Source organism: Dipteris shenzhenensis, chromosome 21 (assembly GCF_047967505.1).
Source record: "Dipteris shenzhenensis isolate YYH24624 ecotype China chromosome 21, Dip_SZ_1.0, whole genome shotgun sequence".
NCBI classification, from domain to species: Eukaryota; Viridiplantae; Streptophyta; class Polypodiopsida; order Gleicheniales; family Dipteridaceae; genus Dipteris; species Dipteris shenzhenensis.
Genome location: NC_141616.1, coordinates 3,211,781 through 3,283,869, shown reverse-complemented (window position 1 = coordinate 3,283,869; position 72,089 = coordinate 3,211,781). Strand labels below are relative to the sequence as shown.

At 43.0% G+C, this 72,089-nt stretch overlaps 1 protein-coding gene across 1 annotated transcript; it reads right to left on the bottom strand.

The window, feature by feature from the left end:
* Positions 1 to 38,897: 38,897 nt before the first annotated feature.
* On the bottom strand, positions 38,898 to 59,046 carry LOC147888375 (dolichyl-diphosphooligosaccharide--protein glycosyltransferase subunit DAD1). Its single transcript, XM_087392646.1, has 5 exons — positions 58,916 to 59,046; positions 58,724 to 58,771; positions 58,524 to 58,611; positions 58,357 to 58,400; positions 38,898 to 39,328 (listed from the first exon to the last, which is right to left on the bottom strand). Exons 1-5 carry the CDS (start codon positions 58,994 to 58,996, stop codon positions 39,245 to 39,247), a joined length of 345 nt encoding a protein of 114 aa, XP_087248772.1. The 5' UTR covers positions 58,997 to 59,046; the 3' UTR covers positions 38,898 to 39,244.
* Positions 59,047 to 72,089: the final 13,043 nt, after the last annotated feature.

The following is a 72,089-nucleotide window of genomic DNA, read 5'->3' as shown; positions in this document are numbered from 1 at the left end:
GCCCTTTTCAAACAACTAGTGAGAGTAGTCAGTTAATAACCAACCTCTCAATACCACATAAGTGAGAATAATCGATATCATATCATTCCTTTTAACAAGGTGTCAAAGTGGGAGTCAATTATTATACTCACATATATGTCAGTACATTGCAAAAAGTACAATGATACTAATGAATAGTCTCCAATAGAGAGTTCAATTTTATTTAGCAATACTTAGAGAAAATCCATTGTGGAGTGCTCCTTGAAGTTGCCAACACCATGTCTTCATGCTGTAGATTTTCTAATGCAAACCTGATGGAGAGGTATGCCAACTCACCTGCATCCATCCACAAACATAGCACGTTAGAACATGTACACTATGAATTGTAGGACTACAGTCTTTAATGCCGGCACACAGTTGTTATCCATGTCACCTATAAGATTAGCATAATCAAATCCTCGCATTTTACTATTCAATAGTAATCAAAGGTGGGCAATTAAAGATATGAGTAAATGCACATAAAATGTTAGTGAAATCCAAGTAATAAGTGGGAATCTCAAATAAACCATAAATATGGGAGTTCCCACCAAGTCCAAGGGAATTCCCAAGGTCAAAAAATCTAGAAATAACCTTCGTATACTTATAACTTTTCTTGATTTCCTGTTGTTATTTTCTAATTACCGGTATCGAAGAACATACTCCATGCTATAAGGCCATGGTCCCCTTCCAAGTCCAATTTTCCTAATTATAACAAGTTATGGACTCATGGTAAGTAAATGAGAAATGATGGCCTTTTCTATTTATCAAAGTATAAAGTGTAAAGTGTAAAATATCAGAGCATAAAGTGTAAAGTGTATTTGTTACCATACAAGTTCTCATGAGATAAAATCACAATGGCCACATTGTGAGCATAGTCAAAGTCAAGATTTCTACATCTAGCCCAACCATTTTCAATTTTAGCAAACAAATAATATCTGGCCAAGGGTGTAAAGACTTCCTTTCCATATAAAATTCACTAGTAATATGCAAGAGAATTATCCTTTAAAATATAAATTAAGGCATTTTCCCAAGAAAATCCACCCAGAGCACTCCTTTAATTTGACTTCTTAAAGCATTAATCCTTCTGCCCTCTCCATTATTCTTGAAAGACCAATATAGCACATGATATATAAAACTTCCAAGTATCCCATCGTCAAAAAGAAATCCACATCAACATTAGTTTAACAAGAGGGAAAGAAATATTTCCTTTTGATGCCACTTTTCTCCAAATATCAAGATAATGCCTTCTCTGCATCACTTTTGTGGGTTTTGTAGAAGGTATCCTCCTCCTCCTTTTTTAGTTGTATCTCTTTATCTTAGAAAAATCAAAAGAAAGGGAGGAGGGTCCCAATTCTCCATGTCATAAGAAATGAGAACGGCCCAAGAATTGTAGTAAATATTAGAATGGGACTGCCCAAGGCCATGTTATAGACTATCAAATAGCAAATAACCAAAGATGGTCCTAGTAGTAAAACCACATCATAAGAATCCAATGGCACTTTTTCTTTTCCTCTCGAGTCAGCAAATGTCTATTGGAATATCTATGGCCATGAAACAAATCTTATATGTAATGTTCTACTTTATGAGTCTCTTATACTCATCTAGGAGTGCAATAAAGTAACACATATCCTACATAATATATCACAAATTGAAAAACTTATGATGGTCCTTCTCTTGGTTAATGAAATTCCTACTTCTTAGAAGGACTACGGGCCTAAAAAGTCTAGTCAACAGTAAAATTGACATGTCAATAGAGCCCTTGGAACTTGGTCAATGAATAAAGGTGGCAAGTACTGCCACGTGTTGAGATATGACTAAAGCACAAAGGTGAGTGAGGAAAAAGCTTTTGGATCTGCATTAAGAGTTGAAGGAGCATTAAGAATATACAATCTATACTCTTTCAGACAAGATTTGAAAAATCAAGATATGGATAGAAGTAAAAAAATTCCTTTTATTTCTCTACATAAAACATATAATGAGACTCCCATGTCTAATTCCATATCATCATTATATAGCCATAAAAGGGTCCTGATATAAAGGAGTCCAAATCCATCTTATGATAATTCTAGTTATGTCTCCTTACAATCATCATGCTTAAGTAATGTGTTCCAAGGTCCTAGTGTTTTTTCAGGCTTTATTGGTAGCCTCCATTTAAATACTGAGTGCGGCACATAATCCTAGCATATTATCCATGCTACAATCCCTTTCCAATAATTAAAATCCATTGAAGAATAATTTGTGAACTAAAGTCTTCCTATCATTTAGTCACATAATCCTAGCATATTACCCATGCTACAATCACGTGATCATCAGAGATCTCTGGACTTGAGAGCTCTCTGAGAAGTACATAGTGGACTCGGTACATGATATACAGTATCTCAATAAGTGTTAGCAACATCTTGGTACATGTTAGTAGGGATCTCTTGTGCAGATTCGAATGCACTCGATCAACAGAGCACTATCAAGGCTTCGAATCTCACCCAGTGCTCCAAATCAAGCTAGAAAGCTAGTGTGTGTTTTTTATGAAGTATTTATCGCCTCTCTATGTGAGCTTTCTTCTTCTTAGTTTAGGCTACCCACGAAAAGTGAAGGGGGAAATTTGTAACCTTGCTCGGGCGAGTTCCCATGTAAATTCATATCATATCCTCCACTTTGATGACCACGATATAACTAGTTCCACAGGCATAGCCTGCTCCTCCCCGAAATGAGCATCAATTAATGGCGAGCTCGTACTCGGACATGGGCATGGAGTTTTTTCACTCGCCGAAGTCGCAAGTGGGCAGCAAGTATCAGGCAGGTTCCAAGCCATGATCACGAAGTAAGCAAAAACACAGTGTAGATTGAAAGAGTGAAAGAGTGCAATGCTGATGATTGAAAGTTTTCATGGCTCCTATAGCAAAACATGCGCATACGCACAGCACGGTTGTTTGCACAGAGAAGGAGACGAAGCATAGTAGAACATAGTTTCCCTCTCACGTTCAGAGTAAACTGGCTGGAATAGGAGGCAAAGTCCAAAATGCCAGAAAGGAGAGTCCACCATTTCTCTAGGAAATACTCATAGTATATGTGACCCAAACCTCTCCATTCAGACAAGATAAGGGTGGTGGAAGTAGAAGCTCACTAAGAACCAGTATGAAGCGAAGGGAGAATGATGCCTCTGAGTTTTAAGGCACAAAGAGACTAAGCAAAAGGAACTAAGCTCCATCCCACAATGTGAGATCCAGTAAGGGGAGTTCTATAGTTTATCTCGCTTCTCTGGATTTTCAAGAAAGAGTACTAACTTGATGGGGTGTGCTTGCACATTCAAGTCTTTTCTTCCCTTGTTCCCTCCACTAGTGTCGTGAGACCTCCCATGGTAGGTTTCATCCACATAAGTGGCCTCAATTCTCGTAAGTCACCAAGGAAAGGATGAGAACCTCCAGTTCTTGAGCATGTGTCGATCTTGAAAACTCCATCTTGGTAAAAGGGAGAGGGAGCGAGGAGGAAGATGTACTTCCCCATGCATTTACTCCTTTTCTATAAAGCAGCCAAGTGCTCAACAACTTGCTTTTTTACAACTTCCATTCGTCACGTTCCCTTGGATTTCACTATCTACTAGTCCATGGGCATTCAACTCACAGAAAGTGGGGGCAGTTGGGGTCCTCACATTCAAGTGCAATGCACTCTGTACTTCTACATTACCATTAAATTTCCCTGCCAATGAGAATGCAATCTGTACACTAGTCACTAGTCTCGAGGACAATATGTCCTTAATAATATTCAATAAGTATCAACATGTGATCTTTGCATATACATGGCTCCCTTCAAAATGATTTATTACGTCATAAAAAACCTATAACTTTTCTCTATTAGTGGGTAAAGCTCATAATATTAAATCAATAATGGTTTGGTCATGTTCCTCCATTAAATCCACTATGCTAGTTCCATGATCAATAATAAAAAGCATTATGGAGAAAACAATAACAAACAAGTATTATTAAGTCCTATAAGATGTGATAACCCCCATGGGACTAAACCTGAGCAAAAGTGGGACCTCATATTCTTTATGAAAGGTTTCAATATGATTCCCGACCTTTATGGGCCATCAACATGTTGACAATCTTGAAGCACACAAGGATCCCCAAAGGGATGTGTGTGTGTGTGTGTGTGTGTGTGTGTGTGTGTGTGTGTGTGTGTGTGTGTGTGTGTGTGTGTGTGTGTGTGTGTGTGTGTGTGTGTGTGTGTGTGTGTGTGTGTGTGTGTGTGTGTGTGTGTGTGTGTGTGTGTTTTGTTCCTATCTACTATTTGCAACATCAATACATTCTTTATTTCCTACCTCCCCTCTAATTCCAATCATGAGAATCCAAAGATAAGCCAAGTTTGTTCAATATTGTTCAACTCTATCTACTATCTTGAGCTTCCATCAAATTTTAGTAATGGCACTTTTTCATAGAACATCCCAACATGATCCCCTATTCCACTCTTCCATTTCCCATTGGTTTCATGATTACACTACTCCCAGATCCCTATTAGTTATGTTCAATCCTGTTTTTTTAGGAACAGACATACCAAATGTTCCTTTTTCCAAGGATCTCTTGTTATAATCAAAAAAAATCTTCCCAAACAATAGGATCATTTAAAGCGGCTTTAATTTAAAGCTATTGCTGAAGTGCAGTAGTCATTTTTTACTAATAACAGAAGATGTTTATGTTCAATAAACTATCAACCAAGCTACAGATATCAAACTGAGCCAATGTGCTTCATTCCCAGTTCCTAAGGTGTATCTTGGCATCAACATACAATTGTTGATGGACATTCCCAGAAAAACTATCTATCCTTATTCACAATTCAAGGCTCCAATTCTGGTTTAAACTCCATTCCATCATAAGTTCAAAGAAAAATCCATATCTATTTGTGTAATAAAAGCATAGAACATAAGTTTTAATTGTTTCCAGGACAACATGTGGCATTCTAGCCACCTTGCCCATGGGACTGCTTGCGTAAAGAGTACTTCAAAAATAAAAAAGAAGAGACAGGAAGGATTATTCTATCAAAAAATCCAGCCACTTGTTTTTTAATCTTTGACCACAATATAGTTCTCCGGCTCCATCAAACATGTTCAACAAACTGCGTAGAGAAATATAGGGACTCACTTGCCACCATCCAAAAAGCCGTCATAAGTTAGACCTCTGAGGGAAGACAGGCTTCGTAACCCCTATATAGTTGTTATCCATGTCCGTCTACACGATTTTTAAGAACACCTTTAAAAGCTCTCACATTTTTGAAGTTACAGTCAATCAGTATCACATCCATTATATTGTAGTTCACAAGCTGTCTCCTGTCTAGATCCAGCATTATTTTGATATAGCTAGTGATATGTACTTAGTCGTAAGAAGGAGACTATGAAACTTGAAGGACCGCTTCATAGTCGTCAAAGTTGAAAATAACTCATATCTCTCTATATTGCTAAACAGTTAGCTAAGTATGCCAAGAAGGTACTAGATAGTTGCCTGAGAAGCTCTCATGTTAGTGTGAACCAGATGAGTGATCATAACACATAAGGAAAGTTACTGGTTTTCTACACCTACCAATATTACACAACAAAGTGTAAGGAAAAAAAGAGTAGAAGACCGACCAGCAACCAGTCAACCTTTGCAAAGAAACCATCGAAAACTAAAACGAGGATCCATTTGTTTTAAATATCCATGTTATTTCTCTTGACCATAATGCGAGTGTCCCTTCAAGCATTGGAGACATAACTAGCCACAACATGTAGACACATAGGTAATCTAGCTAAGCACCACATGGCAAGCTCGTTAGGTAGACCTAGTATTGTAACATCAGATATTAACATGGCATTCTTCCGTGTCATTGATAGAGCAAGGGAGCCTTTGTATAGTAAAGGCCATCTAGGGAAGGTCACTTTGCATTGTTGATGGCCATGTGTTGGCGTTGTGTCATCATAGGAAGCTATGGAGGTTGACCTCGCCTTGTTGTTGTAGGCCGTGAACCTATGGAGCATTGTAACTCCGTATTGGGTAATTTTTATTTTTTGTGGGACTATCGTAATCAACCCGATAGCACATACTTGGGGCCACTAAAGAGATATCCTATTCAATAGCATGCAAGTCTTCTCGCACTCCTCTTGAGCCTTTGGAACCAACCAAGTATGCCCAAATAGTAGCCCCCCCATTCTTGAAGATATGCATGGGATCCAAGAGATGATTGATTTGTAACTGACCCCAATAAGGAAGCTCATGAAAGATCGATAGCCTCTTCATACCACGAGGAGGTTCCTCTCCATTCGCCCTCCAAGCCTGAATCTAGTCACTTGCCTTCAAATATGGTGGTGGTGGATCAAGCTGACCTCCATGGTCTAGCAGAAGGTATCGATCATGGCCTTCATAAACATTTTTCCTCATATGTTTGGAGTATCATGCAAGAGATTTCAAACCCGGTCCACAAACAGGACAAGCATGGTACCCACTTGTAACAAGTCCTGCAGGCGTGCATGAATGTGTTAGTATAAGACATGCATGTGAAAGAGAGTCATAAAAGCATAATCCTATATTATACATGTAAAGACACAACCATGTACATGCACACTCTCCATATCTTGGGTAGTCATGCATGGTCCACATCAAGATACCCCTGACCAAAATATCATCGGTATGTCTAGGAGCTCTTGAAATATCAAAGAGGCGCACTCCTCTCCATAAGATCTGTAACTCCTCTATCAAAGGTGCCATGTACACGTCCATATTTTTGGCCTTGTACTTCCCTGGCACAAGTAGTGCAAGCATGAGATGTCCCTTCTTTATTGTTAGCCATGGTGGAATATTGTAATTCACCAAGACTATGGGTCATGTCGACCAAGATGTCGAGTGTAACCCGAAAGGATTCACGCCGTCCATGGCGAGCCCAAGATGTAAGTTGCATGGCTCCCTTGCAAAGTCTGGCCACTGATTATCTATGTGCTTCCAAGCTACACAATCTATGGGAATCCTCAATGTGTCACTAGTGGACCAATGAGATGCATGCCAAGTCATCAACTCCGCTATGGATTTGCATCGGAACATGTGCTATATTGTTAGATATCAATGCTCCACTCTCGTGTAACTATGCAGGAACCAGCTAACTCTACTTGTGAGCCCCCCATATGAGGAGAAGGCATTTGAGTAGCTCGGTTATCTGGTAGTCCTGGTTTGGACACCAGATGGGGGCCATGTGTGGCTTGATGGCTGGACGGCTTCAGATAGAGTTGGCGCACCACCAACTAGGCTACATGCAAGTGCGGGGAGGCATCCCTTGACTGACCGCACTGAGGGTAGATGGAGCATTTCACGGGGCAGCCCACTGTCGGGTTGCGGGGCCCGTTTGGAGCCTCAGATGATCCCGGATGGCTCTGGGCCAAACAGTTACTGTAGGTTAGTTGCTCTGTTTTACGCACTGGTTCTATCGTATGGTCGGTGGCCTATTTTGGGACCGACCCCCAGTCGACCATTTTGGCCGGACTGGGTCGGTCACCCAATTGAGCCTAACCGACTACGACTGGTGGCTATATAAGAGCAAGCCTGTGAAGCCCATTTTATCACTGGCTTCAGCAACCCTGATTCCTCAGCATCGAGCCTCCGTCTTCTACTGTTTCCAGCACGCCATCGAAGCTTCTTTCACAAGAGCGCACGGTTGGGAGGCAGCGCCATCTATTGTATCAGTTCTACAGTAATGAAATTTTTGATTCTCCATACTATCTTGTTTTCTCTCTTGCGTATGAGATCCTGTTATCTATTGTGTATAGACGTTGTATTATTTTCTTACATGGTATCAAATCCTGGACTCTAGCAAGAAGATTTGGTAGTGTCTTTCTGTTTGCGAGCAGATTGTGAGAGATGGCCCAGCCCGCAAGACTGCGAATCCCACCGGTCGGCGAAAGCGAAAAGTTGGACGGCTCTAACAACCCACTCTGGAATTTCAAGATGAAGACCATCCTAAGTGCATATGAGCTTTGGGACACTGCTACTGGGGTGGACGTGAGGCCGGTTGCAAGATCAGATCCAGCCAATGCAGGACAACAGATAGTACCAACTGTGGATGAGACTCTCGCGTGGACAAGAAGAAATGCAGATGCACTGTGTTCTATTGTCTGCAGTGTTAGTGATTCTGTCATGGCATTAATTCAACATGTCACCACAGCGGAGGAGGCATGGATAGTCTTGAAAAATCAGTACAAGACCACGAATCATACGTGGATTCAGAATCTGGAGACTCAACTCGCGAATGAGAAGTTGTCTAAGTCTGAAACAGTAGAGAAGTTCATCACCATGGTAAAGAATCTGCGCGATCAGATGACTGCGATTGGCATCACCATCACCAGCGAGAATCTAGCACGAAGGTACATATGGATTCTCCCACCAAAGTACGACGGTCTTGTTACGGCATTGAATACGCAGAACAGAAATCCGCCCCTCAATTTTGAGGATTTGAGTGCGATGCTTCTAGAGGAGGAGATGCATCAAAAGACGAGGACTGGAGAAGATTCAACTTTCTAGACCGGATCAAAGAAAGGTAAGGGTAAGGACTCTGGTAACCCATCTTCTTCTGATGATAAAAAGAGAAAGAAGAAGATCAAGTGCTTCTATTGCAACAAGGCAGGGCACAAGCAGAATGAGTGTCGAAAGAAGATTGCAAATGAGAAGAACGGAGTAAAGAAAGAGTCCAGCAACACCACGCAGGCAGTATCAATAGAGCTGTTCATCGCAATTGAGGAGATTTGCACGGAGGCAGTTCATGTATCTGTAGATGAACCTTGGATCATTGACAATGGTGCATCCCGCCACATGACCAGTCGGAAGGATTGGTATACCTCTCTATAGCCGGTAGGGAATGACATCATGGTAGCAGTCAGCAATGATGCAAAATATCCGGCAAAAGAAAAAGGTATGATTGCTCTCAAGTCAGATGGAGTTGTAAAATAGTTGTCCGATGTTTTTTATGTGCCAGATATCAAGAGGAACTTGTTGTCAGTTTCTGCAATCACGGATCGGGACCTCAAAGCTTAATTTGATAAGAATGGTGCACAGATCCTGGATCTTCAAGGAAAGGTCATTGGTAAAGGTACACGGCGCAACAACATTTACAAAATCTCAGCGTTCACTGCTCGAGCAGATGTGAAGAACACTAAGTTGTGGCATGAGAGGTTCTAAACCTTAGTTCTTTGAAGGAGATGCATAAAAGTGGAATGATTGCAGACCTACCAAAAATTTTAGATCTGCCCGATGTATGTGAAGCTTGCATGATGGGCAACTAGCATCGGTAGCCCTTTCCTAAAGAGGCCAGCAAGGCAAAGGCTCCTCTAGAGCTCGTTCACATGAACCTCTGTGGAAAGATGGAGACGGAAGCTTTGGGTGGTTCCTACTACTTCATGATGCTGATCGTCGACGACTACAGTAGAAGGATATGGATATACTTCCTGAAGACGAAAGACGAGGTTTTCAGTAGGTTCAAGGAATGGCATGTAATGGTCGAGAAATAATCGGGGAGGAAGGTGAAGAAGCTAAGATCAGACAGAGGTGGAGAGTTCACATTGACTGAATTCAAAAGTTACTGCAAAAGTCACAGGATCAAGAGGCAGAAACCCCTGCCACATACATCACAGCAAAATGGAGTAGCAGAATGCAAGATGCGCGTCATCTGGGAAATGGGTCGGAGTATGATGAAAGGGAAAGATTTGCCAAAGACTTTTTGGGCTGGAGCATGTAACACTGCAATTTACATCCTCAATCGTAGCTACACGAAGGCTGTGAATGGGATGACTCCACTGCAAGCCTTTTCTGGTAAGAAACCTTCAACTGCACATTTCAGAGTTTTTGGATGTGACTGTTTTGTGCATGTCCCTGATGCTACTAGGACCAAATGGGAACCGAAGAGCCGGAAGTGTATTTTCTTGGGCTACAGTGAAGAGGCGAAGGGTTACCGTCTCTATAACCCTGTTACCAAGAAGGTAATTGTAAGTCGCGATGTGGTCTTCTCAGAACATCTGCATCAATTGGAGGAGGATGCTTCCTTCCTAGACAACCAGGACCAGGATATCCATCCAGTACCGCCACCAACAGCAGACCGAACTCCCCCAACGGTGCTTGGGAGGATTCAAGACAAAGAAGATGAAGAAGAGCCTATAGAACCACAATCGCAACGGCCATTCCCAAAGTGGGTAAAGCAGCCTTTGGACAGCAGAGAACCTCCAGCCATTGAGGAGGAACCATCCGAACACTGCTGGTCCAAGAGATTAGAGGAGCAAAGAAGGGCGCAAGAACACTTGGTCAACTATGCTTTGATGAAAGAAGTGATCTGTGCTGATGAACCCAAGTGTCTTGAAGAGGCACAGGGCAATGATAGGTGGATGGAGGCTATGCAGTTGGAGTATGGCTCCATAATGAAGAACAACACTTATACAAGACCAAGTATAAGTCCAACAGCATGTTGGATACGTACAAGGCTCGGCTCATGGCAAAAGGATTTGCACAGGTACATGGTTTTGATTATCAAGATGCTTTTGCTCCCACAGCTCGACTAACCACAATTCACAGTGTTTTGGCTTTAATTGCCCAGGGAAGTTGGCCCGTGTTTCAGATGGATGTGAAATCTACCTTTCTGAATGGAGATCTCAAGGAGGAGGTATACTTGGAACAACCACCAGATTTTGAGATCCCCGGTTGGAAGGTAAAGTCTGCAAACTGAAGAAGGCACTTTACGGGCTGAAACAGGCCCCACCAACATGGTACTAGTGAATTGATGCCTACTTTCTACAAAACGAGTTTAGGAGGAGCCCATCTGATGCAAATTTGTATATCTTCAGAGGAGGCAGGTGTATGATCGTGGTCCTTTACGTGGACGACCTTGTCATAATAGGGAACCATGAAGAGAAGATCTCACAAACGAAGCATCTACTAGGAAGAGAGTTTGAAATGACAGACCTCAGACTGATGCATTTTTGTTTGGGGATTGAAGTTTGGCAGGAGCCAAAATAGATCTTCATTTCACAGCTGAAGTATGCTGGAGAGATACTGAAGGCATTTGGCATGGCTGAGTGCAAGACAGTTGGTACCCCTATGGAGGTTGACGCGAAGCTCTCAAACGAGGATTCATCACCACTGGTGGATGAAGCGAAGTATAGAAGGCTTGTAGGCAGCTTGATTTACCTGTGCAACACATGGCCGGAGATCAGTTTTGCGACTGGTGTACTAAGCAGGTTTTCCAATAAGCCCCGGGAGAACCATTGGAGGGTAGGGATACGGGTGCTGAAATACATCAAAGGCAGACTTGATTATGGCATCACCTATATCAAGGGCAACTTCTTGACCAGATTTTGTGACTCGGATTGGACAGGAGATGTGGACAGCAGGAGATCAGTGATAGGGTACTGTTTCTCACTTGGATCTGGAGCTGTGTCATGGGTCAACAAGAAGCAACCCACAATTGCTCTTTCTTCTACCGAGGCCGAGTACAAATCTGCATGCTTTGCTTCTTGCAAGGTAGTGTGGTTGAGGAGGATTTTGGGGGACATGGGTGCACTACTGCAGAACAAGCCTACGCAGTTATCATGTGACAATCAGAGTTGCATGGCGATTGCAAAGAACCCGGTGTTCCACGCTCGCACAAAACACATTGAGATTCAATATCACTTTGTACGCGAGCTCATCATGGATGGAGAGGTCGACCTGGTGTACTGTCCGACTACAGAGAATGCTGCAGACATCTTCACAAAGGCTCTTGGAAGAGACTTGCTCGAGAGGCGTCTTCATCGACTTGGCATAAAAAGTAAGTTCACTTGCGGGTGGACATTGAGGGGGGGTGATAGATATCAATGCTCCACTCTCATGTAACTACGCAGGAACCAGCTAGCTCTACTTGTAAGGCCCCCATATGAGGAGAAGGCATTTGAGTAGCTCGGTTATCTGGTAGGTCCTGGTTTGGACACCAGATGGGGGCCATGTGTGGCCTGATGGCTGGACGGCTTCAGATAGAGTTGGCACACCACCAACTAGGCTACATGCAAGTGCAGGAAGGCATCCCTTGTCTGACCGCACTGAGGGTAGATGGAGCATTTCCCAAGGCAGCCCACTGTCGAGTTGCGGGGCCCGTTTGGAGCCTCAGATGATCCCGGATGGCTCTGGGCCGAACGGAGACCGTAGGTTAGTTGCTCTGTCAAGGTCAAAAATTCCAGATACAACCTCAGTATACTTACCATACATTGGCTAAAAATTAAATACTTACACTTATACCTCAAAATATAGAGGAAATAACCAAGACAAAGGTTAGAAAATGTAATTTACATTGGCCAGAGTACTAGCCCAAGAAGCAACTTCAAACCATAAAGAAGATTGCCCAATGAAGCAACCTTAAACCATATAGGAGATTGCCCCAAGAGTATGCCAAGTGTTGCTAGCACAGTGTAGAAATTTCCTAAGTATGAAATTTCTCAATGGGGATCTTCCTCCATTTTCTTGCTTGAGTAATGATCTTGAAAATGTATAGTTGCCTTCACCACTAGACAAGTCTGACTAGTCAATGATAAGCATAAAAAGTAACTGTACTAGTTGTCTCCATTCAATGTAGTAAAAAATTATGAGGACAGTATGAAGCAATTCCACCAAGGATAGAGTAGACTCAAGCCCAATATTATATATACGTATAATCAAGCTTATAGCCCATCTATACTTAATCTATAGTAATACAAGTACTCTATCTTTTTTCTACCTGGAGATGGACCAATCATTATATTGATCTATTCTACCCCACACTGTCCTAAAGGATCTCTTCAAAAATATATAGCTGCCATCTATGCCAGTAAAAGACAACCTAACAAAACCGTGGTGAAATATTATTCCATATGTAGAGTGTCCCCTTAGGTCCTTAGGCAAATGAGCTACACTCATGACCCCTCTTCAAAATTATTCCTCCAAAATTTCGAGAGATCATCCCTCTACAAAGAATAGACAATAGTTTGGGTAGAAGAACTTTCGGCAACAAATAGACAGCAAGTGACCTCTAATGTCTATAACAATGGATGTAAAAAAAATACCAACAAAGGTAGATAACTATCTAGAAATCTTAGTAAGATGAATGTTTATACAAATGCAAATAGAAGAGCTAGAGAGTGCATTTTTAATAGAGTTCCTAGACTTTGAATCCATGGAAACATTTTATGGTATCAACATGCAAACATAAAGGTCTTCTTTTCATGGATAAGAGTGGTGAAGTGCTACGATTCCCTAGGTCCCTATGAGTGATTCCTCATGATCAAGAGCCCCTTGACCTCTATCTATTACACAAGAGTTGGAGTATCTTCTTATCTTTAGAACCGCATATAGATTGACACACCTAAATAAGTCACGAACAAATAAATCACTACCCAAGTCCACTTATGTATGAAGGACATGCACTGTGGGTACTAAACTATCATAGTAACGATCTAGATTGTCTCTTATATCAAAAGCTATTAGTCTTCCTTACCATGTACAGATAATATATATAGTATGTCTTCCACTAAGAAAGCTCCCATTATAAGTTCACGTAAATGTCTACGTTCAAGTAACAAAGGATGCGAAATAAACCTGAATATTGGATGCAGAAAAGCAGGGTGGCGACTACACAGGTTACGACTGCCCATATCTAAAATAAAGGAAGTGCACCATCAAAGGAAGCTTGAGTTTTGCTACGCAGTAGATCTCCAAGGTCCATACATGATTTTTGAAGTTAAAGCCAGCGTAGGCGACAAGCATTACCGATGAGTCGATAGCATTTTAAACAAGCCTCAAACCTATAGGTTGGAGCATTACGAACCTAATAGAGAAGAGGACACTCAAAACGATCATGTTCCATAGGTGCAGCTAGAGTGTCGAATGTTTCAACTCACCATTCCTACAATCTAATAGTCGAGTGACTATTACCTGGACCTACATCGAGAGACTTTTCTGGCAATAATGGAAGGAAGGTGACTATTCTGGCCCCAGATTAAGTGCAAGTGGACACAAACAATTAGATAATGTACCTGGTTACTCTCCTTGAGCTTTTTTGCCTTGTCGTTGCTCTAAACCGTGGACTTGTCATGATTTATCTTCCATGGATTCACATTGTGGCTTCCATGGACTGGTGGTTGTTCTACAGTCGTAGCTGTTACTACTGGGCCACATGGAGGAGGGTAGCGACCTTTGAGGTCGGAGAAAAATAAAACATGCATTAAGCATGTAAGGAGGAAGTCTCCAATGTAACTTCTAGACTATTCATTGTGTGGAAGCATGGGGAAATATGGCTGTTGAATAGCCAAGATTTGTAGGAGAATGGTAAGAGAATGTACTACTCGAGGGTGGCCCTACCTTAATTGCACGTTGGATTCCCATTTTTCCCTCTTCCTCTTGAATCTAGCCATGCCTTAACTATACCTTTCTCAAGTTTGATATTATGATGCATGTCCCTTTATATGTATATGCTCTATCTCCAATAGTCAAAAGAGATATAGAAGGTCTATATCCACTATATCACACAATATCTCATTCATTTATGAAGAAAGTATATGGTACTAGAGTAATAGCTTAATGGTAACACTAATGTAATCAATTCAGATCAACTATATACGTGCTTTTGGGCCATTGCGAATTTATCTACCATGGATATCATGGCGGTCTAGTGTATGTATGCTCATATATGGTATATGATATATAGGAGGAGTGCTCCAACAACTCATATATTTCCATAAGGACTTTAATATGCCCACATGTTTCCATGGACTATCAATACTTTGAAAAGCAAAATATATATCATTATTTCCCATTAACTCTACTAGGAAAAACAACCAAAGGTATACCTTCGGTCCAATTCAGTGGTCCGATGGATACTATGGTATCCAAGGTCCAATATATAACCCATGCTCATTGTCCTCTTAGTACTAAAATACATTCCAACGATAATGTCTATAAACTCAATTATATCATTAACAATCATAAGGGTCCTCTCATGACCATGGGTGTGCATAATTGGTCATCATATAATCCAGGGGTTTTACATATCCTTCCATTATCAAACATTTAGAGTATCCGTCTCATACATAGTCCCCACACTTGTGGACAATTAGGTCTCATACATAGTCCCCATATGGGGAAACTATAAAGATCCCCTATTGTCTATTATCACATGGGGTGTTTCAAGTGGATTATAACTTGGAGTGGCCCTTGAGTATAATATGTACTTCCATAAAAATTAAATAAATATCCACACATGATCTTTGCATATAGGATTCCCTCCCAATTAATTCATTCCATTGTGGAAAAATAAATATTGTCCGAGCCATGAGGACAATTGTTGTATAGCTGTGGTCATCCATATATTGTCCAAGCAATATAGGTGTGGTCATCCATCTCATTAACTGTCTCTTTGATTCCTATAAATATAAAGTAGCTTTTTCTTAAAACGATTACATGTTTCCATGGCCTATCAATACTTTGAAAAGTTCAAAGTATAGAAGGGGCCCCATGACCATGGGCATGCATAGTTGGTCAACAAATAAATTGAGGGGTATAATATAATATGTCTAATCCCACTATCGGGCATAAGAAATCAATAGGTATTTCTTTCAATGCCATGGGATCAAAGCTAATAACCTATGGTAGAATAAATTGTAGTTATAACTATGTGCCCTAGGTAAGGCCCACAGGTTACCAATTATTGCAGTAATACTCAAAGTAATGGAAGGCTGACCACACTCTTTTCCATGTTTTTCTTTTTTTGATTTCCTACTTTCATGATCCAATATGATTCCTACTATCGTGGTCCATCAGTATGTTGACAAGCCTGAGCCACACAAGGGTCCTCGAAGGGATGTGTGTGTGTGTGTGTGTGTGTGTGTGTGTGTGTGTGTGTGTGTGTGTGTGTGTGTGTGTGTGTGTGTGTGTGTGTGTGTGTGTGTGTGTGTGCGCGTGCGTGCGTGTGTACATGTGTGTGCATGTGTGTGTGTGTGTGTGTGTACACATGTGTGTGTGTGTGTGTGCGTGTGTGTGTGTGTGTGTGTGTGTGTACATCTGTCTCTCTCTCTCTCTATCTCTATCTGTGTGTGTCTCTCTCTCTCTATCTATTTGTCTCTCTGTCTATGTGGCTCTCTATCTGTCTATCTATCTATCGATTAATCTTTTTTTTGTCTATCTATTTGTCTGTCCATCTATTTGTCTATTTCTCTATTAATCTATTTGACTGTTTAATCTATTTATTTGTCTATCTACCTACCTACCTACCTATCTATCTATCTATCTATCTATCTATAACAAGGTTTGAAGAAAAGAAAAGAGAGTCAAATAAGACTAAAGGAAAGTTATAAGTTTTAGCCAAGTAATAACGTAAAGTACAAAACTAGAAGAACCAATAAGGGGGGCAATCAGCACACCATGTTGACTGGGATAGTATAGCCTAACAACACAAAAAAAAAGGCTAAAGATAGGGCACAAGAAGGGCTTTAAAATATATTTATTCAATTAAAGAAGCAGGACCAAAAGTATATATAATTTCCCATTAAAACTACAATAAAAAGTTATAAATGTAGCCATAAGGCCATAAATAAAGGCAACACAACATATACATGACCTTAAAAATATATAATGAAAAATTTCAATGGAATGCAATGCCTTTGAAAAAAAAAGGAAAAGAAAAATTAAGAAAATAAATACATAAATTTGTAGATCTACAACAAAAAAATCTACTAAAAGAAATAGAAAAAGTATATATACATATATATTTATGTATATATATATATATATAAGTGTGTCTAGAGGATATATATATATATATATGTATATGTATATGTATATGTATATGTATATGTGTATGTGTATGTGTATGTGTATGTGTAGAGTAGAAGAAAGCAATAAGTACTTGATTGAGGAGGTTGCATACAAAGTGAATAGAGGCAAGAGAGGCTAGACTATAGAGGAGAGGTGGTAAGAGGTTTACACACAACCAGAAGGAGAAGTCTAAGAGTCAGTGTGAGAGGCAGCGGAAAGAAGAACCAAAGGGAGAAATATGATCAAGGAGAAAGATGCAAATGTTACAATTTGAGGGGCAGTTATATTGTGTGTGTGTTCAATAAAAAAGGTGGCAGAGGTTCTTGAAGCCATTAAGACGTCGACCATGCCCATAAGTGTTGTGAAGAGGATGTTTGAGCCAGAGAAGCAGTGCATAATGCCAAGCCATGTGACGATAGTCAAGGGGTAGGGGGTTGGTGGGAAAGCATAGGGTTTGGTTGAATGAGGGAGGGGTTGTGTTAGGGGTTGGTTTTGATAGTGGGTCGGTACGATTAGATCAGATACAGGGGTAAAATATGATTAAGTACCTAAATATGTATTGACTAGGAATGTTTTAATTATTATAAACAGGGTTTAAAGTGTAAATGAGGGGAGGGGGAAAAAACAAAAATAAACAAGGACTTATAAGGAGAGTATAAGAGGGGAAAGAGTAGGTAAAATAATGTACGTATTAAAGAAGGGAGGAAAAAGGGATGGGGAGAGAGAAAGTGAGTTAAATCCATTCCACTTATGTGTTTGTGTGTGTGTGTGTGTGTGTGTGTCCTATCAAACCATCTACCTTGCTACACTACTCAATCAATTTGCAATGCATAAGCAACCATATACCATTGCCCTTAACATCGCACAAGTGAAAGTAATCCATCATTATTATGCCCTTCCAAGAAAGTGAAAAGTGGAAATCAATCCACATACTCACATGCACGTCAATAACTTGTAAAATAAACAACAATACTCATGACTATTCCCCAATAGAAAGTTCAGTCTTATCCTTCATAGTTGGAGATAATCTTCCATAGAATACTCCTTGAAGTTTCCAATGCGGTATCCTCCTTCTTCGAAGTCATAAGCTGCCAATGCCCTTATCTTACTTCTTCAAAGTCATGCCTAATTTTCTTCAATGCAAAACCAATGGAGAGGTATGCCGACTCACCTGCCACCATCACAACAAAAATGAAGGTTAGAACAATACATGTTTTCTATGGAAGCTAAGCTTTAATGCCAGCACACAGTTGTTCTCCATGTCACTCTATCTAGATTAGCAATGAACAAATTCTGGCATTTTAATATTCCAAAAGTAATCAGAGGTTGGCTACTAAAAAGTTCATGAAATAATTATAACATGCTAGAATATTCCCAAGGGAGTAACCGAAATCTCTCAAATTCCTTGGGACCTTAAGGTAAAGACATTAATCATGGAATGGAACCCTCTCATTTTCATATCAAAGTAATCAAGGCTCCATAACCTGCAAGATCATTAAGGAAATTTTCCCCTAAGGGGTGTTGTAATGAATTCAAAATCAATAGAAATATGTATTCATGACTATTTCTGGCATCTTGAATACCACAAATTAGACTTAATGTCTCAAATTCCATTCTTGGAATCTACCTTGTCCAACTATTGTTGGTGAAACCATACTCACCATTTCTCTTAAAACAAGATTCCCCATAGCACCCTAAAGATATATCTCCCCTCAAGAATCAATGAACATGCTCCTTTTTATTAGCATAGCTCAAGGGTACTCTCTCACAATTGAACTAATGCTTAAGGAAATAAACAAGTAAACCCATGAAAAATCATTCCTATGTAACTGCAAGAAATGTTTTCAGAGTCTCTAGGTCTTGCTCATGGCAAGGGGCATGGGAAGTAGAAGCGGGAGAGTAGTTTGCAATGAAGGTTTGCCTTTATTGTGATTAGGGATAGGACTTCAAGTGGCATTGGGATAGATCTTCCTCCGGGGATCAGACTAGGGGGGGTGGGAGGTCTCTAGAGCTCTAGAATTACCTTCCTTTAAAACTTCCTTGCGTCTTGAAGGTGATCGTACTGTAGGGAGCAACATTACTAAGGTTCTTCCACTGTACTCGAGAGTGGCACTTCACGCCCTCCAATCAATTTGGCAATTTATGACATAGCACCAGTTCCTCCCCAGGATCATCTATTCGTCAGTCATCTCTATGGGAAGAACATAAAAACGAGTCTCTACCACCTGGCCGGACAACAGTTAGTTTCCCCAAGGTACTTAAGATTTGACCATTATTAACCCAAACTGAAGCAACATTAAGGTTTAGGGGTACCTTTAGCATTTCCCATACCTCACGGGAGATGAAATTATGGCTCTCTTCCAGATCCACGAGTGCTCGATGCTTGTATCCAGGCCCTATAATTGGACAACCTAGCGGGATATACCGTTAGTTCATCAGTCGGGGCCTAGTGTTGAAGCGCATGGACCGAGCTCTCCTATGGACCCTAATCTACTCTAATGACAGCACTAATCTAATGTGGATGAATCCTAAGAGTGATCATGATCTATAACTCAAGTTAATTAGGTTCCAAGATAGATTAGCTTGGACTCATAAAGAGAATCTTCAAATAGTGCAAAGTGCTTGATTGATATTACTTCAAATGAACCTCCATTTTATAGGTGAGGGTACTTACATCCATATGCTTGCTCACATGTGGGATATCTCCTCCATGCCATGTGGCAGCTTGCCCTTTACTCATCCCTTTGCTCTACATGTGCTCATAGCGCCGCAACTCTCAACACCTCCCCTTGGTGCCATGATCCTTTGGCTACTGCAAGGTGGTCAGATGTGAGTTACAAGATCAAATCCTCCCCTGGGTGCTTACATAGCTACTCTCAGGTGGTGAGGTTTGATTTACAAAATACGGGCAAGGTTGGTAAGGTTTTTCTTTCTCAATACATGTTGTTCCTGTCATTCTGCTCATGGCTTGATGATGACTCCATGTAGTTGACTTGCTAGTTCTTCAATTTGCAATCTTCTTTCTTATGTCCCAATTTTTTGCAATGGTGACACTTTGGTTTGTTCTTTAGTCTGCAGTCACTTTGATAGTGACCCATCCTTCTGCAATGGTAGCACTTCGTTGATGTTTTACTAAATAGTGCTTGTTCTTCATTATGGCTGTTGTGTGTTGATGTCGATGTGTTGATGTCGATCCGATGCCTTTAACTCTCTTTCTTTTTCAAGAAGAGAGGATACACATTCCTCAAACTTTGGATCTGGAAAATTCTTCAAAGTGATTGTCAGTGCACTGTACTCTGCAGGCATGCTTTTAAGGAGAATTGCAAGTGCATCTTTCTCCCCTAGTTTTGCATTTATGCCTTCTAGTTGGGTCATAATGCTTTTGATTTTGTTGACAAATTGTGCCATGGATTCATTGAAGCCCATGTGCATACCATAGAATTCAATCTTAAGATGGATTTCTTGGTTTTTGGCTTTGCACCAAACACTGTGTTTAACTCATCCCATGCATCCTTGGCATGATCCTTGGAGTCTATATGATGAATTATGTTTGGACCCTAGTGCAATCCAATGAGTGATAGTGCTGCTTGATCTTTTTCCTTCCAAGCATCATTTTGTGCAGTGGGTATGTCTTCTTTTATAGTCTTCCAAAGCTTTTGGTGCATCACGAGATACCTCATTTGTGTAGACCATGTGTGAAATCCTTCTTTGGTGAACTTCTCAACAGTTGGAGTGCGTATTGTCATTGCAAAGGTCTTACCAGTTGAAGATACTTTCAAATCTGGCAGTGTCTAATTGTATACAAAAAATCTGAGTTGACAAGTGCGCAGAGCTTGAAAAATCAGTTATTTTTCCTTTTTGGAGCGCATGCAAATTCTTTCTGGATTGAGAGTTATGGCTTATTGAAGTTTTTATGAAGAAGGAAGACGCATGATGACGTGGCACAAGGATTCACATGCAGAATTCAAACTGTGCTTACAAAGGGACTGTGATTGGGTGGCACTATGCCACGTGGTAGTCTTCTCACCAGACTGAGTTAGCTCAAGGGTGGATAAACTGAACTATGGTCCAAGCATGGAACCTAACCATACTACCTTAACCACCCCTAACCATGGCTTAGGGTGGGTTAACTTAACTAATCCTATCTGCCATGTGTCACTCAATGGTGACCTTAGGAAGAGAACTTTGAGAAGCTCTCATCTGAAGCGTTGTGAGCTTTATGCAGAGCTGTGCCCCATGAGCGTCAATGGAAGTTGGTGCTTGAGGGAGGCGCTGGCGATGCGAGGAGGAGTTGCCCCTAGGTTTGATGCCCATGCTTGAAGGAGGCACTACTTGTGGAGAAGAGAATGCACTACGATGTGGAGCTGTGGACGGATTTCATGTTGAACAAAAGTCTATCATCAGTAAGTGTTGTCGATGAAGGATTCCTTGAAGCTGCACGAGGCATCGTTGCATGCAGCCGATGATTGGAGGAGCGGGAGGCTGAGCCCAAGAGCTATTAATGAGGCTGTCACTATTGATGAGTAGACTAGAGGCTATAGAATGGCAAGATGCATAGCCTACTTGACCATGAGTTGGTCAAAGAAGTATTGTGAGCTGCTCCTATAGGCGCTGCTGGAGAAGCTCTGGCTGGAATGGAGCTATTGAAGGCGGATGTTTTGCAGAGGTCTACCTTTCACAGTCTGTCATGAAGGCACTGGTAGGAGTGCGAGTTGTTGGAGGTTGTAGGAACATTGGCTATGGAGGTGCTTGGAGCTATCATTGCTTGAGGAGAGATGGGTTGCCCATGAGCTTCGAGTTGGACGTTGGAAGCATGAAGACGCTTTTGTGGTCGTCAAGGTCGTCTATGGAGCCTTCTTCTCAGAGAACCATAATCACTCAAAGTATTTTCTCTCTCGGAAAACTATCAGAAGAAGTACTTTTTGACATTTTGAACTTTTTCTTAGACTAGAGAAGCTAGGATTGTGATGCCATTGCCTACAAATACTGAGATTAAGAATACTTAAAGTATTGAAGGAAATAGGAATTAGTGAAGAAGTGCTTTTAGAAAAGTCACATTAGCATGCCCCATCACGAAACACATTAGAAATTGGATTCTAGAATCTAAACTACACAAAAGAAGTTTAAAGAAGAACTAGTGAAGTGGGAAGTAGCATGGAAGATGAAACCTAGAGTGTTATAAAAGAACACTGTGTTGCAAATGTCAGAGGTAGGATTCCATAATCCTAGTTTGAAAGGTATAGGAAAATGAAAGCGCAATATTTACCAAAAAACATATAAAAAATAGAAATTGAAGAGAACATTGTGAAATCTCTCCAAATTCAAACAAAGTTAGTGAAATTGGGAGATAATAACTACAATATTATGACCAAAAGAGCACTTTGCTCATTTTAAACACATAGAAAGCGTTGCTTCCACTTGTTAAAAAAAGCAAGAAAAATGCCAAATAAAGAACTTTTTTAATTCTGACCTCTTTGTAAAGAGCATCGATGGACAAAACTTGAGCACAAGGAAATGCTAAAATTATGTTTGTTGAACGGGGTTTTTGTGTGTTGAATGTAGAGTCAGTGAATCCAAACTGAAGGATGGAATTTGATCCACTAAGACTCATGAATACATTGGAGAGGTGCGGAACAGAAGATCCACAATCGTAACCACTTTCCCTTTTTCTTCTCTTTTTGACACAATTTGCAAGATTTCATAGAACCTGCTAGGCGTTTCCCCTATGTATAGATAAGTCGGATTCTAGAATCCGATTTCATGAAAACAAAGGGGCATAGACGAGGGCAATAAACAATAGTTTGAAGCTTTTGTATGACGTAAAAGTTGTTTGTGCTGATGTTAACGTAACTGTGCTGATTTTTAGGATTCCAGTATCCTAAGTGTAGAGAACTAGGATTCCAAAATCCCAAGTGTAGAGAACTGGGATTGTAGAAACCAACCTTCAAAGCAATACAACAGCCATATAGAAGGAAAGGTAGCTTCTATGGTGCTTTTCAGAATTTTGCAATATATTCCAGATGATTATGTTCCTCCCCAATGCAACCATGTTGTCTTTCGAGATTCTGGAATCCCAAGTGTAGAGAATTGGGATTCTAGAAACCAACTTCAAAGCAAAACAACATGCTTAAAGAAGGCAAACATGCTTTTATGACCCTTTTCAAGATTTTGCGCTGTGTTCCAACTGATTGTGTTTTGTTTTGGGATTCTAGTATCCCAAGATTACAAAACGCGGATTTCGAAATCTGAATTACTAAAAATAGAAGAGGAACTCCCCGAGCAGAGTGAAAATAGAAGAGGAACTCCCCAAACTCCCCCGAACCCCTTGCTATCAAGGAAACTACCACAAAACCCCCGTTGATGCTTGACATTTAAAAAACCTTCCACTACATGGCTTTTTGTTTTGGGATTCCAAAATCTTTCACATCTTAGTTTGACTCTAGAAGTGCACTCTTCCCAAACTTAGAGATTCCAAAATCCCAAATAGAGCTATTTTGTTTCTTTACTACCAATATAATCTTTAAGGTTAGGTTCCAAATCCCAATCTTCATATGAAGTGGATTCTAGAATCCTACTTTCCTTTTCACTAGTTCTAAAGAACCATTTCTTAAAAATAAGACGTCCAAGGTTTAGATTCTAGAATCCTAACTTATTTTCCTTTTGGAATGGAAGACTCATCTTGAGAATAAATTTTTTCCTCCCTTTGGATGTTGTGTACTTTCACATGTAATTGTGTTTCAATAATTATTAACAATCTGCCCAAAGTTTACAAACAAGAATATCTCCTCATAATTAACTCTATACCTCCTACTAGCAAAATTTGTTCCTTATCTTTTCCAAATATACGAACTCTCTTAAAAACTACCTTCGTGGAATCCCAAAACATTAATCACAAATTATGTAATGTTCTCTAGAAAACTATATTTTTAGAATGTAAACTAAAAAAGATAAGTAAAAGACCAACCTTTGCTCAAAAGTTGTACAAAAATGTGTGCAAGCCTCTATAGTGCTCTCGAGCTCCAATTCCAACTCTTGCAATTGAGAAATGAGGCCCTCCACCTCCTCTTAAAGCACTCTTTCTCTATTTTTAGAAAGTTTATATATTATTTTAATTTAGGTTATTAAATTCCATAAATAAAGGTTACACAAACTCTTCCATGTCTCTAAAGCCTCATTTACAAGGTGCAATATTTCATTTGTCTTTGGTGATAGAGTGGTAACATGGAGCTCATGAGCAGTCCTAGCAAGTCCTCCCTTTTTTGTCCATCTCGTTCACAAACTTCCACTTTTAGCAAGGATATTGAAGAAATCGACCACACCCCCTCCTCAAAGAGGCTTCCATTTTGGCAATCAGCATGCACATTGAGCATCGATACCAGCAATGCTAAGCAAAGAGCTTCAAGAGGTGCAAGGAAGGAAAGGATACTTTCAAGAATTTCCATATGCGATGCAAGCAGAGCATTTTGTTGTAGAAACAATTGCTTGAGGTCACTAGGATTTTAAAAAATCAAGCAAGAAAGGTATCATTTCTTTGGGTTGAAAAGATGAGAACAAATTTTCTTTTTGAGAACTTCAGTGAGAGCCTCCTCCTCCTTGCCAACCAAGTACTTTATTAGTGATATGATGGTTTGCAGAGCAAGCTTCATGAAAGTGTTTTCCATTGGAAACTTAAGAATGGGGAAAATCATTTCAAGCCAAGTACTTGAGGAGTTTCATCCAACTTATGGCTCTGAAGAAACACCACAACTTTCATTGTTGAGACAATGGCTTCAAAATTTTGTCTTGCTCAATGGGGAAGTCCTTCCAAATTCTACATTTACTCATTTGCCAGATAGTTTCACAAAGAAAGAAGTCTACAATATTTATGTAGACACATTCAAGGAGAGTATGCAAGAGGTTCTCTCCCTTCCCTCATTCTTGAGAGTCTGGAGGCAATATTTCTCTCATGTGAAAATTCCTAAGAAGAACAGGATGGGCGTTTCTCAAATTTGTGCAGAGCTGAAAGCAAAAGGAGACACTGCAAAGACCAAAGATGACAAGGGTGAGTACATTAGTTTCTCTTAAGTGTTTTTAATTATTTTTTTAGGGTACATAATTGAAATTTAAAAATTGTTCTCATCTTTTGTGCATTTTTCTCATACATTGCAAAGCAAATTCAAAAAGCTTCACAGATTCATAGAGAACAACAAAGCACAGAAAGGCAAAAGTTGGCAAAGCATAGGAAAAAATTTTTGGAGAAGAAAGAAAAGTACTTGGGCTTGCTCATTGATGGTATGGATTTAAAAAAATCCATGCTATGTCACTTCATACGCACTCCAAAAAATGTGAAGGAGGAAAACTTCATCCAATTGCATGTTGTTGGAGCATTGGTGTCCAACGGTGTATTGTCATCAAGAGTGTTCATCAATTTTCCTAACATTCATACTGATCCAAACTTGACAATTACAATACTTCAAAAGGTCATTGGTCGATGGCCTGGTCAATTACCACCTATTCTTTACTTGCAGCTTGACAATACAAGTAGAGAGAACAAAAATCAAGTTCTACTTGCGTACTTGAACATGCTAGTGCACAGAGGGATTTTCAAAAAAAAAAAACTTGGGTTCTTGTTGGTGGGACACACACATGATCAGATTGATCAGATGTTCGGTCAGTTCTCCGTCAAACTTGCAAAGAAAAGTGCCTTCGATCTTCCACAAATTTGTAGTGTGCTAAAGATGCATATGTTCCAATGCCTACCATTGAAGTAATTGAGGAGACATATGATTTTAGATCATATGCAACTGTACAAGGTGTCTATGATGCATCATTTGTGCAGCTCAATGATCATAGCTTTCAACACCAATTAAAAATAGAGAAACAGGATGAAAATACTCTCATGTGGAGCAAAAAAAAAAAAGTCCAACTCCAAAACTTGGCTTCCACAAGAGAGACTCAAGTTCTTATTGTCCATTCCAGCACGTGCAATAGTTCGAGCTAAACACATGCTATTCTCTTCCACAAGTGAGATAGCAAGGTCCCAAAAAGATAATCGTTCAATGGATTTTCTTCAGTGATTGAATGAAATTAAGGAGGCAATGTGGGGTGCACATGCATATTTTCCAGCAAGTACACTACAATGGTGGCACAATTTTTTTGTACAATAAGAGAGACCCATTGAGAGTTCAAAAATGATGCAATTCAACTCAATGTACCATTTGCGTGGCATGAAATTGAAGCTTCTAACACAAGCACCATGGATTGTAGTGCAACAGTCAATGACATGCCAATTGGAGAAGAGTTATTAGCAATGGTCCATGGAGAAACAAGGGAAATGTATGTTGGCCCTAGAAAATCAACCAAACATCATCTACAAGAAAAGGAAATGTGGGAGAGTAATGTAAATGAGCTAAATGAGGGCACAATGATAGCAGTTCTTACTACTAATGATGAAAACAATCATCCATTTTGGTTGGCCAAAGTCACAAAGCTTATCTATGAGGGAAATGTTGTTATTACTATGGAAGTACATTGGTATAGAACTCATTCAATTGATGCACTAAAGGGAAAGTATGATCTAGAGATGATTAAACAAAGAAAAAAAGGAAAGAAAAGTAAAATCCATCACCGTGTGGACATTCTTAATTTGCAGGATTTAGAAATTCTTGTGTATGGGTTTGAGTTAAAAAGTTCTCGACATCTATGCCAAAAAACCATTGATATTTTAAAGCAAAAGGTGGAAGGACTCTCCTAGTTCAATGGACGAGATTCTTATTCTTTGTAATTTGTCATGTTTTCCAATTTCAATAATACAACTCTTTTTGTAATTCAAAATTCTAGCATTTTTAGGTTCTAGAATCAAACAAAAGTACTATTTTATTGCATTCTTTTCTCAAAAAAGTAGTGGTTTTTTAAAAATGTTTTACATGGAAGTATATTTTTTGTCCCAAAATTATGAATAAAGGTATACTTTTTGGTGTTTTTCCACAAAATGGAGTTGAATTGTCGTTTGCATGATTTTGTTGTCATTTTTTATAACTCGCTGTTAAGAGAGAGCAATGGAAAAAGGGGAGAGACACTCAAGAGAGAGAACCCGAAGTGACCTTCATTACCAATAGAGTGAGACTCCACTCAAATGCAACTCAAAATACTATAAACACAAGGGAGAAGAAGAGGTTACATACATACAAGAGGGAGCGGGAGCTCCAAGACTACTCATAGAAAGAGAATGAGAGAATATCTACAAGAGGGAGAGAGAAGGCTCATGAAAGAGGCTTAAAGAGACTAGAGCTACAGTAGCATGAGCTCAATGGTGGAAGAGATGTTGAACAAGCGAGAGGAGGGCTCCTTTTATAGAGATTGTGTCACCCTCCTTCACCCATTTATGATTGCTGCTATAGATTCCTTTCCCCATCAATCACATAAGCCTGTATGTCACCATCCATGTCTTTTTTGTCTACATAAGAGATGATCATGATGACTATGCGAAAAGCCTGAGCATCACCTTCACAATCTTCTAGTTCTCTTAAAGGGGCTACAATATCTTCTAACGAAGTTCTTCCAAGCATAATCTTTATCACATAAGAAAACACATGCCTATACTAGGCACAACATGCAATCCATTACACCCAAGACCATTTAGTAAAGCGAGATGAATCCAATACCAAATGTACCTGGCGCCTCCACCAAAAGATGTGACATGAAGTTGGAGGTAATAAAACTTCACACACCTCTTCACTTCCTACTACTTCCAATCTTAGTGATAGAGATCTTTATCACTAGCAAAGGAATATTTAAAAGAAGCTTTTATGCCAAGATACCACACCATACATTCCTCCCTTAGATGAGAATGAAGATGGTAACATCCCAAGTCATGTTGTACTCAAGCATAGGGAGAACGAAAGGATCAACATAGGCCATAATCTCAGCCAGCCAATCTCCACCAAAGAGAAGAGGGATATGTTTGAAAGAAGATCTTACAGCTCAATATGACATGAACTGATATATATGGAGGAGTTTGAAGGGGCCGGGGTAGTCCAAGTTGTAGTCCCCTGGTTGAGCTAACATGCACACGATGGAAAGATGTGGAATATTAGATTCTAGTCTAGGGCCCGCAATACTGGTGTTGTAGCTAGAGCTAGCTTGAGGGCTTCAAAGGATCTCTAACACTCGTCGGTCGAGTCAAAGAGTACCAACAACTTATACAATGGCCGGACTATGTCTGCATAGAATAGGATGAATCTTCAATGGTAACCCATATGGCTTGTAAACTGCTGCACTCCCTTGGCGTCTGTAGGTGGGGGTAGCTCCAAAATGAGCTTGATCTTATTTTAATCCATGGAGATCTCGTTCTTGGACACCATGTGTCCAAGAATCACTCCGTGTTTGACCCAAAATTGACACTTGAGAGGATTTGGGGATATCCGCCGATACAACCTACACCTCTCAAGGACTAACTTTAGGTATTTCAAATGATCATCCCATTTGGAATTCATGCACAAGTCATCCAAGAAGTCTTCTACAAAGTCTCTTAGGTACTCCTTGAAGTCATTGATCATCACCCACAACGCTAAAATGTGGCGGACACATTGGTGAGATCAAATACCATCACCTTGGTGGGCATGTTAGTGAGCCCAAATATCATCACCTTGGCCGCATACACACCCATTTGGTTGCAAAGGCAATTTTACGCTGATCTTCCAAGGCGATGGATACTTGATTGTACCCAGAAAACCCATCTAGGAAGCTATAAGCTTTCTTCCCGTCTACTCTTTCTAGAACATGTTCTGTGAAAGGCAATGGATAGTGGTCATGCCTTGTGGTGGCATTGACATTTTTCAAGTCCATGCATACTCGAATATTTCCATTCGTCTTTAGGATTATCACAATGGGCGACACCCACTCTGTATGCTCTATCTCATAGATGAATCCCACATCTATAAGTTTTTAGATCTCCTCCCTCACTATGAGCGCATATTTGGGATTCATAGGATAGGGACATTGTCGCACTAGCCTGATGTCATCTACCATGGGTATAGTGTGCTGCCTAACTTCAATGGGCATACCCTTCATGTTTGTATACTTCCAGGCCATGCAATCCTTTTACTCTTGTAGGAAAGAAATTAAGGCCTGCTCCTTGTTATGGGTGAGGTCATGGTATGTATACCGGTTGTGGCTCTACCCCTTCTGGTTCCAGGTTCACTTCCTTAACTTTGGTCGGGTCATCATATCATTGGAAACAAACTTCATCTTGGGTTCTCTTGGCCTGCTGGTATAAGATTTTATAGTCTTCTATTGTGTAGGCCTTATAACAAGAAGGGACATGTCGCAAGTCCTCCTTTTCTTCATCCTCCTCCTCTATCACTTTTCGGGTGGCTTCTTCATTGCCCTTGGTGGAAGCCTTCGAGCTTTTGGAACTTCAAAGCTTTGGATCTGAAGAGGGATCCTCCATGGCAATTATGGATCCTATTGGAGAGGTAACCCTACTCAACTGATATCCCTAGTTGGAGGAAAACTCATGGTGAGCAATAGTGGCGCCCACATATGTCAACCAATGGAGGTCTGATTTGACTCTAACTTCCCCCTTTCTCACCTCATGGGGTTCGAGCATGTTAAGCATTCAGAGGGGCACCACTATGTTCAACTCTTCACACTCGGGGGTTGTTATTTGGAACCCTATTCTTTCTAGGACATCAATATTTTCCAGAATGTGCATCCAATTTTGAGAGAACTCTGGCTTGGGGAGAGGGACATACCCAAACTCATCTGCCTCCTTCCCATCGCACTCTCTCTCACAAGTTTGGAATAGTTTGAGGGATGTTTTCCTGTCTGTTATGTCGGATTCTATAGCAATAGGTGTCCTAACAATGGGTGGGCCTTGTAGGTGCACAGGTTCACTCACACAATTTGCTCGTCATGGCATAAATAGATGTTGTTTGTGCACCAATCATGTAAGAGTCCAAACATTTGCAGGAAGGGCCTACCTAGGATGAGTTCATATCCGGGCTGCTAGGTGAAGTCCATAACCACAAATCAAACAGGGTATGTGAAGCCAAACACCTTAATGTTAATATTTGTGAGAAATCCCAGAGGTTCAATAGTTCTACAATTCGCTAGCTTCACGACAAGATGGGTTTGCTTGAGAGAAGTTTTCCCCCATGTTTCCCAACATTCTTTGGTGCAAACACTTACACCTGATCCCCCATCTAGGATGGCATCAACCTTTTGGTTCTGGTCAGTTATGGGGATAGCTGCATTAGTGTCATCACCTTCAAAGTATTGGCCTAATTTATGATGGGGACCTTAGATAGGTTTTGGCCCTCCTCTTGTGGTTGGTTTTCTTTGGGGTTGGTAGGTTCTTGAGCCAATATTTGCCAGTTCGTCTAGCTTGAGAGGTCTCGCCAAAGGGTAGGATTCCCTCGCAACAAGGATGCAATTGGCATCCTGACCTCTGTGGAGAGGAAGGTTGCTAACCCGAAAATATTACATGGTTCCTGGGAGGTCTCCCTTTCCACCAATAGTGGCTCCTCAAAGCCATACAGATCTTCCTCCTCTCTCAAGTTCTGCAACACTGGGTCCTCTTGAAACATCCGTTGCATCAAGTCCGAGACCTTTGAGTTATTGGAGCCAAGTGGTTCCTCTTCTTCCACTCTCTCTAGCACCCTAAGTACCTTTGCTCCCCTATAAGTTGTTAGGTGGTTTGGGTGGATGGTATCCGACCCTTTGTTGACCTTGAGTCTATGCTCAAATTTGTCTTGGCATTCCCTTCCCAAGTTCTAAGCATCTATTAAGCATTGTTTCTCTACGACTGGGTCTAGATAAGCTCCTTTATGAGTAGATGGAGATATGAGGCCTTGGGGCCGCATTGGTTTGTTTACCTCTAGATATGGGGATAGACTAGGATCATCCAAAGGGAAGGGGCTCTCATCCGGATGTAGAGGAGATGGCAAGAGTGACTGTCTCCTCATCAAAACCGTCTTGGTTGAGCACTTGATTTGTTCCTTCACCCACCTAGTGACCTTCTTGGGCTTGGTCTGTGGGGACTAGTGTGCCTCGGGGATTTGAGATGCGGAAGCCCTGTCCTTCCTTGACTACTTCTTCATCTCCTTTCCCAGGGCCTTTTCCTGCATCCTTGCGATGACCTTCAAGGGCACTACTGCTACTTGACCTTGTTCAATGCTTAGCAAATTGATGCTAGTGCTCTTGAGCTGCATGGTTGGAGTCGTTGGCCTCCTCAAGGGACAATCTTTAAATAAATGCTCCACTCTGCATACTCTGCATACAATGCACAGGGAGCGGGCTCGGTTGAAGGGGGTACTAGGACAACCCTTCAAAAAGTGTGGCGCTTGGCATTTAAAGCATGATACAGGAGGGTTTGTTGCACCCTTATATAGGCATTCTCTTGCCTTGTGTGGACCTTGACATGTATAGCATTGTATCGAGGGCCTCGTGCCAAGGAATTCATGTCTCTTACCCTCGAGGCCACAACCACTATCTAATATATTGGGACATGCTGATCCTCATGTAAAAGCTAGTGACTTGTGATGCCACTTCCTTCCTTGTGGGGATGATAGTCGGGATGACCATGATCATGCTCAAGCTCTTTCCAATCACTAGGTAGTTCCTCCACCAATACTTGGTTAAATGGAGTTATGGTGGGGGCAGTTATGAACCTATTATGGGTGGCGATAATGGAGCATGTTGTGCCCTATATTGCCCTAGATTGGCTAGAGGGGCTCCTTGTGCATTCATCGGGTTGGGTGGGGCCGTCAGGGCCAGTTGGGGCCTTGGTTTGCTAGATCGTTTGGGGAAGTACCTTCGAAAATTGGCACTGAGAGGTATCATGGTTCCTTTATCTATAGCAGTAAGCACAACAGAGTGCTTGCCTTGCTCTGAGGTGGGGGCACTCATTCGAAGGGTGATTTATGTTGCATACCTCACACCAAACATTGTCCCTTCTTGGGAATAAGTGGTGGTAACTCGGTGCTTCCTTGGAGGCTCTACCTTCCACTGTTGGCCTAGCCGATTCAATAGATTAGAGGCCAACTCCCCCATATCTAAACCCTTAGACTCTATACCCTCCTTCTTTGTAGGCTCCATACTAGAAGACCTTATCGATTGTGATACCTTGGACAGAGTTGTAGTTTTGTCCTTGGTGTCCTTGTCCGCCAATCCGAGGAAGCATGGCAACAGTCGCTTGTAGCTCATCCTCTCGTGGTTCACACAAGAATTGAGGTGTTTGATCCTACCAATGTAGTCTTGAAGGGATTCATTCTCATTCTATTTCACCTCATACAACTGATTGATCAGGCTCCACTTGTGACCACTGGGGGGGAACCCTATGATGAAGGCTTTCCACAACGCCTCCCAGTTAACTTTCTCCTCATGGCTAAGGGCCTTATACCATTGGTTTGCCTTGCCATCAAGGCTGAGGTCGAATGCATTAACCATTTCCAGATCCCCAGGGGCACCAAATGCTTTGCATATTTGCTCAAATTGCTCCACATGGGAGACCGGATCTCCTTCCCCATGAAATTTAGTTATTAGCTTGGAAATGGCTATGGGTCGACTCCTAGAGGGATTGGTGTTCCTTGCTGGAAATACGGGTAGAGCCGAGGGTTGGAGCAGCCCCTCTTCCAATTTCATCCACTAGGATGCGCATTGCCTCATTAAATAGCACTGTTTGGGAAGCTTGAGGAGGTGGCACTGTTGTGGGCCTAATAGGATGTAGTGGTGGCCTTAGGCCTTGCCCTGGTAGCGGGATCCATTGGTTTGCTAGTGCCGAGTTGATGCTATAAAGTCTACTCCCCCAAACATTGGGGTGTGGGGGCAAAGTGTCAGACTCCCTGTGGGAGTAGGTTACCAAGCATTTGCATGGATGCTCCTTGCATTGGTCTGTAGGGTGCAACTTGGAAGGGCACATAGCCGATGTCTTGTGGCCTAATGGTGAATGTTGGGGCCACCTAGAAGGTCGAGGGCTCATAAGGGGTTCCATCTTGGACATCCCGTGAGTTTCCAAGCCCACGGTTTTTTCTAGCAAAGTCCCTCATCCAAGAGTCCTCGTCTTCCATGCGCTTTGGGTCAGGGTTTAGGGTTTAGGGTTTAGGTCCAGAGTTCAAAAAAATAGCCTCAGTCCCTTCTTGCAGTAGCACAAGGACTGTTTGTCACTGGCCCTCCCTTTTCGTGGACATACTGGCAAAAGAGGTCTCCATTTCTACCGAATCCATTCGGCCTAACCATCTAAACATGTTGGATATAGCCCCCCTCAATCTAGAGGCTATAAAAGGAGCAGGAGAATGAGGTAGAGCTATGCTAGTGTAGGGGGCTTCGGAGGCCCTCAAGCTAGTTGGTTCTTGCATGTCCTCGCTCAAGCTTTCAGTCTCATCTAAACTGGAGGGATAACTACATCGGGGCCCTAATACTAAATTAGAGCTGGGAATTGAATTCCCTATTGGAGCTGAACAAAAACTAGGGCAAAGGGTGGGGGGCTGCGTGTAGTTTTATATGTTGTCCTCGAGCTCAGGCTCCATGGGCAAAATTCTCCTAGACCTCAAGTGCATATATGAGATCCCTACAAAGGCACATCCTACCTCAAATTCACTTTTGTATTTTCTATCAGAGAATTTGTTCCTAGAGCTATCCCTCTAGTCAGAGGGTTAGTTGTATGCCACCAAGTCGAAGGGTTAGCCTTAAGGTGCCAGTTGGTAGGATAGCGGATGACATGTGTCAGTGGGTTGGGTTGGGTTGGTATGCTGTCGGGTTGGCGAATTAATGTTAAAGCATCTGGTGGCATGATATCTAAAGTCGATGGGATGGAAGGATGGCACTGATTGTAGGGTAAACTACTACCAGTGGGATAGCTTGCCTTGGAGGGATACCAAAATGGCACCAGTTGGAGGGATCATGGTTATGGCACCAGCTCAACGCTTGTTAGGCTGGTGGGATAGCAATCCCTGACAAATCATCAATAAATCGGCGAGTTAGGTGACTGACATGTGTCAGTCGATGGAGAGACTAAGGCGACAGGCCGGTGGGATACCGAGCTAAGGCGACAAGTCGACGGGATAGGAAATGTCTAGGAACACGCAGTGTTACCAACTCTCTTTTGATGATTCCTGGTGGTTCTTCAAGTTTTGTTCTAGGCTTGTGTTCATAGGGGGGTTGTTAAGGACCTAAACTACCTACCGCAAACAAAAAACATCACATAACAATAACTTTTGGCACACAAACGAGTGGTTTCTACAAGTTGGACTGTCAAGCACCCAAAACCACTTCGACATTCCACTCCAATCTTCATTTTCAAGTGTTTTAAGTTAGATTTGACACTACAATCAGCTTAGCAATCATTCTACCTACCTTCTTATATAAACAAACATCAAAAAACAATCAAAAACAAGCTCAAATGCATGAAAATGGCTTTATGGGTAGAAAGTTGAAAAGTAAGCTTTTCTACTCTAAAAACACTCTTTCTTCCCTCTTTTCCACTTCAAATCCACTCCTAATCTCCACTAACAAGGCCTAAGGACATGTGCAATGGGTTGTTTATGGGAAGAAGCTAAACAAACACAAAAGCATACCTCATATCTCCCTAGTAGTGGCAGTAAAGATGTGTTGTTTGGTGGAGACACACGTGTCATGGTGATGCTCGAAGTGTGTCAACGGAGCTCCTAACTCTCGTGCTACTCCTTGTGGGAGCCTTGCGTAGTGAATCCTTCGCTCATGTAAATCGAGTGTAATGGGGTTTCCACTGGGAAGGAGATGAGAAAGAGAGAGAGGAGGGGGAGGGAAGAAGGGAAGGGGTGGAGAAGGAGACGAAGTTGAAGGGGAATCGTGGCAAACACCAAAGGCAAATAAGGAGAGCAAACAAACCTCCATCTCAACACATAAGCAAGAAGAGAGCTTGTATATCTCAAAGATTGCATACAATAATGAAGACCAAAATCAACCACTTGGCCTTTTATACATGTCACCTTTTGAAGGGAGGGCCAACCTATTCCTTGTACCACTCTCTCTCTCTCTTTTGTTATAACCACTTGGGCCCATATGGTGCCAAGGCATATGCTGATTCTCACAACCTTCCTTTTGTCTTCAAATGGATCTTGTGTTATTCATATACGGGATCCAAATGGCTCTTGTTTTATCCTTGCCAATTTGGGCGATCCCGGTGACTACCTAGATTCTGAGCCATTTGTGGCTCAAAACCGTAGGGTTTGGACGTCAGCATGCTCAATGGTTGGTAACTCTCTCTCTCTCTCTCTCTCTCTCTCTCTCTCTCTCTCTCTCTCTCTCTCTCTCTCTCTCTCTCTCTCTCTCTCTCTCTCTCTCCCTCTCTCACCTTGACTAAAAATTTGGTGATTGTTGCTATTTCACCTTGACTGAAAATTTGGTGAGCGTTGCTATCTTGATCGCTTTTTGAATATTTTTTTAATTGTGTGATGTGTCGTTTCTAGTTACAAGAAAATATGTTAGAGAGGCCTGGGGCTATGTGCATGCTTTTAAGAAATCTTAACATTTTATATTTAACCCTCTAACACCTAAGTCTTATGGTCAACATTCATTTTTTTTCCAATACAAGGGCACCCAATGGAAATAAGTACAAAAGCAAGTGGACACCGTGCTCATCAGTCTATGCTGCATACATGTGACAAGATCTTGGATTTCATTCTGCAACAATCAAGAAGTATTTGGCTGACTGGAAAAGTAGCAGTGTGCAGAGAAAACGTCATATGAAGAGCACAATGATCGCATAATTTTTTATGATACCACAATTGGAGAGATTTGTTAAAAGTAGTTGGGTGCTTTGAAGAATACATAAAAGGGATGCACCAAGCCAAAAAAATATTTACTATGTGGTAACTTGTTTGATACCTAGTCTTCTCTAAGTTGCACAATTCACCAACACAAGCAAAGCTAATAACATAGTTTCCAACATTCTACAAGTTGCCAAGGTTAGCTGATGAGTTTATCTTCAAAAGATCAACTCTAATGATAATTTTAGAATCCAACTGTGGGTAGATTGAATAAATCAGTGTCAACAAAATGGCTAGAGCTCTAGGGGTTCCATGACAATGTGTGTACTTTGCGATGTTATGCTTGTCAAATAAAGATCATGGGATTTTGCAATTACACACTTGCCACACAGTAAAACATGGAAGCAATATATCCCACATGGGATTGAAGACCTCATTTTAGGGTTTTGGATAGCAAATCTTGGGTTTCTCCTGTCAAGAAAGAATAGGTACATTCGCACAAGTGGAGCATCCTCTTCATCTCCTTGATGAGCCTTGACTATGTAAAGTTTCTTAGCATCTTGAAAGATTCTTCACATAGCTTTATAGTGGAGTTGGTTTGCATAGCTTACAAGCTAGCGTGCTTCTTGGGCTACTTTGGCTTGCTCTTTGGCAGCCTTAAACAAGGAAACTCATTTCAAAGCACACCTTATTAATGCTTCCGCTAAAGTGGGAGGACTCATTATAAAGCATACTACCCAAACTCTCTCTCTCTCTCTCTCTCTCTCTCTCTCTCTCTCTCTCTCTCTCTCTCTCTCCCTCCCTCCCTCCCTCCCTCCCTCCCTCCATGCAATTCAATACGTGTTGTGAACCTTGTAATGGATGTCGTAAAATATTTTAATAGTAAAAACATAGGGTGATTATAAATAGAAGCCGAGGAGGGAGTTGCCCACAGTGATAGTAAAGTAAACACTGGTAATTGCCCACATTGATAGTAAAGTTGAGGAGGGATTTTCCCACAGTGGTAGTAAAGTAAACAAATTGAGATGCAATGTGACTGGGCTTTTCCTCACACCAAAATTCCACACTCTCGTCTTTACTTTCCTCCATGGGCTAGTGATCTGTAGAAAGACTACCAAAAATGCAATAAAGATTTGGGCTCACAATGTTGTCATTCAATCTTGGTTGCACAAGAAGTATACACTTTTAGGGTGCCTAACCTAGTAGTTGCTTCATGAACAACTAACAATACATGTGCATGAAGGCCATACAAACATCGTTCCTTTGTGCTACGTCGTTGATCAACTCACGCTATCCTCCATCTCACTTGCATTCATTGTGGAAGCTGGTCGTTCGCATGTGAGTTTCTTTTTTTTGTCTCAAAAAAAGAATGAAGAATTCTCTGGATCAATAAATTTCAAATTGCAATATTTAGTTAAGGAGTCAAATTAGTTTATATAACTTTGCTTCACCCTCTAGGTTTTCCATAAGACCCTAGACATATTCTAATGTCTATGAAATATTTCATTCAAATGGTGGAGAAGCTTTCTTGAAAAATGTTAAATCAAATATTTTTTGTAGCATGAATTAGGCTTTAAATAATTGTTTGATTTGAGTCACTATCACGATGCTCTTTTATTTTCCCTACTTAAGACGAGCTCATTGATTTCATGTTGCTTTGTTCTCCATTTCCTTACATCCAGTCATGTAGCCTTATCTAACATGCCAACATATATACACACTATACCATCTCCATAGGTCATAATTCATAGTTTCTTTGCTCATTTAGCTGCTATCATTTGATTATGCATGACAGCCATTTAGAAATTTATGTAACTATTAGGCTTTAGCATCCACATGAGCCCATAACATATGAAAATAGCTCAAGTATATTACATGCATGTAAACTAGATTAGTAAATAAACGGATTAAGATTTCAAAATAAAGTGCTCCCAAGTTAGATAGGTTAAACATAAAAAGCCATAGTGAACTAAGACTTAAACACGAGAATGTGGATCACTGTTGTATGCATTCTAATGTATGACAATCAAGTGAAATAGAGTAACAAGCTTTTGACTTTGCAAGCATTTTTTTTTAATCCTATACACGGATGGTCTTAAATTTACATATCATTCTCCAATAATGGGTCCCTAATATAGATGCACCAACGTTAGATCATGAGAATGGACGGCTACGTTATTAAAACCTATAACTAGCAAAATATTGAATTGACATATTGCTTTTGTTATCCTTGCAAGCACTCTTATTGGTCCTAGCAACCATTACCAACTATCAAGGCACTAGCATCATTTTATGAAAAGTCATATGTTGTACAAGCAAGGGGATGAGTTCGTCACTAAGAAACCATGGTTAAACTCTTGGGGGATTGTCTTACGTCCTCACTACAACTAGATAGTGTGCACTTTTTTAATCACCCACCTTGATCTATAGATAGTCTTTTATTCTTACTAGAAAGTTTTGCTCAATTCTAGTCTTGGCCTGACATCAATAGCATTTTGACTTTTTAAGAGGTATTAAAAATTTTAACATTATTCCCGTCTTAATATAATGCCACTATGGTTTTCCTTGGCTATGCAAAATGGTATAAAATTATATGCTTTGAAAATGACATAGATACATGGAAGGGTCTGCTACGAAGAAATAAAAGTTAGCTACCAATAAAATGCTAAATTCTTAACAAGGAGCAACATTTTCTTGATGTTGCAATTGTCAAAACAAATATCTTTTCAAGTCAAGTAATTATAAAAAGCATCTTACAATCTAATCTTGATCTAACGATTACTCATACCATAAATGTGCAAAAGAGGGGCGGGGGGGGGGAGCACATGAAGATTATTGTGCTTTACTTCTCCATTAGTCTAAACAATGCAAAATGTGGCTTTCCAATGTTAAATAATACTTCATTGTACTTCTACAAAATTTGACAATTTATAATGGTAATATTGTACTTCATATGTTTACTTGGGTTGGTGAAGTATTCTATTACGTAAGAGCATTAGTCCAAAGGCACCAATATATTCATTCAAAACAAGGATTCAAAACTAAACAATCTTTGAAAAATAATAATTTTACCTTTTGTCAATGCAAATTGGAAGGGTAAGCACTTTGTATATGGGATTACTCAAGTTCCCCACTTTTACACGCGTCATACAACATGAGGTGCCCCTTTCAACACACCTCTATTTCTTTGCATACGAGGGGGTTTGGGCCACTAAGGCAAAATAATCCATCAAAGTGGAACATTTCACCCTAAGATAACAATATTTAAGGCTCAAGGAATAATGAACAAAAATAAAGCCAATAAACTTGAAACATAGTATATGAATTCAAGTTTTGCTTCTGGTCCAATTTGAAAGATTTGACCACCAAACCAACTTGTCTACATAGAGTGAAACAAACCATATAGACAAAAGTGCTACTATGGAAGTAAAAACTGTACCTACACCAAGTTTTGCAACAAGACTTGAAAATACTTTATCCCAAATCATTGCAATGCTTGCTCTGTAATGTCAACATACCACTCATTCCAAGTTCCAAAACGTGGCTTTAAGCTCCTTAGCTTTAAGAGCCAGTTTGAACCTACAATTGCAATGCTTCAAAAGTATTGGAAACCTACATTAAATGGAATTTTATGTCCTACACCATCTCTCATGTCATAAGTTGAATTTTGCCTCAACACTAAATGTGGACCGATCACCCTAGGAAATTCATGATCACTAAGTGAAGCACCAAATTGGCCAGCACAAAATCTGCAAAAGCTCGTTCCGGGGGTAGATCCTGCAAAGGCAAGTGAGACACAACAAAAACTTAGCACAAACATGTTAGCCACTTTGTATTCCTTTCAATTTCCTTTTTTGAGTTGGACACAACTTTTAAAGACATCCTTTCTCAGCAAGATGGTTCAGACCTCCTCTTAAAATCTCAACCAGCAACCAGCATGTCCACGAATGCACATGCACATAAGCAAGATAGTGTGAACCTACATCCTTTCACCTTCGCCCTTGCCGCGCCAAGCAACCTCCATTTGTTGCTTTCCCAGCCAGTCTGGCTGGGTTGAGGTGCCCCGGGTGCTGTTCGCCCTCCCCTGATCCCGTTGGCTCCCTTCTTCAGGTCGCACTGGCCTCTGGAGCCTCCCAGTTCAGTTCACAGCGGTTATTTGGCACAGACTTGGAACTGTGCTGCGGGACTGGTGGTGCCTCTTCCAAGAAGCCTCCTTGCAGGTCACAGATGCCCTTGGAGCTGCTGGCAACTGTTTTCTTGGGTGTACTTTTAGCTTGCTGTTCTAGGCTTTTTCTGCAGCTCAGTACGCGACCAGCAGTTAGAGCTTTGGCTGGGCCCAGTCACCTTTTCTTGGAACCTTTCGACAGAGTTTTCCAGGCCCCTTCGCAGCTCACTGTTTCAAGCTTCGTGTGGCTCCTTTTACCTCTTTTTCACCTGCCTTTTCTAGTGTTTTCAGCAGGTTCTCTGCCCAAACCAGTGGCTGGCCTTTCCTTGCCCTTTCTCTCTGCAGCTCAGTATGCGACCAGCAGTTAGAGTTTGGCTAGGCCTGGTCGCCTTTTCTTGGAACCTTTGGACAGTTTTGTCCAGGCCCCTTCACAGCTCACTGTTTCAGACTTTGCGTGGCTCTTTTTAGCTCTTTTTCGCCCGCCTTTTCTAGTGATTTCAGCAGGTTCTCTGCCGAAACCAGTGGCTGGCCTTTCCTTGCCCTTCCTCTGCGCCCCCCTCCCCCCCCCCCCCCCCCCCCCGGTTTTCTACATAGAGGGGTGTTTATTGCCTTTACTAGGAGAGAGAGAATCTTGGTGGTGACCCTTGGTCTAGCTAGAGGGACTTTTATGGCAGTGTGGGTCCAGTCCCATGAGAAGCTAGGTGCGCGATTGGATCCATGCAAGCTTAGCATTAGAGGGTGACCAAACCCAAGATATCATCTATGCAAGACGTATTTTCCCCCTCCAGTTGAGCTCCCCCGGCCCGCACCTTGTGTACTTCATTCCATGGTACACAAATTCATAATAGATGACATGGATTCGCCTCATCACGTCCCACGCTTCCCGAGGCTCCAGAGGGAGTATCGGCCTATCCTTCACTCCATTGGGAGGGCCTTTGGCACTGTGCTTGAGACTCTGCCCCAGAGGAGGACATCGGTGCTAGCAGATGACTGTGATACTCGCCTCAGGTTGACAGCCGAGTGCCCAAAGACCGTACCAGCAAAGATCATTCTTGAGACTCCACGGCAAAGGGCTCAAGCAGTGCATCGAGATCTAGTCTACCAAGGCAGTGACTATGATGAAGATAGATGGGACTGTCTAAGGGGTTTGGAAAGGGCTCCTTCTTAGCCCCGCTAGGATCAGAGCGGCAGCAAACTCGAAAAGAGCTTAGCACACGGCCGGACAGCAAATGAAGTCCTAGCTAGACTCCCTAGGTAGAGCCTTCCGTGTAGTAAGTACTTGACATCATCATTGCATGCAACAACTAGATAGGCCATTATACACAATGAGTCCACAAGATTGGTCGACTTCATGGGAGCATCCAAAAGCCATCTCTTCTTAACTCTTGATTTAAAGACATCTCCTCTTCTTGTAATTAATAATGATTCCAAACCCTCAAATGTATAAGAAATATATCAAAAGTCCCAAAAGAAAAATACATGTGGGCATATTGAGAGCCATTTCCCTAATTCCTATTATATTTTTAAGGGTTTGGATCTCCTAATCCATGTATCAAGCCACAAGTGTCACCAATTGGTGCTTCTCCTAAGAAATAAAGATTAGATTGACTTCGATCAAAGAAAGTTGACTTTGGTTAACTAGAATAAGTTTAATTTACTTTGCTTTGCATTCGCAAAAGAGAACTCTGGGGACGCCCACAAGGAACTAGGATTAGTCCAAATGCATGCATTCGACTCATTCTCTAATGGGTTAAAGTGTTAAATAATAATGCATGACCAAGAAGAGTGGGAAAAAGGCCCAAAATTCAAGGGGCTAGGGCCAAAAAGAAAGTTCCACAAGAGCGAAAGCCTAAGAATTAGTGGTGCCCCACTATATGGTGGGACCACGAGGATCAAAATCCCATAAAAGATGCCCCACTTGGAGGAAAGCACTTTCTCTATGGAGAAAAGCACTAAAAGCAAGCTTTTGTAAAAAGTAGCCTATTTCAAGCTTGAAAAGCAGGTCTAGCTTTTGGAAAAGCACAAGGCATGCCCAGATTATAAAAGAAGAGCCCTTGAGCTCTAAGTTGAATAGAGAATTGTACTCAGCCTCATGCTCTCTCTGCAAGCTAGTTATACAAAGTTATTCTATTGCAGTAAGTCCTTAGGGGGTCCAGCCCTTTATCTCTGGGCCCTAGTGCTGTGTCTCCTCTCTCTCTTCGTCCATCTCCCATACCCTTCCTTCATTGCGAATTGTGTTCCAGCTTTATCGTTCAGTTCTACCACTACTATCTGGAGTTTCCAGCTTCCAAGCGATGTTATGCTTAAGTGCAAACTGACTACCAGTGCTACGAACTGATTCCTCTTGTTGCAATTTGAATTCTACAGCTGCGAATTAACTAGAAGACCTGCAGATTGTTTGCTGCAATCACGCTGGGGTCCAGTTAAGGTTACAATAAGAATCTTTAAAGCACATGTATTTGAGTAGAATTCAAAGTATTTGAGAATTTTTGTGAGGGGGAAGCAGCTCCCTCGACCCTAGCGGAGCAATCGGAGGACACCCCAGTGGGCCGCCCCCAAACTCTAGAGGCTTTGATGTGTCTGATGTCAACAGACCTCCCAACGACAAGGGTCCAGAGCACCCAGGCATCTACACAACAGGACTCTGACGCTCATGCCGCTACGGCGGCCGCTGCCTCTTCTGCTTGCCCTCCCTCCTCTAGATATTCACTTGCCCCATCCTCCCCCCCCCCCCCCCCCCAGGCCGCCTCCCAAACCCCCCTCCCACGCTACAGTCACTCTCAATACCCGCCCTTCCCCTGTCACCTCTTTGCTTCCCTCTTCTTCCTTCCCTCTGCAACCGTCCCTGCTACAGCCATTCTCACTATCGGCCCTCCTATTACTTCTCCACTTCCCTCCTCTCCTCACCCCTCTGCAACAGTTCCAACCACTTCTTCCACCTCCCGCTCTACCCTACAGGCAAGAGTGGGTTGAGCCTTCCTCCCCTCCCCATGCCGCGGCTTCCTCCTCTCGGTCACAGCCCCCGCCCCCTTCTCCCTCAATACCGCCTCCTCGAACCAGCCAAGGTCGGGTGGCTTGTTCACTCGGCTTCCAACTCTGAGGCCCTGCCTAAGGCAACGTTCGCCGTGGGAGTTTTAGAGATCGGACCATGGATCGACTTAGAGACTCCAAGCATATCCTCTTGCTATAGAGATGACATTGTTAATCTTGCAGCCCCAGAAAGGGGGATCCATCGATGTGGTTGGTTCTTGCACTCACCCTTTTTGGGGCTTTCATTTGCCTCCACGGAAGAGAAGTGGACCCCTTCTTTGTTTGATTGCATAATGGGAGAATAGGTCTATCGCATCATGGAGGCATGGATGTGACAGAAAATAAATTGTGGCTCACCCACAATGATTCATACCTTTCAACTATACTTTTCCACAGATAGGTCAAGCACAAGCATGGTAGTGGGAGTGATCCATTTAGGACAACGGAGCAGCTCACGCAGGCTACTTACCGAACGCTTCAGCAGTGTGCTGCCAAGTTTGGGGTAGATGTCCTTTTCATGATGTGGGTCTTGAAGTTAGGCATAGAGCCAATCATGCCCTTGGTAGCTACCACACAGATACACTACTTGTCACAAACCTAACATGGGGCATTAACACAAGTGGAGCCGTGTATTGAGGGAGCCCCAACCCTCATCCACCTAGCTACTCCAAGAGTTGTGATCCCCATAAAAGGATGCAGGGTAATGTCACGGGCATCCACAACCCGTGGACATACTGGCTGCCACGTGGGCAGCTATGTTAGTAGCAACCACGTAGGCTGCCTGCAAACATCCACATCAGCACACTGTACGGCAGCCACATGGACCGCCACAAGTGCACTACAGGCGCGGACAGAGCACCATGTCAACACTGACGTCAACAAACCCGAATTGCCACCTGGCAATCGAATGATGTCAACAGGGGTAGGTGACAAGGTCGGTGACATCAGCAAGGCTCGATGGGTCTACAGCATGCAGTTTAGGGCCCAAGGGGGCCTATAAAAGGCAACCCCTTCGCCCTCATTCTTCATCCACTCCTACAGGTTCCTGCCTTCAGCTAGCAGCCCTTAGAGCTTGGATCAAGGCAGGAGAGTCTCCGCAGCCTAACAGCCCCTTCCATCCCTCCTTCACTTTGTCCTCAACCTGGTTCTGTCCGGTACAGCAGTCTCTATTCTCTTTTGTAGTGAGGGTTCTGTTAGAAATCGACCAACAGAGGGTACGCAGAGCGCAAGACTGATTGAATAGCCCACAAGCTCACATAGTGTGCATGGGGAGTGTAACCGGTCTTCGGAACCCCAAAGGGCGGTAAACCACGACTAACTCTGATTACACCGTCAATTACAGCCACTTAGCATCCAAGTAAACACACCACATTAGATAGCATAAAAGAAAGTACAGGTGAGGCTAGAACGCCCCTGCTCAATGATCACACAACGACACCGATTGGCCCCAAACACTTGGCGCCCCTTGCGGTATTTCTTTATTCTTCTTTAGTGAAAAGTAATAGCAAAATTACAACCAAGGCGCACCCTGAACTATTCCTAGTGGCTATCACTGTTCACCGGCCCACACTAGGCACACACTGCATCAAACTGGCAAACCATGCATCCCAACTGCTAAAGCAAGGCATAGGCATCCTCTGACCTCAACAACCTGGTGTCAACCTGGGTTCACCCTCTATAACTGGGTGATTGCAACAAACCCAGGGAATCCCATAGAGAATTTCAAATAGAGAGCTAGAAATAACTCCAACAGAGACGAGGAGTCCGTACAGCCTGTAAATTCCATAATGCAGCAGCAGGTCAGCACCAGGAAAGGCTCCAGCGACTCGCAGTTAATGCTCCCTCGCTTGGACTGCGTGCAACAGGGCTGGAAAGCAAGGAAGCAGTGCAAAATAGCAACCAGCAGCCTAGAGAAAGTCTGGCGCAGCCAATAGGAGAGGAAGAAGATGGCGAATTCCAGAACTGACTCCAGAATTGGACGCCTACTGCCCTAATAGGAAAAGGATGCTAAAATTAGAGCTAGTAGGGTGCAAACACATGGCACATCAATGCCCCTAACCCCCTGTACCAAGGAAACGTTGGTTTCCTAGGGGCAACTTTTAAAGGTTCTAACCCCACTAACCAATGACAAACATTGGTACTATCTAGGGGCAACCTTTTAATCCTTTTCAACCCCTCTTCCAACGTGAAACTTGGGAATCTATCTGGGGGCAAACTTCCTAGCTCCATCACACCCCTCCGCGAGTCAAAGTGATGCCATGCCTTGATTATAAAAATTAGGTCTAGCCAATGTGTCCAGTTAGATGTTAATACTAGGGGCTTTCAGGAACGCACCGCTCCTCTAGGCCAATCCCCCATGGCCAAATTGGTTACAAACTTAGTCATAGTTTATTTGCCTACAAAATTCACGTCCTCGTGACATACCCCCCTCTTGAAACAGCAAACATAATGGTTTGCTGCTCCAAATTACAGCAAAGAGATAGGGCATGAATAACCCATCCAATGATATACAGCTGGCCATGAACATACGGTCTAGGAGAGCACGTGAATCCATCCATAAGTCCAAGGATAACCAACTGGAGTGACTAGTACACTCATCATAAGAGTCATGGTAAAAATATTGTCAGCCAACAGCACCTCAGGTGAACATGAAGTATCACCAAGCGACCCTATGAGGTTCGTCCAGAGGAGATGGATGCATGACCCCCCTCTTGAGCACCAGGTACTCCTCCAGACCGATGCTCGGCTAAACCTGTATGTCCCTCGATCGCAGTCGGCATAAGCTGGAATGCATCCAAATAGAGCTGCACTAGCTCAGGTGAATCTGCCAGTTCACCTTCCTCCAACCACTTCGCATCCAGTGCTGAATAATTCTTAGACTTTATCAAGTAGCGACACTGAGTGCGATGCCGTACTTTCCTGTCAAAGTGTGCCAAATTTGCTCAGGAACAAGTACCTCATCAAGCTCTTCAACCTCGGGCTAATCCTCATGGATCATATCATCTGGAAAAGGTTTCAACAAACTAACATGAAAGGCATTATTATGGATGGTCCATTGATCCAGTAGCTTCAACCTGTAAGCTACATCATTTATCGGTGCCAAAACTTGGAAAGGACCATAGTACCGCATCTTCAACTTTGTGTATACTTTATCCTTGACTTTCATCTTCTTTAGTCGTGCTTTCTGAAAAAGCAGCAGCACCCAATCTCCTTTCAGAATCATTTCACGGCGGTGCTTATCTGCTGCCCTTTTGTGCTTGTCCTGGCTTTTCTAGAGGGCTGATTTGACCTTCTGACAGGCAACATCCAGACTTTCGACAAACCTGTCCGCTTCAAAAATCTTCTCCTTCGTATGCAAAATGGGTGGAACCTTGCATTTCCCTGCCACAATTTCGAAGGGTGCTTTTCTTGGAAGAATGCACCGTATTGTTGTATGCAAACTCGACAAGTGGCAAAAATTGGTCCCATTTTGATTACTGATATGAAACATAGCACTTGAGGAGATCCAAGGCAATGGAATTCGCCTCTTCTAAACTACCCATCTGACTCTCGATGAAAAGAGGACAAAAAATTCTGAGATGTACCCATGTTTTCGAAAATACCTCTCCAGAAAAGACTAGTCATCCTAGGATCTCTATCACTGACAATTGATTGAGGCATCCCATGGACCCCTCCCCCTCCCTCTCCAGGGTTCCCCCCGCCCCCTCAGCCCCCCCGCCCCCTCAGTCTATCCCCCGCGTCCCCCCCGCTCCCTCTCCTACTGTTCCCCTCTCCACTTCAGCAGCAGGTTCTTCCACTTCGACACCCCTACCAGCTAGCAAGGGAACAATGACGCCCCCTTCTGCCTCCTCATCGCAGCAGCAGGCCCGTTCAAGGAGGGATCCTGAGGGATGAGGCTTGTCTTCCCAGTCAGCGGCCCCTAACCTCCAGCCTGAGCGTCCCTTACCGCAGGACTTCTGGAGGTTAGGACCCTAGATCTATTTGGAGGTTCCGGACTCTTATCCTCTACCATTGGAGGTAACGCTCATGGTCCTTCAGCCCCGAAAGGGGGGTTTGATCAGTGCAGTGGGACCTCCGACACACCCCGTTTGGAGATTTCCGTTTGCCTCCACAGGGGTGGAGAAATGGTCCCCGGAGGTGTTCGATGCTATTTTGCGGAATCAGATTACACTCATGATGGATGAGTGGATGGGGCCACATGGACTAGACCTTTGGTACACCCATGATGCGGAGGTGAACTTTCAGCTGAGCTTCACGCACGAGGAGCCGGTGTGTGGTTTGGCGACAGGAGTTATCAGATTGCCGCTGGAGGCAAAGGTGGAGCAGGCACACCCCTAGCCCCTCCAGAAGTGTACGGAGCTGTTTGGGGTGGAAGCCTCCTTCATGATGAAGTGGGCACGGAAGATCGGTATTGAGCCGGTATCCACACTAGTACGGCGACGCACAGATACTGACTACTCGCCCTCTAAACCCCCGACAAAATCACACAAAGCAGTCTTTCTGGGACAGGCACCCACTCACAAGAGAGCCTTATTCCCGACTCCCCCGTCCTCATGAGCTGGACCATAGTGAGGCTCCACGACCATGTTCGTAGCCAGCCGCAATACCTAATACTACAGCAAGAGTTGTAGAGGGCAGTGGTAGGACGGGCAGTGGACATCCTTATGATTCAGGAGCACATGTTTTCAGCTTCAGACATCAGACGACGCCATCACCTTCTCCTAAGGAGAGGTCCACAGGAGTGGTCCCCTACGGTAGGACGGAGTGGAGGGGTCTGCATCTCAGTCTCACAGACTTAGGCCCCAGAGGTCTACGATCAGGGCGAGCTCATTCCAGGACGGGCAGTTTGGATGGGAGTTCGGACGGGAGAGTCCAGGATCGGGATCCTGTGTATGCCCCAGCGTGCAGACAGCAGCGCCCGGCCTTTTGGAGGAGGTTGTCAGAGTGTCTTCCGAATGTAGACTCATGGATTGTTGGAGGTGACTTCAACAACCTGGAGTTTGGGAAAGACAAGTAGGGCTGAAAAGTTATAGCAAAATTACAACCAAGGCACACCCTAAACTGTTCCCAGTGGCTATCATCGTTCACCGGCCCACACTAGGCACACACTGCATCAAACTGGCAAACCGTGCATCCTAACTGCTAAAGCAAGGCATAGGCATCCTCTGACCTCAACAACCTGGTGTCAACTTGGGTTCGCCCTCTATAGCTGGGTGATTGCAATAAACCCATGGAATCCCGTATAGAATTTCAAATAGAGGTAGATATAACCCCAACAGAGACAAGGAGGGAGAAACTGGGCTAGCATTCCGGGATTGCACGCCCACAGCACGGGCTGCAACCAAAAACCCCTGCTCCACACTAGAACAGGTTCCTGTGTTATCCGGAACCCCGCCAAAGACCTGAAAACAGAGATTCGCAGCAAGAAACCCTAATTTGCAGCCAGAAAACTCTGCCTCGGGCGGCCGGTCCGTACAGTCCGTACACAGGTACCCGCAGCAAGAAGGATTCCGTACAGTCTGTACAGACTGCCTATCAGTCCGTACAACCTGTAAATTCTGTCGTACAGCAGTACGACAGCGCCAGGAAGGGCTCCAACAATTCGCAGTTGATGCTCCCTGGCTTGGACTGCATGCAACAGGGCTGGAACGCAAGGAAACAGTGCAAACCAGCAGCAAAATAGCAACCAGCAGCCTGGAGAAAGTCTGGCACAGCAAACAGGAGAGGAAGAAGATGGCGAATTCCAGAATTGACTCTAGAATTGGACGCCAGCTGCCCTAATAGGAAAAGGATCCTAAAATTAGAGCTAGTAGGGTGCATACACATGGCACATTAATGCCCCTAACCCCCTGTACCAAGGAAACGTTGGTTTCCTAGGGGAAACTTTTAAAGGTTCTAACCCCACTAACCAATGACAAACATTGGTACTGTGTAGGGGTAACCTTTTGATCCTTTTTAACCCCTCTTCCAACGTGAAACTTGGGAATCTATATGGGCCCAAACTTCCTAGCTCCATCACACCCCTCCGCGAGTCAAAGTGATGCCATGCCTTGATTCTAATAGTTAGGTCTAGCCAGTGTGTCCAGTTAGATGTTAACACTAGGGGTTTCCGCTCCTCTAGGCCAGTCCCCCATGGCCAAACTGGTTACAAACTTAGTCACTGTTTATTTGCCTACAAAAATTCACGTCCCCGTGATAGGGAGTGGAATCACAAACTTCTTAACTTAATGTACATCACATAGATGTGTAGAGTCATCAATAGACAATGATCCAGCCAGATATAGAAAAACAATATATTTCTGTCCAAAACTATGGACACAAAAGAGAGATAGATCCAAAGTCCCACCAGAGCGTGATACTTTGATCTTACCGCAAGGTACATCTACTATCTGCCGGATATCTCTAAACTTGAGCCCACGTGCTCCACTTCTAGTGTATGTAGACTCTTCGTCCTTTGACCTCAGCTCCTTGCTGCCCTGGGAGACAGCCAAAGTACCAGCCCTTTGGAGCTCAGTCTGCCGCAACTCTTTGCCCTTGCTTTGCCTCCTAAATGTAGGCCCAAAGGTGGGGCTTGTGCTGCTCCTTCTGCTCCTGGATTTTCTGGAGTGCTGGATGTGTTATGGAGCCCAAAGGGCCCCTTTATATAGGTGTCATGTGCACGGATTGGTATCTGACGTGTACTAGGTACACAGGACTAGCTCAGGTTAGCCTGGGGAGGCTTAGAGCTAGGCAGGCTTGATTCTCGGGTTGAGTGGCAAGGGTACGAACTATTTATAGGTCTTCGCTATTTTTGGCGCTCCGGGCCCGAGTCTATAAAAGGGGCCCAGGGGGTTCAGTTCTCAGTGTGCAGTTGGGAGCAAGTTTCGTTCCCAGGTGCCAGGTCTGTTCCTGGATTGAGTCGCGGATGCGCGCCTGCATCTTAGCGTAGCCCAAGGCCCAGTGGCAGATCCAGGGCTTCACGGCGCCACTTGGTGGTATGGGACACCAGGCTGGTTTGGATCTGATTGGGAGTTCGTGCCAGTAGCTCAGCTCGTGGCTCGGAGGGGACATCTCCTGATACGGGATCACATCCCGTAGATGTCATGGTTGGGTGGTGAGCAGCCTGCTCAGATCTCACGTGGTGTGTGGTTGTTTTGCAGATCAGGGGTTTCAGGAGTGCTGGGATGTGTCAATAGGGCACAAGGCCCCCTTGAACCAACCGACCAGCCAGCCCTAAATGGGCCGACTGGCTGGTTTGCTAGGTTGGCTGGCCAACCAACCTGGTTGGCTCAGCCTAACCAGCCCTACAAGGGCTCTCCTTGCTGGCCCATGTGTACCCACCTGGCCACATGGCACTGTGTCACTGGCCCAGGCTGGCCGCCATAGCCAAGGGCTGTTCTGTCCTTCTGTCAGCCTGATGCAGGCCCCGAGCCTGCCCATATCCTCTGCCAGACAGCCCGCCACGTAGGTGCCTCCAGCCTGCTTATCTGCTGCCTCTTTTGCAGGTCCATGGCCTGCCCTTTGCCGGCACCTCTTGGCCTGCCACTGATCATACTTTGACAGCTGCCCACATGGCAGCTCATGTGCTGCCCATGTGGCAGCCCCAATATCTCCTGGTCTACCTCCCCCATGCTCTCCTCATATGGGAGCTTACAGATGGGGAGGTGACCTTTCCAACAGGTTCTCCCTCCATACACTACTTGTTCTTTACGATTGTATTCGCCCTCTGGGCCAGACATTGTTCAATTATTATTTTCTCTCTTTGAGGCCCATTATATTCTCCCTCTGCTTCTGACACTCACTCCACAGTTCCACTTGTGTTTTGAGTGCATCAGTCTTTTAGTTTAGATAGTAGTGAGCAAGAGAGAGTATGAGTTAGGCTATCTCCCTGTTACATTGGTATCAGAGCTTCAGATTTTCTTTCCTGAGATAGGGAGGGTTAGTTTAGGGACAGCCCCAGTGTTTTATGATACAGACAAGATCCGGAAAGGACACCATGAGTACAAGTGAGAAGTCCAACATCGGTGGGGATGAGAGATCCACTTCCCAAGCCCTACACCACAAAATCTTGCAGAAGCCCCGATGTCTGCCATGATGGCCATGATGGAGACAATGATGCAGATGCAGCAACAACAGTCCGAGAGTCTCTTCAACCGCATGGTGAGCCTCTAGTGTTGACTTTGTGCCTCAATCAGTTTGAAAGTTACTTTTCAGTTGTGCTTACGAACGACGACGAGCGGTGCATCATAGCATCTGCACCTCACAGGCGAGGCGGTCAGCTGGTGGCTCAAGTGGCAGAAGGACCACTATGATGTAGACAAGGAGGCACCTCTTTATAGATATGGACGGAGTTCGTGAAAGGCATCTGATCACGGTTCCTGCCACCCTAGTACCCTGAATAGGCTCCAGAGTCAGCTCTACGAGCTACACCCGGGGGACACCGAGATGATGAATCATTACGCCAACAAGTTCACTCAGGTGTTCGTACAGTTGCAGCTGGAGGAAAATCATAAGCTGAGCAAGTTTCTCCATGGGCTGCGTTCAGACGTCCAGTGGTATGTTCATAGTTTCAAGCCACGGGATTACAATTGTGCATACGAGCTTGCTCAAAATTTCAAGCTCATGCACAAGGGTCAAGGATCCAAGCAGGTCAAGAGTAAGAAGCCTCAAGACTCCTCGTCAAGAGATCGTGGGAAGAAGTCTCGCAGTGGGCAGTAGAAGAACTGGACAATGGACAGCAATGGCTATGGTGGGTACTTGGATGCAGCAACTCGAGCTACCTATGCCAAAGAGAGCCGATGCTTCCATTGTCATGTGCAAGGCCACATCAAGCAAGATTGCCCACACTTCAAGAAGCTCCATGCAGAAGGAGCCACGTCGAGTAGTTCATCTACAGCTTTGACTCTGGCCAAGACAACCTTAATGGTCAGCGGAATGGGAAACCTCATCAGTTTCCCACTATCTACGACCAGATCGATGGCCAGAAAGTCTTCATCCTCGCACATTCAGGGAGTTCCAAGGACATCATCTCTACCAAAGTCGCTCGCGAGCCTCACCCCCACTAATACCATGGCCTCAAATGGGGGCATTCATGAGACATCAGGTAGATAGCAACATGGTGGCCGCAGCAACAGCCACTCTAAATATATCAGGGTGGGCAGATACCTAAACAGTCAACGGTCGCACCAACTCAGACGACGGACATCATCTTGTCAGCCCAATGACAGCACCAATTCAAAGTACGACCTCACTATCAGCACTAGGGTTTGAACCTCAGAATTTCGGACCATGGGGGTGAGTTTATTGCTTGGCTCAAGGATGCTTTGCCTCGTCCTTTGATTTCAGCAATTCAGATGGCCTAAGAGATCCGCCAAGGAGGTGAGGTGTACATAGTCTACATCAACTCGACCAGTACATACACTCCAGTGAGGACCCCCAAATAGGAAGCTCTATTTCAACAATACCAAGACATTTTCCTCACATTGAGCCTTCCTCCATCTCTACCTCCGAGTCGGCCAAAGGACCATCGTATTGAACTAGTTCCTAGATCATCACCCCCCAGCAAGCACCCTTACCGTCTCAGCAAGATGATGGACGAGGAGCTTGAGCAGCAGTTAGAGGAGTTGTTGCGGAGTGGCTTCATACGCCCCAGTAATTCTCCATACGCAGCTCCGACCCTCTTTGTCAAGAAGAAGGGTAGTACAGCCCGGATGTGTGGATTACCGTGCACAATTTCTCCATGCAAAGGATTGACTACATCTTGAAGCACCTGAATAGGGCCAAGATGTTCTCAAAGATGGATCTAAAGAGTGGGCGCCACCAGATCCGGATTCACAAGCCGGATATACAGAACTTTCGCATAGAGAGGCCTAGTATGAGTTCATGGTGATGCCCTTTGGTCTCACAGGGGCACCCACGTCATTCAATCGTATGATGCTCCGGGTCTTCAAACCTTTGATCAGTAAGAGTGTCTTTGTGTTCTTAGATCATATTCTAATTATCTTGAAGGATCTTGCACAGCATGCTAAGCATGTTCGGCAAGGTTCTTCAGCTCCTAAAGGACAATCAGTTGTACATCAACGCCAAGAAAAGCAGTTTGTTCTTGGAGGAGGTACATTACTTTGGGTACATCATCACTCCGACAAGTGTTCTCTAGACCCAGCCAAGGTGAAAGATATAGTGGAGTGGGAGGTGCCTACCACAGCTCAAGAGATTCGGATGTTTATGGCATTTGCTTGACCTACAGGAAGCATATCAAGGACTTGGCCAAAATTGCAATACCCATCACTGATCTTTTATAGGGAGTGAAGGCCAAGAAATAGACCATCACCTTTACTCTGGCAACTCTGTCAGCCTTCGCTCAATTGAAAGAGGTAGTTACCAATAGCTCCGTGCCTAGGATTGGCACAATGGGATCAACCCTTCAATAAACGGACTGATGCCAACGAATATGCCATTAGAGCAATCCTAGAGCAGAACCGCCACCTAGTCGCATTTGATGGGTGCAAGTTGATTTCACAATTCGTATAGTAGCTTCAGAGCATGCCAGCCGCTCAGTGGTTAGACCGCCAGACTTGATGGAGCCAGATCTTTTAGCAATTTGGCAGCATGATCCAGTATCATCTAGGATCAGAGAATGGCATGGCAGATGCTCTCAATAGACATGGAATCGTCACATCCATCTCCATAGTGCAAGGATCCTCTCTAGCAGAGATGTGTAATGAGTACCATACTGATCAAATTTTCAGGTGAATTAGTACTTGATAACCGACCGGGTGACACAAACTGAACTAAAAGGAGAGAGCAAGTGATCTCAAGAAAAACCCGTGAACTGCTGGGAAAAACCTCCAAACAATTGAGGGGGGCCTAGGCAGTCCTCCCCCTCCAGTCGACTGGTACACTAGGCCAACCAGCAGCCCTAGATGGGCCGATTGGCAAGCCTCTAGCAGCTGACCCCTTCTTGCATAGAATGGGCTCGTATAGAACCTGCCTATAGGGCTAACCAGGCCGACTAGGCGGCCTACTAGCAGGTCTGCCCACCTCTACCTATAAAACAGCCTGATAGGGGCGGGTCTCCAGCACCAAAGAGTGGCCACACAGGCCCTCTATGCTAGCCTAACCAAGACGCGACTCGTACCCTCCTGGGAACACCTCACGAACAGCATGCCACCATGGCAGCCTACCCACATGCCCATCAAGCCCCAAGCCATGCTGTGATCTACCGCAAACTGGCCCAAAGTGATATGGACCCTGGCATAGGCAAATGCTCAATCCTACACTAGACTAGCCTCACAAGGGGGAGGGCACACCCACAACAAAGGCCCTCACTCATGACCTAACCTCACCATGGTACACCAGGATGGTATTGTACTGGTATAATAATCCAACTGATACTGCCATCGATGCAAGATCTGCTTCCCTGCGTGGGCATAAAGCCACCTCTCAGGTCCAAAGTTGTACACTAATCCTAGATCAATGAACCTCCGTGCTCCAGATACAACTATTCACCAGGATCAATCTGCAGTGTCTGGATTCTTACACTAGCAATCATATGACCCCTCTGGATCTCTAGCAGCCCAATAGACAATAGCTGAAGCAAAACACAAGGAAACCCCCTCTAGGTCTACCAGGTCATGACGTCCAAACAAATACAAATGGGTAAACATATTGCCACCTGAGTCAATAAGAACAACTCATGGCTCCAGGTCCTACCTGAAAGCCTGCCTCGAACAAAGACTCCTTCACCATTGCACCTGTCTGGCAAGTCCTGTTGCCACAAACAAGCAAGCAATCCTCCATCTCGAACCAGAAAGCCTGCCAGCAGCACATCCTGCCTCATGCTAATGGAAGGCTAGAAAGGCTGGAACAATCAAAGTGACAGCCACAGAATCTGCTTCATCCTGCTCAATAGTCCTCTCACTCTTCCGGTAAAGACAATCCCGCTAGTAGTGACCTTTCTGGCCACATATGTGAAGCTTTTAGGGCTTCTCTTTCCTTAGCTGAGCCTGTCATCTTCTTCCACCCCTTCTGCTCAGCTGCCAAAGCCTCCGATCAACTGTGCTGGAGAGGATCCTGAAATCTCTCCTCCTACTAGATCAACGTATTTATCCTTCCACTCGTGATCAAGGACGAAGAAAATGTAGAGTACTAGGAAGACAATTGGGACCGTAATGTCATGGCCATGTCCTCGGAGGATATCTGCTTCCCCACCTGGAGGATCACTTGTTGAAGCTCCTGTAATTTATTGATTTGCTTCCGCATCGATGAAGACTTCGTGGGATCCAACAACCTCATCTAAACCATATTCATTGGGAGAGGTTTGATTGTACAAGGACGCCAAGTGCTCCCAGATACTTTTGGCCACTTTCATGCTTTATATGATTAATCACTTGAGGAGTACAGTTTAGGAAAATGGACGACCTTACCCTCGCATTGACATGGTCCCAGAACTGAGACATGGTCTCTTACTCCTGCTGCAGGATCCCTATATTTTTTGCAAGGGTATCAAGCCTGACAACCCCCATGACGGCCTCCTTCATGACCCACCACACACCGTAATTGAGACCATCCAACTGACGTTCTAGGGGGAAGGCTATCTACCAACTCAACCAAGATAGCCATGTCGGAGTGAAGAGAGAGTTGAACTAAGAAGAGAGGGTGGATGGGAAAGAAGGTAGAGAAGGGGATTGACATAGAAAGAGGAGAGGGCTGGAGAAGATAGTGAAGAGGATTGGAGCCTAGGTACCTTCACACCTTCACTGTCCGTCCCTCGAAAACACCCCTTTTGAATCTGAACACACCCTTCAAAGATAGCACACCTTCCTTGACACCCGAACTGTCCACAACTCCACACACCCCTCTTCAAAACACCTCCGAACAGCAGCCCTAATTCCCACACAGTTTGATGGATATAGGGGCTGACCCCCCCTGCCTATAGGGCTAACAAGGCAGCCTAGGTGGCTGACCAACAATATAGTGGCTCACCCCCCTTGCCTATAGGGCTGACAAGGCAGCCTAGGTGGCCGACCTGCTCTGCCAATAAACAGCCTGATAGGGGCGGCACCAAAGGGTGGCCACACAGGCCCCCCATTCTGGCCTGACCAAGACGTGCCGCAGCAGACCCATACCCTCCTGAGAACACCTTGCAGACAACACACCACCATGGCAGCCTGCCCACATGCCCATCAGGCCTCGAGCCATCCTGTGATTTATGGCAAATTGGCAAGACATCCGAGAAGGTATACGAGGCTGATCGCGTGACGCGTCACAAAGACCTATGAGCATATCATGGAGTCAGTGAAGGACCGCATTGCCAAAGCAAAGGAAACCTACAGAACGCAAGCCAACAAGCACCGGCACGTTCCTCATTAACAATGTCCATCCACAAATCTGCCACGTGTTATTTTGGGTCGCTAGGTGTCGAGCATATCTATTCTGCCAACCTGCTCCTACAATCCCACATGTCATCTTCGCACTACCTTTGAGTTGTTGTGTATTTGATCTGCCACATGTTGTGTCATTGTGTCACGTGAACCGTTCGCCAGCCTACTTTGCTGACTGGATTCTCTTGCACAGTCTACCAACCATTAATCTGCATGTGCTTCTATGCACAATGCAGTGTATTGCCCACGACTGCGCCAACTGTCAATAAGCAGCTTGTCTAACCCTGCTGTTGTCCGTGGCCATTGCTTGGTCCCATGCCAGTCCTGCAGCGACAAACTACTTCTTTGCAATTTTTCTTACTTGCTACAGTTCTGATCGCACGCAATGCGCAACGTGTGCAGGCTCCTGTGCTAACGACTTCTAATGTTCAAAATCTTTGTCTCTTCCTCAATTAGCTCACGCTTTCACACCCCAGAATATAGTAAAGGCACCACTAGTAAGAGAGTGAAGTAACCTTCTTGCACTAGGATTAGTGACGACCTCTGACCACTGGACTACGATTGAAGCCACTCATGTTCCGAGCGATGGCTTGTTCTTCTCCAAGATGAGTATCCACAGAAGTTGTCAGACGGAACTGGCACCAAGAAGTCATTTACTTTTGAGCAAAGGAAAGGCTAACGGTAAGAAGAGCAAGCTCAAAAAGGATAAGTCTAAGACGAAGGATTCCTGTGAGGATGGAGATTCTTCTCGTGGTGAGAGCAAGGAGGAGAAGAAAAAGTGCTATTATGTGATCAGCCTGGACACTTGGTGCCGGATTGCAAGAAAAAGAAGGCAGATCAAAAAAAGAAAGAGGATTAGTCCAAGAAAGAAGGGTCACAACCACGTAGCGCAAACATGGTAACGGAGGAGCTTTCTTAGTGGTTGCTCTTAGCAACCCTGAGATTAGATATTCAAACAAGGGTGTGATTATGCTATGTTCGATAATGAGTCGTGGTCCATGGATCTAGATTCCTTTGTGAGGAATAGGCTGTTCAAACAAGGGTATGACAATGCTATGTCTGATAATGAGTCGTGGTCCATGGATCTAGATTCTTTTGTAAGGAATAGGTTGTTCAAACAATGAGGACAAGACCACCAATACCAAGGGCAATTGTCAAATAGTCTGACAACTGCAGAATGATCTGATTTCTAACATATTCTAGCCTCTACCTAGAATATCACTTTGGGAGCTTTACTGGATTCAAGGGTTCTTCAAGGCATTCTTCTTTGGATTTCTCGTTGTTAAGATTCATCTAAAGCTACCATTGTATTAAATCTGGTTAACCTGATCTACGAGCGTGAGGATGTATCAATTGTTAATTTAGTTCTATTAGAGATAGACTAACTACTGTCCAAGGGTCTTGACCCGTATCTCTCTAAAATTTCAAATAAAAGTAGAAATACCCTAGATTTGGCCACCAATCTAGGGAGGGAATGTGACTCATTCACACCTAGTGTGCTATCGGACCCTCTTACTTCAAGATTCTAGCCCTATTGTCATGTCATTCATGTTAGAAGTCACTGACCCACCTATGAGCCCCCAAAATAGGTTACATGGAGCACAGGATTGCGCAGTAGCCTGGACTTTTTTTGAGCAGTGGCCGCATGGACGAAACATCAAGAGACTGCCACGATGGACAAGGACTGTCTGCGTGGCAGTTTGACAGATGAACAACATGGATTGGCCACTGCTAGGGCCTATTTATAGCCCTGGCCGTAGGCGTGAAGTCTGTGGCAACCAGTCGACTCTCTACCAACAGGAACCAGGGCAGATTCTGGTCAATGGGACACACTGCTCCAATTGGTTCATATGCAGCAGGCCAGTAGGCTATAGCCTATCTCTAGGGGGTTTCCAGCCTATATCAAACCCCCCCCCCCCCCCTCTACCCTCAACACTTCATCCAATTGATTACCTTCCAGCAAAAGGGGCTGGGAACGAACTCTGCTGAGAACTCTCCTGCTAGAACACTTCACGATCTAGTGCCTTGTGTAACTTGTTGTGCTCACCTTTGAGCCTGTTTTGCCCACATCTTGTGGAAGAATAAAGTCTGAGCTCTCTCTCTCTCTCTCTCTCTCTCTCTCTCTCTCATTATAGGCATGAACCTGTACAAGCTCTTAGAACTAAGTCCTTTTCAAGGTTTAGAGCTAGAGGACTGACTCAATCAACATGACTTCTTAATACTTAGGGATGAGGAGATGGAGCACGCACCTTGAATTCTTTGTTCTTTGGATTCACTTGCATACGCAAACAGACTGATAACAAAATATGAACGTTATATCAGTGAGAGATGAAGCTTGTTTTCTAACATCTTGGCGACAACCAGAAAAAAGACCAAAAGGGTGTGGAATGGCCAAAAAGTAGAAACCGGCCGGCACCTGCTAGAACCGCTGTGCCAATACAAGAGAGGAGTCCTGAAAGGAATGCATTGAAAGGAAATGACCCCACAATAGCCATGTACACCACCTGTCACAATTGCGCAAAACGATCAAATAACATCGTACTGCCCCGAGGTACAATTCGGGTTTGGCACAATGAAAGCAGATGACCAATTGAAGGCAATGGATGGTGAGTTGACCTGCACGAGAGCTGTAACGATAGCATACAGAACGTACAGGTCGATGATCTGCAGAAGAAGTTGAGAAAAAGATTGTCAAGAGGAATGAAGATCTGACTGAATGAGAACAGAGAGAATTCACTACGATTAAGACTGGAAGATCTGAAGCGAGGTCAGCAAAACAATGGAGAAATCGGAAAGGAGTGATTGCACCTTGAGCTTGGTAGGAGTGCTGGCATAAGCGGATCTCAATGAAGAGAGGAGCGCACGGACATCCCTGGCTGTGCTTCCCATGGCTGCTGCTGCCCAAGAGGATGCTTGTGTTACTCTTAAGGTTGCTTGTGTTAATACGGATGCATGTGATTTATTACCTTGGTTTTAAAAAATGCTTGCGCCTTAGGGCCTCTCGCCTTTATAGCCTTGTGATCACAATGGATTGTCGACTCTCTGCCGCATTGATCCTCGCCAGCGCTCCCCAGGTGAGGTCGAGTCTGGGAAAAAAAAACTAGATTTGCAGCAGGCAATCTTTCCATCATGGAGCAAGTAACTACCAACTCGAAATTGAAGCTTAATCCTTCTATTTTATCAATTCTTTATTAAGGAAAAAAGAGAATGAGTACAATAGTGGACATGAGACATGACACAGGGTCCGTTAGGACCCGATCCTCCCTGTAAATGTCAGGGGTGGTGATTTATTATTGATTTTGTGATGTCCATATTTTGGAAGCTGAAGTCCAATAAATACATAAATAAGGCGATACAATAACTGATCCTTGTTGCAGTTTTTACAATATTGTTACATGGACTACAACCATATGAATAAAGGTGTAGTCATCCTTCAATCTTGCATCCATCTTGGATTTCCTTGCTCCCTTGCATCGATAACATGCATTAAACAAGAGGAATGTTGTAAGAATTCAGATTAAAAATAAGAAATTTTGAATGGACCAGTAATTAAAAATATTAATATTATAATGTATAATATATAATTATTATAACCACATATAGTGTGGGCAGGGAGGCTGCGCGCTTCCTTCCCCAAAGAGTTATAATCCAAGGAAACCGGCTCTTCGCTAGGTGCCGAGAATATAAACGCCGAGAATATTAGCGCCGAGGATGAGTCTTGCGAATGGATAAGAAACTGGCATATTACCTAAATGTCAATAGTCGTAATCGTAGTCGAACGTCGAGAGACAATATCCAAAAAACTTGCCAATGTGACCCTAAGAGGATCTGTGTGTGTCCTTGAGCAGGATGATTCCAACATTCTCAGATCGTTCAGTAGACTCTGGACAGTACAAAAAGACAACTATCATTAGAGTAAGTCCGAAGTAGAGCATGCAGCATTCTCACTCTCCACTTAGCTAACGTTACATGCCTCTCCAACCTCGAGAAAATGGGGGTTTGATCATTGTAGTAAGTCGAGCTTGTGAGAGTAGAGCATAAAGTCATTGCAAGGCTCTCCAAAGCTTCACATGCCAATAAGCCCAAACTTGCAAATCAAGTAGACCATCTCTTCAAATCAAATAGGCTTAAAACGTTTATATAGCCTTTTTATTGTGAAAAGCACCTATATGATTTTAGTGTTTTAGTCAAAAGCTTAGCTTTTACATCAAATGAAATCAAGGGCATAGGACGAAACCAGATCAAGGGCTTAGATTCATGCAAGTGGCTCAAGGGGGTATGAGAAAACCCAAACATCTCCCTAGGCTGCTTGCCACTGTAAAGATTGAAAATTTAACCCCTTTTTCTATTCACTCCATTTGCCCATGGCCAGGCAGCACACAGACATCCCGCATGATTCGAACATGGGAACCCCGCTCAAGTAGGCGAATGCCCTATCCCCTAAGGTGCTGGTTTTGCAGTCTAATGAATGGAGGACCCATTGCCAATGGAGGAGGGAGGCTAGAAGCACGGAAAGGAAGAGGAGAAGAACTCTCAATTGTTAAGGGCAATTGTGATAAGGGCCCTGTTGCTTTAAACTCATATGAGATGTTTGCAATCTCTTCGATGGCAATTCTTTAGTGCAACATGGTCATGATCCTATTTGCATGCGACACAGATTTTGATCAAAGCAACTTTAGATAGCAAACGCTACAACGAGGTCGTGCAAGAGTACCAAAGAGCTCTTACCCGGGGGATTCACTCTTCATTAAAGGGGGACGTCACCTGCATGCATGAACTTCAAGAAAACCCCCTATTTAAGATCCACATAGGATGATAAAACACCCCTATTTAAGCTTATAAGATACCACCAAAATTCGATTATGTCCCCCCCTTTCCTTAAATCTACATTCTTTCTCAAGCATTTAGATTACACAATAAGAAAATTTAGGTTACTTTCCCTATGACTATTTAAAACCATACACAAAATCAAACTTATTTGGACTAGTTACCCAAGGTAACCTATATTATGTCCCCCCTTCTTAAATATGACATGGTCCCCCTAGCTTAAATTCAATATTGGGGAAAAAAAAAGGGCCCCCACCCCTAATGTATAAGCTTATGCCTCATTTCAAAAAAACCCCCTATTATACACTCACGTGATATCATAAGTTTCCCCCTGTGAATCCCCCGGGAGCTCTTATCATCAAGGGTCCTATCAATTCAGCCAAAGAGAGTCTCCATGAAGAAGGCCAATACAAGCTTCCATGAGGCGAGGATCAGGAGCTATGAAGCCTTGCTCAAAAGGCCTATATCACTTCATTTTACATTGGATGAAGACTCTAGGAAATGGCACAAGTGAGGAGAAGATAAGCTGACTCTCCCTCACACAAACATGTGCTTATGTGTAGAATACAAAGTGCTATGTGTTGAATGCAAAATGCTATGCGGTTATCGAATTCAACAACACATGCTCTCATTTTCAACATTCAATTTGAAGCTCACTTTCTTGTAACTACAACTATGCCACATGTTCTCAAGGAAGGGCATGCTCATTGGTCTTAAAATTTTTGGAGGGCAAGCCTGCCAAATCTCCCCCCACACAAACATGTGGTTATGTGCTGAACACAAAGCGCTATGTGCAAAATGCAAAATGCTATGTGCTGAATTCAAAATGCTATTCAATTATAGCTGTCTGCCTGGATCTAGTTAAAGCATCTTCGACATCCCATTAAGAGATTTAACATGACTGGAATTCCAATCGGAATACGCACTTTTATTAAAATGGGAGTAGGCCCTGAGGAGGGTTCTAGGTCATAGGGTACCTGGAAAGTAGGTGCTAATGGCTAGTGTGGAGGATCATACAACAAATAAGTGCCTCAATCCATAAAATATATGTGGAGTATTATAAACCATCAAATGCCTTAATCAGTGAAATATAAAAGATATATGCAAGGCCATGCCTTAGAGGGAATGCTCTCACCTTTAGGCAAGCTTGTTTGAACCCTCCTCATGCCCTGCTCCCAAAAGGCTCATAAAGTGTAAATCATGCCATGCAAGATATTGAGAAGGCCTTGATTTATAATTGAACATGTTGCCTCCACATCCCAACATTGCAAGGTGCACCTAGATATTGCATGCCATTTTGGCAACCATCTCCTAAATGCTATTAGTAAAAGCACAAGATGTCATCAAGTAGACAAGGGAGGAATCTTAGCTATAAAGTACGCAAGACGATCATCTATGGAGAAAGCATTTCATCCCTTTCACAAGCACACTGCCATGTCCCTAACAAATCCTCCAAACCTGGCAACAAAGAGAGCACTCTAGAATGAAGGGTAATTCTATAAGTATTTCAAAGTCACCTACCTCATAGCGGTGGCAAGTGTTGGTCACCTACCTCACATTAGTGGCAATGGGCCAATAGTTGAGCCTTCATGTACCACAATCCAAAGCAATTAATAAGAAAAAATTTCATAGGAAAAAGGCTAGTCTAGAAATAGGACCCCAAGTATGGTCACTCTTTAAAACACATAAAATAGTAGATTTGATGATAGAAGGAGATTTTGAAATTTGGGGGACTTACAAGCCGCTTATGGATAGGATGGGGTTTTCAAATACTTATCTAATATAATTATTGTATGTACATGTACAAAGGGGATTTTAAAATCAAAATTGCAACATGTAGATCTACAAAGAGGGGAAAATAATATATAACTTTAAATATAGGGGTTATTAAAAGTGTGATGCTCACACGTGTTACATGGTTTTTTATACAATGACCACCCTAGGAATGGGACCAAAATCTGGTAATGAGTGCTATTGGTACTTGTTGCTCTAGCTAGTGGCACTCCCATTAGGGGTCCCAAGATGAGGCATTTAGCTATAGATATCTTCTAGTGTAGATAATGTAAGAAAAACAGGTGGCCTCCATCTTCTATTGCCCTATCCAAGATGGCCAAAATCATTTCCTTGGGTCCCATTACATCTCTCTCATTGGTCTACCTTTCCCGCATATAATTGCCATTGAGGAGCCATGCGATGTACTTCCCCCTATACATTCTAGGCTGCATGGTCTATCTCTTCCCAATCATCTAGTTAATCATTTGAATCCAAGGCACCATCATCCAATAGGTCTCTGTCCTTAATCTACAAATCTTGCTAGAATGGCCACCCATGCTTGTGCTATCGAAAACTAGCTAGGTTGAAATCCATGAAGAAGACCCTGATTGCTCTAGTTCTAGAAAATTGGAAAATATAATCAAGGGGCAAGAGCATCATGAGAACTCTGATATTGTCATTGTATATGTAAGGCCTTTTGCAAAAGAACTCTCTATACGCACATGAAATAGATGCATTTCATTTGGAATAATTAATTTCTCTTGTAGAACTTCAGCATTCAAACACTGAGCCTCTTGAATCCTCTCTTGAAAATCTTTACTGAGTTCTGATTGACACTTCACTATTCTATTATCCCTTCAGCCTGCATGAACACGACTCATTGCTGCAACACTCTGTGACACATGTGCTCCCTCCACATGTAGATTGTCATCCTCCTCAAGCACAAAACCTGCTTGTTGCAATTACTCCTTTTCATGTGTTTTAAAGGAAGTCCCAATCGCAACCTTCCACAACCCCGGTGAGTGACAAGGCATAGGCCTTTGCAATAGCCTATACTTCTATTGCCACCCTTTGGTGTGCTGCCTCTACTAGCCTCTTCTGCAATAGCCTACTACTAGCTCTTTCCTTGGCATCTCCTACACAGTCCTACATAGCAGCCACAAAACTAATCCACGCCTTGTGGAATCTCTAATAAGTCCTACAAATGTCTCCGTACAAGTTGAACCTTATGGCCTACATGGTGCTCACAAGTTTGCTTTCTTCTTGAGCTCTTACCAAATTCTAACAGTGGACCATGTGGTAGCCCACATGGTAGCCTGCACTCTTGTCCATGTGGCTAACTTATGGATGAATCCTTCCACCTAGATCAGCCCATATTGCATCCAAACTTCATGCACACATAGCAGACTCTAAAACCCCCCAATCCTACAATGGTACCATGTCCTTGTGCTCTCTTGAAATGGGGGCTTACCAAAGGGACAATGGAGCCTAATTTCCAATAGATCTTAGTAGTCAAGATAGCAATACAATACTCAAATGCATGAGGGATATTCCCCTTTTGATACGCAAGTTAACCATGTTAGACATGTGCAGTATGGTTGGAGCACACCCAAGATATATTGATCAACACACCAGGTATGGGCCATAGAGATATTGAAAAACCACACAAACTTCTCTTTGATACCATTAGGATATTGTCTTCTACCCTTGAAGCAAGGTACAAAGACACCTGCACTCGCACTTTGACCCATTACATTTATGAGTGCTCCACACCTAGTCTTTGTTTCAATAATAAATCCAAAGCATGTGACCACACTACGTGGTCCTATTCTCCTGAGATCCCCCTGCGAGCACAATTAGTGTCATGCACATCACTCTCTTTGTAGAGATTGTCATGTTCTTCTGCACTTGACAAGGCTGCTCTCCTCCCACCAATTGGCCACTTGCTGGTAACATAAATTTACTGCGCGCTATGACTATCATGCTCCATCTTTGCAACAGGATTGGTAGAGCCTCTTCTCGTTCTAGCTTGGGTTTGCTCCATAGATGGCCTTCACATTTTAAGTGTTTGCAAGCCAACTTCTTCTATGATATTGTGATCCACATCAATAAGCTCTTTTGTAGATACTTTGCTAGAAGCACCTATCGTCATCCTGTCCCTCAATTTATCTAGCTGTCCCTAAATGTTTACTAGTGATGTAAGCATTGTAGTGTGCAATTTGTACTAGACTTATACAAGCTTATATATTTAGCATACCCATGACCAGGCCGCATGCTAGAGTGCTTGGTCTATAACAAATTCAATGCAGGGACAAATCCATTGTCCTTATGTTGTTCAAGAAATGATCCCCCCACTGGGAAACTTGAATGTCCCACCTTGGGGGGGTCACTCATAACTATGTAAGTATATCACATGGGTTGAATAGAAGGAATTTTTTTAATCCAGTTTTTACACATTTTTCAATACAAAAGGGTATTGTATAAAGGGGGTATTCACAGATTGATAAGAAAAAGGGTGTTTTTTATTCATGACAAATTTACAGATAAGGGTTTTTACAAATAGTCTTCAATGCATGTGATATATAGGTTTTATACATATAGTGAACCCCCCCCCCGGGCCCCCGAGGATCCCACCATGCTAGCCGATTCTCAAGGTCAGTAAACTCACCATCTTTCATGTGTAAAGGTGTCCACCATTTCCTCAAAGCCTCCTTGCAAATCTCTACACTAGCATCAGCTGCTACTCTCCAATTTTGGCACAACTGCTTGTCCTCTTCCTAAAATGGTGGCCTAAGGCATCTCCTTGTGTGCTCTATCATTCTCATCTCCAAATGGAAACTACAAGCTCTCTCCTTACCTTCCATTACATTGGAAGGACCTCCATTGTATATGGTCTTAACTACAATGCCTTTCCAAATCCAATATTGCATCAAACCCACTGTTCATGCCTTCAATCCCATGTCTACTTGACTAAACAACTCTCTGAATCAATCTTCTTTCTAAAAATGGTGTAATAATTAGAAGAACCTCTTGGAAACTAGCCTCTTCCATTTCCTCTTTAGCATCCTCTTTTCCACCAATCAACATTTCCTTGGCAACACTAACTTCAATCTTTTTGCATGACGTTGAGAGGTTCTTTTCTCCATGATCTGATATCATATCATCCATATGTTTTTTTTTGTGATGACTGCTACCTTCATCCATCGGATGCTCATGAACACCCACGTGTAGTGCACATCTCATAGTGTGTTCTCGATCATGTGGAATGCAATAGTAAATGAAAGCACTGCATTGTGCAACACATAGTGGTATCTCACTAGAATGAACACAAACCAAGCTACCACATCCTCTATCAATTGGGCCTATTGGATATGCTTTCCTCATTTTTCCCTTCCAATGTGTCTCATTACAAATTTTAGTGCGCTCCATGTAAGGACAATCCAAATTAAAACATCTCAAATATCTTGAACGTCTACTTATATGGACTATTCAATTGAAAGAGTCTTGCGTGGTTGTGGAGTAAAGTGTCCAAGCAGGGCCATCAGCCTTTTGATCCATTCCAACCATTGGAGATCCAGAAGGAGAAAGTGGGAGCTCAAATATAACATAACCATTGTGTACATTGTTGGCAACTCCAACACCTCTTCTATACTTTCAACACTCAAGAAAGCAACATGCAAAGCACAATGGAGTGGTAGGCTCTCAAGAAAGCTGAGCACACTCACCGTGTTCTTTGATTTGTGAATTGTGACTAGTTATGGAAGCATGACTAAGGAGAATACTACACCAGACTTTGGCTCCATCTTGAATTTAAAATCTTCACCGTCAAGTGCCATTGGTTGATGAATGATCCCAACATCGTCCAGTTCCGTCTCCTCTTAAAGAAAAATTTTGCCATCTTGCAGCCCAAATAAGCCTCTAACATGTAAGTTTAGTGAAACCTCTCTAAACAAGAGAGTCATAGTTTGAAGGTTGCAGCTACGGTAGGGTGCATGGAGTGTTCCTGATGCCGACACGGTCACCTAAACATGAAGAATCACTAGAGGTCATGGAATGCTATGATGGCAACCTTTGGCCAAGATAGTCGGAGTGAAGATTCTTTCCAACTCTTTGAACAAATGCAGGAGGTAGGTAGAATGCCAGACAAAGTCACCTTCCTTAGCATGTTTAATGCATGTGTTAACCAAGCAAGTCTGGCTCTATGCAAGCAGATTCATGTTTGTATTATTAGCATCTGACTGAACTTGGATGTTGTTTTGGGAAGTGCAATGATCAACATATTGATCCATTGTGGCCCAAGCACTCAAACTTAAGCTTTTCATGACCAGCTCCTACAAACCTTGTTCTCTTTCAAGTGGGTGCATGGACAATAAGATAAGGGATCTTCTAGGTTGCTAAGCATAGTAGTTACTTGATGGGTGCAAGCTATGTCACAAGGGTCGGTGATGCCTCTAGTTTGTGGAGGCATATTGATTCTAGATTTTGGAGACATGGAATCTCACCTATCCTAAAGGTTGCAAATAGTGGACAATAAGGTAAAGTTTATACTTCATAGTTTTTGAAAGTAGACCTCTATTCAAGGAGGTAGTGTATTTATATTTCCTAATGATGAGAAATGCATGAAAACTATATTGGAGTAATTGCTTTATTTTTTAGCGAATTGATTTCAGCATGCCGGTCTATTTCAACATGCAGGCAACTTTGTATGGCTTTGGAACAAGCTTAGCCATAGGGCATATACAACCCACATAGGAGTTGCTGAGATAGGATTTGTTTTTATGCACATATACAGCCCACATAGGAGTTGTGTCTTGATGTATGCAGTCATGAGAGTGGGCTCACATTTCACACTTGTCTTGCTGTATGCATTCATAAGAGTGGAGCAATGGCAATTGTTCTTTGGGGCTATGAGCAGACGTACAGCATTGAGCAGTATAGCTCCTTGATTGCTGTGCACACCAAGTGGAGGATGCAACCGCAATGATGGAGATGATGCCTTTCCAGCCTGATGTTGTGTTTTTGTTTGCTCTGTTGGGTGCTTGCCAAAAGTGGACAAATGCTGAGGTTGGAAGAAGTGCTTTGAACATGCCGTGAGACTAGGTGAATATATGTAGCTGCCACATGTATTTTGTTGATGCCTGCATGTTGACCAGTGGGAGGATTCTGGTAAGATCCAAGTAGTGGAAATACTTCTCAAGTAGTCCATATGTCCCAAATTTGAACTGTGTTATGGGTTGTATGAGATGCAAAACAACATTGTGTTCTGGTGGGGGGATTATTAGAGACTTTATTAGACCTTCAACAAAGTTCTTCCCTACTGACTCAGTGTCACCCACTTTCCTGAAGTGGTAAAACAAAGTATGATGGAACTTGTGTGTGTGTCTTAGGATAGATCTGCAAGTTGCAAATCTAAGATAGGAGTTTCTGAGATAGTTGCCCATGAAAGAGTGTGTGAAGGGAGCTGAGATCATCTCAAGGTGTCCATCTTCTGATATGCCCTCGTAAGAAGTCTAGATATGAAGGTTTGTTCTCACAATGCCCTTGAGTTGTGATGAAGGCAATAGGGAATTTATTTCTTTGCCTCATATGTGAGAGCATGGTGCTGATTTAACACTTACAACAGAGACAAAATGAAGGTTTAACAATGAGGAAAAAAATGTGAAGTACACATGCTATTTAGCAAAACCATAGAATGTTCTTATGGGGGCCACAAAATGCCTTTGGATGTTAAAGAAATTGAAGGAATACAAGGCAACTAGCACCAAATTGTTGTGTAATTATGCTTGGTAAGATGGAGAGTCCATTTGCTGAGGTGTTAGTTCTAGCACCAAATTCCATTGTAATTGGTACGGCATGGCTTGATTGATTGCAATGGCTAGATGTTCAGTGGATGGATTGGAGCTGAGTAGTTGTGACCTTTCAAATAAAGAGGAAGAAAAAGAAAAATCTAAGGTGTAAGTTTGTAGGAAGAAGGTGTCAGTAGGGGTTACTGTAAGATCCTAGTGGTGTTAGTGTTAGCAGAGTTAGTAAAGTGTATTTTTGTGCTCCTCCTTAAGTCCCATATTTGATTTGAGTGGGACGTTTGCTGGATTCTCATCAAACTATGTCTTTGACATGCCATGGTTGTAGCTCTGAAGTTTTGGATGACATTGTATCTTGCTTCTTTGCATAGAATGTCTTGCTAAATCCATTTGATGGATTACGTTACATTGAGGGCTTTGCTTGGTAGTTTCCTTAAACCCAATAAGGTTGTGGCAATCTAGAGCTTCTTCTTTTTTTGGTCTGAGTCATCAAATCGAGACGAGTTTGATAAAACACCATGCAAAATCTTAAAATGAGGACTATGGCTGAAGAGGTTTATAGCATCTTGGATTCTGAAAAAGTCATCTAAGTTGAATTGGATATTACATTGGGAGGCTCAAATGGCTGATTGCATTCTAGTGTTAAGCATCAAAAAGAAAAGAGTAAGACAAAAATCAAAGAGGAGGGAGGGTTGGAGTTAGCGAAAGGAGGATTAGTAAATGAAAGTGAAAACAAATCTTTGAGGATCACAAGAAACTCATCCAAGCCCAATTCAATGTCATTAGATTCACCTTGCAATCAAGCTCATTGGGACCATTATATGGCGGACTTCCTTGGGACACCAATGGTAGATTGTGTCTTTGACTGGTTCATCAAGGTCTAGAATTTATTAGGGTTGTGCACCCTTTGTTGGTGAAGATTTTATTTCAATGGTAGCAACATGTTGTTAAGGTCTCTAGTATCTTCCACTATAGTAGGTTCTTGTGTCACTACTCCATTTTTAGGGGTAGGTCCTTGACTACCACTGTATTCTTGGTTTTTAATGTCGTAAGCTTGAAATTTTAGGGTCTCCACTCTGCTTTTTGTAGCTCTAGGGAGGTGAAGTTGACCGTGATACAAGCATGAGAAGGTGGGCTGCCATGTTGATGATCAATGCTTAGGGATGCTCATTTAAGTGTTGCCATCGTTATGTCTTCTTGATTTCAACCTTCTTGTGTGTTTGTGATATATGTCCTTTGGAGCAAATGTGAGTAGGACATAGTGTCTCAGATATCTTTTTCTTTTATTGAGCCCAAGTTGCTTCTAAGAAAGTTGCCAATGAAAAAAAATCATCTTTCTCATTAGAAGGTTCTTCTTCCACTATGTCCAACCCTTCCAAAGTAAATTCCATTCTTTTCATAGTAGGTTCTTGGGTTAATATCTCTTTTTGGAGATAGCTTCTTGTATAACTGCCGTTTGCCTTGAAGATGATGCATTGAATTTAACAGTGCTTTGATAGACTGGTGCTCAAGTATAGGTTCTTGTGTTACTCTCTCTCTTTTGGAGACAAGTTCTTGTGTAACTGTTGTTTGCCTTAAAGATCATGTAGTGAATTCAAAGGTGTTTTGGTAGATTGGTGGTCGAGTAGGTTCTTGTGTGACTACCCAATAGGAGGTACATGATGTTCTTTGTGTGTGATCCTCCTTTACTAGTACAACTCCTCCACAATTCCCTTGTCCTTGTGAGTAGGTTCTGGTGGTCCTACTCTCCAATCTTTGCTCTAATTTTCATAATTGGTGGGCTTGAATTCTATGATTGGGCATCATTTGTTATTTGTTGTTGCTGATGATGATGATTTTGGAGGCTTTCGCCTCCATTCTTTCTTCTGCTCTTTATTGAATGTATTTTCGAAGCTTCTTGAAGATGATGGAGGTTTTCTTGTTACATGTAGAACCTTGGGTACCCAAATATAAGTGTTTCCAAGGTAATATCCCTATGCCTCTAGTAGTCTTGTGGGAACTCAATGGTATTGTACCTTCTTGGATGGCTTCATCTCGTTCTTTGAGGTTGAGTTTTGTTGTTTACATTATGGCATGGCTTTTGATGTTGAGGTCTTGTTGGAACCCAAATATATGTTTCATCTTCAAAGCACCCTTGGGCCTCTAGTAGATCCTTTTGGGCCCACATTTGTTTGGTTTCTCTTCTTCTTTGTCATATTTGTTGGTGAGGCTGTTGTAGAGGTTGAGAGGTGGAAGTAGATGTTGATGCCGATGCTTGAATGTTGGTCCATTTGGTAGCATCTTGGTGGGTTACTTCATCTTCAAACAGCTGTTTCTTTTTGTGTAACTTGAGCCATTGAGTCTGTCACACCCCCAATTTTCTTCTTGTATTTTGTTGGCTAAAATCCCAATACCACATATCATCCCAAGGCACTGCACAATGATGTATAGGAGAGCACGAGGTAATGGAACCTTCCAAGCCAAGAACAAGCTAGTAGGATTGATACAACCACCTGTTTGGTAGCAAAGGAAGGTAATTTAATTTTCTCAAGAATAAAGTCACAAAAATTTCACCAAAAAAATGATGCAATGTACTAGAATGAGAGCTAATAGAGCATGGTAACTCATTTAGCTTCCAAGAACATAGATTTGTGGAGGATGAAGACAAGACAGATCTAGATTGAGATAGTTAACAAAAGAATCACCTAGAATTTTGGTAGTGTAATAGAATTCTCACTCCAAGGCATGTGTATATATACCAAGCTCCCTACAAAAAATACATCTTCATGGATTTCCTTGTTTTGGTTGTCTTTTTATGCAAAGGGAATTCTTAGCTTGAGCACCGCTACCTCCATCTTCATAAAGGCTAGATCTTACCATTGCAAGGCTATGGAAGAGCGCTTACAATTTGCAATAAGAAGAAAAGATGGATGCCAGGTAGCAATAGAATGCTTATAGCCCATCATGGGTGTGGATGGGATTGGAGAGAGGAGGAGAAGGGAGATGTAAGATCCACATATATGGGGAGCATGTTGCTACTACTCTCAAGACAAAAGCAAGAGGGATGGAAAGGGGTAAGAGGGAGGGGAATGGGGGATGGTGAGGGAGGGAGGGAGGGATGGCAGGATAGAAGCAAAGGTAGGAGGAATGATGAGGTAGGTGGCAAGTCAAACTTTTGCCTTGTTCAACATTTTGCAAAAGGGATGATGCATGTGTAGTGTAGTTTGTTTCCTTTTTTGTTAGAATGGCCTTGTGGTCATTTTGTATAGAATTTCATGCCAAATGATCATCTCATCGTACATCTTTCTTGCTTTTTTTTGCATTGTCATGTTACAATGACCTTGTGGTCTTTTTGTAGGGATTTGCATCATGTAATTAGACAATCTGGTCATGTAAGCTTGCTGGAATATCAATGAACACTGTTCTTGCTGGTTTGCATTCCTCTTTAAAACAACACCATACTCTCATTAATGGTTTAAACTCCGCTTCCACATTCATCCTATCTAGTCAAATGATTCTACTCTTTGTATGCTTATGGCATGCCATCGCACCCTAAACCATGAAGAAATGTAACTTTCTGTTAACATGATGCTCCAAAGTGT

Coding starts and splice junctions, on each gene's coding strand:
- LOC147888375 (XM_087392646.1), bottom strand. CDS start 58,996: ATGGGAAGCACAGCCAGGGATGTCCGTGCGCTCCTCTCTTCATTGAGA. Junction 58,772..58,915: donor GCACTCCTACCAAGCTCAAG/GTGCAATCACTC, acceptor CTTCTTCTGCAG/ATCATCGACCTGTACGTTCT. Junction 58,612..58,723: donor TCGTTACAGCTCTCGTGCAG/GTCAACTCACCA, acceptor CAATTGTGACAG/GTGGTGTACATGGCTATTGT.